The sequence below is a fragment of the Crassostrea angulata genome, chromosome 10, assembly GCF_025612915.1.
Source record: "Crassostrea angulata isolate pt1a10 chromosome 10, ASM2561291v2, whole genome shotgun sequence".
NCBI classification, from domain to species: domain Eukaryota; kingdom Metazoa; phylum Mollusca; class Bivalvia; order Ostreida; family Ostreidae; genus Magallana; species Magallana angulata.
Genome location: NC_069120.1, coordinates 43,724,791 through 43,796,879, shown reverse-complemented (window position 1 = coordinate 43,796,879; position 72,089 = coordinate 43,724,791). Strand labels below are relative to the sequence as shown.

At 33.2% G+C, this 72,089-nt stretch overlaps 2 protein-coding genes and 1 pseudogene across 3 annotated transcripts; 1 reads left to right on the top strand and 2 right to left on the bottom strand.

The window, feature by feature from the left end:
• Nucleotides 1-10,400: 10,400 nt before the first annotated feature.
• Nucleotides 10,401-11,820, top strand: LOC128164387 (uncharacterized; annotated as a pseudogene).
• A 6,595-nt stretch (nt 11,821-18,415) lies between these two features.
• Nucleotides 18,416-34,373, bottom strand: LOC128167712 (piggyBac transposable element-derived protein 4-like). Of its 2 annotated transcripts, XM_052833586.1 has the most exons (7): nt 32,141-34,371; nt 31,678-31,792; nt 30,790-30,888; nt 30,503-30,566; nt 30,137-30,291; nt 20,582-20,768; nt 18,416-20,415 (listed from the first exon to the last, which is right to left on the bottom strand). In XM_052833586.1, exons 1-7 carry the CDS (start codon nt 32,622-32,624, stop codon nt 19,843-19,845), a joined length of 1,677 nt encoding a protein of 558 aa, XP_052689546.1. In that variant the 5' UTR covers nt 32,625-34,371; the 3' UTR covers nt 18,416-19,842. The 2 variants fall into 2 exon arrangements, with proteins under 2 accessions (XP_052689546.1, XP_052689547.1); XM_052833587.1 differs by lacking the exons at nt 18,416-20,415; nt 20,582-20,768 and adding an exon at nt 20,792-21,868 and having other exon boundaries at nt 32,141-34,373.
• A 24-nt stretch (nt 34,374-34,397) lies between these two features.
• Nucleotides 34,398-66,971, bottom strand: LOC128165986 (uncharacterized). Its single transcript, XM_052830909.1, has 7 exons — nt 66,885-66,971; nt 65,936-66,131; nt 48,783-48,893; nt 46,439-46,511; nt 46,025-46,149; nt 36,219-36,307; nt 34,398-35,264 (listed from the first exon to the last, which is right to left on the bottom strand). Exons 1-7 carry the CDS (start codon nt 66,969-66,971, stop codon nt 34,401-34,403), a joined length of 1,545 nt encoding a protein of 514 aa, XP_052686869.1. The 3' UTR covers nt 34,398-34,400.
• Nucleotides 66,972-72,089: the final 5,118 nt, after the last annotated feature.

Below are 72,089 nucleotides of genomic sequence, written 5' to 3'. Positions count from 1 at the left end.
AAAACTTAGATTTAGCTGTCAGAAGCCTAAATTCCATAATTTTTGTAAGTCAGTATTCAATATATTAATTAATAATGTAAATAAATATGTAAATAACTCATTTTTATTATATTCAGAGTAGGTTCAGCAGAGATCACTTTGAATCAAATTCATATGCAAATATGTAGTGAAATATACAAGTGTTGTATAGTGTATTAGTATAAACATATATGATCACAGTTTATTTAATATTTGATGATTATGGCTTATACATCACATAATTATATATTGTATTCAATGTTCCTTGTATTAATATATTTGACAGGGCCATTTATTTATTTATTGATCGATGATTGAATTACCAGAAAGATAAAAGATGCTGAACCACACATAAGCCTTGTTGTTTCATTATTCAAATGACTAAGGTTTACATTATAAATTTATATTAAAGGATTAATTAAAATTTACATGGATAAGAAGAATTCTTTTTATTTTCAATTCAAAGTGGAAAACCTTTGTACACAATACAGTGGATATCAAACTTCTTCTTAACCCAGGAACTGAATACTTAGTCCATCTAAAAGAGAATATTAAAAAGATTTTTAGAAAAAGATAATTATAGCGTTTGTAGAAATTATGGAACTCGGATGATATTAAAGTAGAAAGAAAGACTGTTACAAAAAAATATTGTCAGCGAGGGCTGAAAATGCATGACTTAGAAATTTATATAAAAGGATAAAAACTTCAGTGATGAGAAGAATTCTTTTTAATGTCATTTTAAACTGGAAAACCTTGCTACAAAATAAAGTAGATATCGAACTTCTCAATACTGAATACTTAGTCTACCTAAAAGAAGATATTAAAAGTGATTTTTGGAAAGAGATTAATATAGCATTTAAAGAAATCCATGACAAAACTCAATAAGTAATTGGAAAGAGTATATTAGCCAGGCCTTGAGGCATCACAAATGTTTAAAGACTGGGAGAGAAACAGTTTTGGTATAAAAATATCATATGCAAATGACTTAATGGATAAACGGGGACATTTGATATCTTTAGACATACTAGACTTTGACCCGTGCGTGCACGAGTTGACATTGCATATGGTATCGGGCATACATCGAAACACAGTATATTGTTGACATTTGCATAACCAAACTTCAAACCTACAATAATGCTATTAATTTTACTACACTTTGCTGAGTTGGAATAATCCAACTGTGTCTCGGGAAAGGCCATCACCACAGTTAAAATGCCTCCCATATACAGATATACCCGTCATGTAGCAGAAAATTGCAGAATCGCTCCAAAACGATTTTGGAGAAAATTAATAAAGTTGCATTGAAAATAACAGTCAAATTGTTCACAACAAACCATTTTGAAGCTGTAAATACCTTTTTTCGAAAAGTTTAATTCTATAATTGCAGAATTCAATATATTTCAACAACGTTTTTTACACACCATGTTGACATTCAAAACTCTCGGGATTTTTTTTATAGTAAATGCACTCCCACTTCTTTGATGAACGGAAAAATTTCCAATGGAAATTAACACGGATTTGTTTTATTGTTCAAAGTTTATCCATGCAAATGTGATATTGTGGAAGCATAAAATAAAGCCCCTCCCGTGATTTAGCATGAATGTAATGCGCATGCGCAAGATTGTAAAATCCAAAAAATTCAAATGATTTCCGGAATTTTTTGAGGAATTTTCGTTGATTATTAATTAACGAAGCTTGTGCATGGGCTAACATTTCAAATGACGAAAGAGATACATCGACACAGCGTATTGTTGACATTTTCATAACCAAGCTTAAAGCCTACAATGATGCTATTAATTTCATTGCACTCTGCTTAGTTAGAGTAATCTAAGTGTATATCGGAACAGGCCTTCACCACAATTAAAATGCCTCTCGTATACCCGTAGTGTTGCAGAAAATTGCAGAATTTCTCCGAATCTAGAGAAAAAAAATGAAGTTGCATTGAAAATAAGTCAAATTATTAATGAAAAACCATTTTGAGGCTGTAAAGACATTTCATCTATATTTTGATTCATATGCATATTATTGAAGACTTGAACACTTTTTCACCAACGTTTTTTACTCGCTTTAAGTTTACACACCATGTTTACATTCAGAACCCTCGGGATTTTTCGTAGTTAATGCACTGTGTTAGAATTATCTCCTTTTCTTTGATGAACAGAATATATAGCAAAAGACAGGGAAATACAATTGCGTTTTATGTCCCCCACTTAAAGCAATAAACACGGAAGGTTTCAATTTTAGTTAAAATATTAATTTTTGGAATGTATGCATTGTTTCGTTGTTTATAGTGTAAATTTCACGATGCGAGTCAAACACGTGTTTTCATTTTATAAAAACGACAGGTATGGGTTTCCAAATCAAGCTGCATTGCATTTTATGCTTAAAATCTTGATCAATTACTGTTTTAATTGCAAGTATTTGGTTAAATGGGTCTTGACTCCATCCTAAATGTACTTTTATTTAAAGGATAAGTTTTCAAATATTTTTATTAACGATTTATCAAAATGGTGTCTACACCCATAATGGGTCAACATTCGAGGTTTTCACCAAAAACATTTCACTTTTATCAAACCATTAACATTTGTCAAGCAATCTAAGTTTTTCACCATACCTGAAATATATCAACGTAGCTATCCTTATCGGATGATAGGATGTTCGAATCATAGCTGCAATTTTTATTTAGAATTCTGTGGTTTTAAGTAAATCATTTTCATTTTATCATTAGATTATTTAGAAAATAAAGTATTTACTACACTTTTGATAACAGTCAAAATTACGTAATGTTCATGTTCTGAACACACAATGTCGCATAAAAATAGCGCTAGCACAGATATGAGATTTTGAAGTTAATGCTTAGAAAATAAACTAATAAAACAAACGAGATTAGTACAAATTTTGTGTTTGTTAATTAGTCAGAGAATGTTGTTCTTCATTATAAAAGTACTAATGTACTTTTTTAAATGTGATTTTTTTTATACGTACGTATGTCATTTCAACATTCTGGGTGCAGATGAATGAAAATTTACACGTATTTGTAATATCGTTTCTGAGTTTATCCATGCAAACGTAATACTGTGTAAACAGTAATTTAAGAAATTCCTCTGATTAACGTGAATGTAATGCGCATGCGCATGATTGTAAAATCAAAAAAAAAAAATCCAAAGGATTTCCGGTATTTTTTTTTTTAGGAATTATTAACTAACAAAGGTTGATTGAAAAAAATATAAAAACAACCCCCCCTCCCCCCCCCCCCCCCCCCATATAAAAAGCCTCAGCTACTGCCTTACGGCCTGGGCTGTGGATTTCATATTTTAACATCAGAGTATTCTGACCAGTATTACATCTCCCACAACTGTGATAGTACAGAAAAATATTATTTAACTAGACACTTGTTGCTATAGCAACCAAAAGGTCTTCCGTTCCTCATGTATTATTCGGTACCAAATAATCTATTTCTCTTTTAAAAGAAAATGAATACATGCACAATATATACTGTGGTGTATTCCGGATTTATAATAACTACAGTATGGGGTTCACTGTTATATTGTACTGCGTATTGACATAATAAAAAGTAGTTCTACAATGGCGATCACACGTGTTGGCTGAGTTCTGGGTATAACACAACATAATTGGCGACGAGGACGGTGAAAGACACACACTGACACAGAATGGGTGAGGAAGGACAACAATTCATACAGATGAGATCGTCATCCATCGGTAAGATTGAATCATTCGACGAATCAATCGAAACATGGGATGTTTACACGGAACGTGTTGACCTCTACTTCAGAGCTAACGGGGTATCAGCAGATTTATTAGTACCTTCATTCTTAGCAGTAATAGGAGCTAAAACGTACGGACTATTAAAGAACATTGTTGCACCAACTAAACCTGCAGATCTTACATACGAACAAATTCTGCAACATTTAAACAGACATCTCTGCCCCAAACCGTCCGTTATCGCGGAGCGATTTCGGTTTCACAAGCGTGAACAAAGATCTAATGAGACTGTTCTTATATATGTAGTTGAACTCAGAAAACTGTCCATTCACTGTAACTTCGGAGATACTTTGAATGATACTATAAGAGACAGATTTGTTTGTGGGATAAAAAATGAATCGGTACAGAAGAAACTGCTGGCTGAATCAGCACTTACCCTGGATGGAGCAATAAAAATCGCGCATGCGATGGAAACGGCAGGACGGGATGCCACGGAACTACGCGAACAGCGGAACACCAGTGTGACAGTACACAAAGTTGGAAGTCAGAACTCGAAACGTAAACCACAGATGCAAAAACATTCACATGCATCACAGCAACATAAGGACAGTCATAGACCATGTTGGAGGTGTGGATATGATCACAGTGTGAAATCTTGTAAACACTTGCACAATATTTGTCACTATTGTTCAAATGAAGGCCATATTGAGAGAGCATGTTTCAAGAAGAAGAATGATTTAGACAAGAAACCAAGAAAAAGGGTGAACTACTTAGATGATGATGGTGACAATGATGAACATCAATTTGAACCTATACTACATGTGCATTTTGTGAACAATGTGAGGAAAGTGGATCCGATTATACTTCAGTTAATGATCAAAGGACAGCAAATTGACATGGAACTTGATACTGGATCATCTGTCTCCATCATACCAGAGACGTTCTATAGGGAAAATCTTAGTGATGTTCCACTTCAAAAGACCAGAATCAAGCTAAATACTTTTTCGGGTGAGAGCATTAATCTCTTGGACATGGCACATGTACCGGTGACGTTGAATAAACAACAGAAAAACATGGACTTGATGGTTGTTGCTCAGAAAGGACCAGCACTATTTGGGCGTGATGGACTTTTACAGTTTCAAGTGAACTGGCATGAAATCAAAGTACTGAAGCTACAACAATCTACACAGAAAACAGACGCGGTATTGAAGGAGATTCTCAACAAACATAAAGCTGTATTTGGATCAGAGATCGGAAAATTGAAAGGAATCACAGCTACATTGTACCTCGAAGACAATGCCCAACCAAAATTATGTAAAGCTAGACTCGTGCCCTATTCACTGAAGCCAAAGGTTGAGGAAGAACTTCAGCGTCTGGAAAAAGAAGGCATTATTAAGCCTGTTACTCACAGTAAATGGGCTTCACCAGTGGTGCCAGTGGTAAAGAAGAATGGACAAGTACGTCTTTGTGGGGACTACAAGGTAACCATAAACCCAGTCATGAAAGTCGACCAGTATCCATTACCTCGAATCCAAGACATATTCGCCTCACTCGCGGGAGGAAAGAAATTTTCAAAGATAGACTTGACTCAAGCTTACAACCAGATGGAAGTTGATGAGGCGACAAGAGAATTGATGACAATAAACACACAGAAGGGCTTGTACCAGTATACACGCTTGCAGTTCGGAGTAGTGGCAGCCCCTGCAATATGGCAACGTGCAATAGAACAAGTGTTACAAGGGGTACCGTTTACATCTTGTGTTTTAGATGACATGATCATTAGTGGGAAAACAGATGAAGAACACCTTGCAAATCTTGACGCGGTTTTAGAGCGCCTAGAGAAGTTTGGTCTACGAGCAAACCTTAACAAATGCGACTTCTTTCAAGAACAAGTGTCCTACTGCGGTCACATGATCTCCGAAGAAGGATTAAAGAAGTCACCAGACAAAGTCAATGCAGTACTTAAAGCACCTAGACCAGAGAACCTACAGCAACTACGGTCATTCTTGGGATTAGTCAATTACTACCGTTCCTTTTTACCAAACCTGTCAACAGTCCTAGGTCCACTGAATGAACTTCTGCAAGGAGAGAAAACATGGAAATGGACAAAACAGTGTGAACAAGCCTTCGCTGAAGTTAAGGAGTTGATGACGTCAGAGCAAGTTCTTTGTCATTATGACCCACACAAGCCTGTCAAGCTAGCCTGTGACGCTTCTCCATATGGGCTTGGTAGTGTACTTTCACATGTCATGGATGATGGTACAGAAAGACCCATAGCATTCGCTTCAAGATCACTTACAAAGGCTGAAAAGGCATATTCTCAGATCGACAAGGAAGCCTTAGCTTTATATTGGGGAGTAGTCAAATTTCACACTTACCTTTATGGCCGTCGATTCACATTAGTAACCGACCACAAACCTTTGGTTAGCATCCTGAATCCGAGTGCTGGAATACCTGCCATGACAGCTGCAAGATTACAGAGGTATGCACTGTATCTGGCTGGACATACTTACAACATTGAATACCGAAACACCAAATCTCATTGTAATGCAGATGGCCTGAGTAGACTACCTCTCTCCATAACCACAGATTATGAAGACACAGCAGCAGTATTTTACAATACTCAGATGGAGAACCTACCAGTTACCAGTGCACAAGTTAAACTGGGAACTCAACGAGATACGATCTTATCACATGTGTTGGACAGTGTTCGAACAGGACACATTGCTTTACCTACAGACGATGAGAGATTTCGTCCATACAGTTACAGATTTAAGGAACTGACCTGTCACCAGAATTGCTTGAAATCGTGTTGTTGTGCCCGAGAAACTTAGAAACATTGTTTTACAAGAGTTGCACGAGGGGCATATTGGGATTGTGAAAAAGAAGTCTATTGCAAGATCATTTGTATGGTGGCCTAAGATGGATCAAGATATTGAAAAGTTATGTTTTACCTGTAGTGGTTGCCAGAGACATAGCAACATGCCAAAATCTGCACCTGTACATCCTTGGGACTGGCCAAAGGAACCCTGGGACCGCTTACATATAGACTTTGCTGGGCCCTTTATGAACTCAATGTTTCTACTCATCATAGATGCACATTCAAAATGGGTAGAAATTTTCCCAATGAACAGTACTACTACAACAAATACCATTGAGAAATTGCGTATTTTATTTTCTCAACTTGGACTTCCTAAGGTGATTGTGTCTGATAATGGCCCTCAGTTTGTTTCAGAAGAATTCCATTTATTCCTCACACAAAACGGAATCAAACACATTACATCAGCGCCCTATCATCCCCGGACCAATGGACAAGCTGAGCGTCTCGTTCAAGTTTTTAAACAGGCAATGAAGAGTGCTAAGGAATCTTGTGGTTCTATTCAACAAAAACTGAGTACATTTTTATTTAGATATCGCACAACACCGCACTCTCTTACAAATGAAACACCTGCTAAGCTACTTTATGGACGCAATTTACGAACCAGACTGGACTTGATCAAACCGAGCCTATACAATACAGTGTCATCTGGACAAGAGAAGATGAAACTTTCCATTCAGTCCAATGTGAGGGAGTTTACAGAAGGACAGAGAGTCATGACGAGAGATTATAGGAGCGCGGAACGCAAGTGGATTCCCGCAGAGATACAGTCTCGTACTGGGCCACTGTCATACACAGTTGACACGGGACTTGGCACCACATGGCGACGTCATGCTGACCAGCTTCGCAGTGGAACCAGCGATACCAACGTGGAACCAGTTATAGATATACCGGAAGTCGTCGTTCCTACAGCAACTCATACCGCAGGAGGAAATGATGCGATTCCTCCAACTGTATTGAAATCTCCGGTAGTGTCAGAAAAACTTTCCAAACCTTCCACAAGTGTGCCAACTCCAATGGCTCGACGCTATCCTCAAAGAGAGAGACGGGCTCCAAAGAAGCTTAATTTGTGAATATTATTTCTGATTACACTGTGTTTGGGAGCATAATAATCTCCGTGTAGTCAGTTAGAACCAGAGGTTCTTTCCTGTAATGATGTTTGTGTTATACTATTGTATGCATTCATATTCTAGTCATTTATTGTAATATGATTTTGTTAGCTAAATAGCTTGTTACATAAAATATTCAAAGGCCATGAACAGTTATATCAGTAACATTGAAAAAACATTGAAATGGTTAAAATGTGATGTAATTTTATTGATCATTATTGATATGGACAATATAAATGAAGGGGAGGAATGTGGTGTATTCCGGATTTATAATAACTACAGTATGGGGTTCACTGTTATATTGTACTGCGTATTGACATAATAAAAAGTAGTTCTACAATGGCGATCACACGTGTTGGCTGAGTTCTGGGTATAACACAACATATACTGTAAAGGAATTCCAAAGAAATTATTTCTATGTTAAACAAAACAAAAGAGTAGGTGTCAATTTATGAGTACTTTCTGTGACGACCAGAAGTTACGCCAGATCATTCAGATTATTATAGTTAACATATCTTCATACATTGTTTTGTCTTTCCTCAAAGGTTGGATGTTCAAATTTTTGTTACCTATAGTATCTTGTTAAGAAAAGAGTTTTATCTCGGGGCCGGAAACGGACAAACGGAAGTGATTAAGGAAATCAAAAGTAGATATTTTTAGTACATTTACCTACGGAACGTTACTGTTCTTCACATTGAGTAAAATGTTAAAAAAATCTAAAGTAAAAAAAAAAGTCTTCTGCTTGAATGCTTCAAGTGAGAACCGGAAGTGACGTACGACAAAATTAAACCCGTTAAACACATGTACAAATAAATGTTCATCATCCATATAAGTTTGTTGTCTTGATCTTTAACAGTTTCTGAGATCTTGCGAGTACTTTATGTTTTTATAAAATAAGGCTATTTGAGATATTTGAGATGTCTCACCGGAAGTAGATTTTTTTACCATTTAAATATGACCTTTTATATTTCTTTAGCTTAAATGTTACTTCCCTGCTAAGTAAACAAAATAATTTTTAAAAAATCAAAATTTGGTGTACTTCCTGTGACGACCGGAAGTTACGCCAGATTAAACAAAATAGTGGTAACACATGTTCATACATTGGTCTATCATTCCACAAAGTTTGGTTGTTCAAGTCGTTACCGTTTTTATAGATCTCGTCAAAATGAGGTTTTTTGTCCCGGGACAGGAAACGGACAAAGGGAAGTGCTCAATGAAAATTAAATTTGTTATTTCTTGTTTACTTGCCTATCTTACATTATTATTTATCGAAGTTACCAAAACTATCAAAGGAAAAAAGTTAAACAGACAAACAGCTCGATTTGTTTGAACTCTTCCGGTGTAGACCGGAAGTGACGGAAGACAAAATAAAAGTGGTTAAACACATCTTCAATAAAATGTCTATCATACGTTATTGTTTCGTGCCTTGATCACGATTATTTTCTGAGATATCGCGGGTACAAAATGTGTTTTATAAAAGCTACCTGAGATTATTGAGATATTTCACCGGAAGTAGAATTTTTTTGTTCATATTACATCGCAGAGATATCTTATGTATAGATTTATACTTATATGTTTATTCTGTGGACAAAAAAGTTAATGCATAAAAATAATTATTTTTGAAGTGCTTCCGTTGACGACCGGAAGTTACGACGAACAAAACAAAAGTGTTTAAAAACACATCTACAGCTATAGGTCTATCACCCCACAAAGTTTGAATGTTCAAGTCTTTACCGTTTTTGAGATCTCGAGGTGACAAACTTTTTGTCGCGGGACAGGAAACGGACGAACGGAAGTGAATTTAGAAAATCTTTTACTAAAAACCTCTAGATGTTTATATTTTCAGTCATTCCTGAAAATCTCATAAAAATTCATCAAGACATCTCTGAGAAATTTAAAAGACAAAAAGGGGGAAAAAATAATAAAAAACAACATTACAATCACTATAAGATCTTCCGTTGGAAACGGAAGACCTTAATTAATACTTTTTTTTATATATGGTCTTATTGGCCTCGCCATAGGACCTGAATCCCAGACCAAGAAAAACAAATTTCACACTTAGAGTAGAGAACTATTGGACATCGAAACCTTGCATTTAATTTTTCTGAAATATAGTTTGTTATTTTTTTCTTATATGACAGTTTGTTATTGTCATTATTTCATATATATATATATGAGTAGATAAGAATACTTTCTAAGATTGTATATATTTTTACTATATATCCATCTTGGCCCTGTCCTGTGGCCTGGACCCGTGTCCCAGGAAACATGAACTTTTACAATTTAAATGAAGGACTTCGTTGACATCATAACCATGCATTTGTTTCTTTTCAAAAATATATGGGAGTAGGGGAAAATATATGTATTTTATAAAATTTAATCTTTAAAACGAATAGAAAAAGTGTTAGTTATGGCAATTATTGATAAACGTTTTACGCTTTTAAAAGGTGGCATGGATACCGTCAGTGCGCTGTATTCAAGCTGTATAATAAGTCTTTATGTATCCCACATATATTTCTTTTCGTTTCCATATAAAATTTTTAAAAATTGGTTTGTACATTTGAGGTTCGATCCCGGTGGCTTTGGGTTTGGGTGCCGCGCTCAGGCTGTATTGACTATTCGGTGTTCAATTTGTATCGCGTTTTATATAAGTAACGGTTACCTTAGGAGTTAATATTAGAGCTGGGAACTATTTTCTTGTAATGAGTTATTCGGTTCTTGTGGTATTTAAACCCAGGACCAAGGCTCTATTGCCATTTGACAACTTAGCTACGACCACTTAGTTACGTTCAGATGTCGGACTCGGACACAGTCAGTTCACGTGGTAGCCCGGACAGACACTCGTTGCACGAGATAAACGGACGCCCCATGTCATCAAGCAACTCTCGCTTTACGGAAGACCTGACCAATGCAGAAGCTTTTCAGCTATTCTCATGCAAGTTAGACGCTGCCCTGGCCGAAAACAAGAAATCGATTTTGAAAGAATTCGAAGCCAAAACCTCTGCTACACAAGGGAAAGAGAATTCTGTTGACTTCAAACTTGAACACCATAAAGAGAGGTACAATTTTCTAACAGACATTCAATCCGATTTGAAAAAATTGAGAAACTTATTGATTTCGGTGATATTGCCATTGTTAAAGACGTTATTAAGAACTCTGTACTTCGCATTAAAGAGCAGAAAAAAGTTATTAGAATTGCAGACAAATATGGATGGGACGTGGCCAAAGAATTCAAAGACGACCCAATTACAGAGAATTCAGAAGAAAGCCAGAGGCTCAGACAGGCAGAGGCTAGGGCTAAAAGGAAAAGGTTTGATAAGAAAGGTTTAAGTAATCCTTTTCGTGGCGATAGCAAATTCGTTCAACCTAGATATGCTCCCTACCCCAGGTTCCAGTTCAACTCTGCAGGCTGGAACAACGGAGGTTCGCAATCCGGACCGTACAGAATTCAACCGGATCAGTGTCTATACTGTAACGGATTCGGTCATTGGAGCATCAACTGTCCGCTTAAAAAGAGAAGTCAGGCCATTGGAAAACCAACATCAACCCAGACCAGTGCATCGGAAGAAAGTCAGAGAACATAAACTGGTAAATGAAAACTTGACTTATAAACATGAATTTCTAGATGTTGTAAAGTTTAGAAATACAGAAAATGTCAAAGGCAATTTAGCAAAACATTTGTCGTTCTGGAAAGAAAAATTGTGCGCCGAACAATACATTATTGATACTATCCAGTTTGGTTATTGTATTCCTTTTGAGTTTTTTTCCAGATTCTGTTTATCTTCAAAACAACAAGTCTTCTCTTGACAGCGAAGACTTTGTAGACTGCGAAATTGAGAGTTTATTGAGTAAAAAAGTTATAATTAAATGTAAAAGTGTTCCATCAATTGTCAATCCTCTTTCTGTCGCTACAAATTCTCATGGCAAGAAAAGACTTATTTTAGATCTTAGGCATGTAAACAAATGTGTGTCCAAAAACAAATTCAAGTTAGAAGGCATTAATTCCGCTATTAAATATTGTAATGGAAATGATTTTATGTTCAAGTTTGATCTCAAGAGTGGTTATCATCATTTGGACATTAATCCTTCCCACTTTCAGTACCTCAGTTTTTGTTGGAAAAATGTATATTACTCTTTTAGTTTTTTCTTTTAGTTCTTCCGTTTGGCCTGAGTTCAGCTCCGTTTATCTTTACGCAATTGTTCAAGCCTTTGCTCAAATATTGGAGATCACAGGGTCATAAAATTGTCATTTATCTGGATGATGGGTTAGGATTGTCAACAGATTACAGTTCTTGTAAAGTAATGTCTTCAGCTATACAAGTAGATTTAAAATTAGCAGGGTTCTTAGTTAACGAAGAAAAGAGTATTTGGGAACCGAGTCAGTCAATGGATTGGTTGGGTTTTTCTTGGGATACAGTGCAAGGTATGCTTTTTATTCCCCAATCGAAAAAAAGGATGAATTTTTGACAAAGATTTCTAAAGCTATTTCATCCAAATCAATTACGAGAAGGGAAATCGCTAGTATAGCTGGAAACATTATTTCTTTTCAACAGTCTTTAGGAAACATATGTTCTATTATGTCAAGATTTATGCACATGGTTATTGCAGATTCATTGTCATGGGACGATCATGTTATTTTGAACGCTGAAATTGTAAATGAATTCAATTTTTGGTTGCATAATTGAAATTCTCTGTCTTCTCAATGTTTCTTTAGAGAAAAGTTTATTCCACAAAGGATTGTATATACGGACGCTAGTAAGCATGCAGCTGCTGGTTACATTGTAGAATGCGCAGACAGCATAGTGCATAGAATGTGGTCTTCTGAAGAATCGGCCAAAAGTTCTACCTGGAGGGAAATGAAAGCTGTTGAAACTACTTTATTATCGTCTGCAGATAAGATAAGCAACAGAACTGTAAAGGTTTATACCGACAATCAAAACGTAGTTAAAATTGTAAAATCAGGAAGCATGAAAAAAGATCTCCACGATATTGCCTGTAAAATTTTCTTCGTTTGTATTAAGAATCATATAACATTAGAGGTAGAATGGATTCCTAGAGATCAAAACAATGAAGCTGATTGTTATAGCAACATTTTTGATTTTGACGATTGGTCTGTTTCAGATGTTGTTTTTAATTTTTTTAGTCAAAAGTGGGGACCTTTTGATATAGATCTTTTTGCAGATTGTAAAAACAATAAGGTAAATAAGTTCTTTAGCAAATTTTGGACGCCAGGTACTTCCGGGGTCGACGCATTTGCTTTTGATTGGAAGCTGTATAATTCTTGGATTGTTCCACCTGTTCATTTGATAGCAGATACTATAAGACATCTAGAATTATGCACAGCGCAAGGTACGTTAGTTGTTCCAAAATGGACATCGGCTCATTTTTGGCCTCTGTTGGTTAACGCTGATGGAAAATTTAAAACATTTGTTATTGACTATGTGGAATATGTCAAACCAAGAAATTTTTTCATCGCAGGATCACATAAAGAAAGTGCGTTTGCTGAAGTTAAATTTTTATCGAATGTTTTAGTTCTGAACATTAATTTCAAATCTATTTAACATTATAGTTTCGGATTTACAAACTTCTACTTACTAACAATTGCATGCATAGAAGTAAGAACTGACTATATTCTAGAGTTTGTTTAAATTTTGAAATTTAGCCTGTCGGCCTAAATTTGACTGTACTTGTGACATTTAGTGCACGGCGGAGAGCCACACGATCATATATATATATACAGTGGAGCCTCACTTATCCGGACACTTTTGTCCCCAGGCCAAATCGTCCGGATAGGTGAAGCGTCCGGATATCTGAATTGTGATATTTACCTTTAATATTTATGGAAATATAACTCGTAAATAAATTATACAATGAAATATTTTATTTTGATAGCCATAAGGAATACAAAAAAAAGTTGAGTTTTTTTTTTTAATTTTTTCATTGACAGAACTTACCGAAGCTAATTTTACGTATCCATCTTTCTATAGAGTTAATTGTACCCAAGCGATATTTACAAGTAGCGTGAACACTCATCCACGCCATGTTAGGCATAAATTATTATTACACTGTTAATTGAACACACGCTATAAAATTAATGTCGATACCCTGAACATCCCAAGCGGTCTTAATAACTATCGTAAACAGAACTCAAATCATCAAATATTTCTTTTCAATTACGTTTTAAAATGAATAGGCGTACGAACGATCTAATCACACTACGATTAATAAAATTTTATTTTAATCAATAGATGACTTTTTTATAGACAAATTAAACAATTTTCATGACAATTTAATCAAACAATAACAGTTCATAAGTTAAATGGCGACAATTAAACATGTCGCATCAATGGTTATCGTAATATCCTCGGGCGAGTACATAGCGTGACCCCGATTACCGGACAAAGGCATTGTTTAAAACCAACAACCAGTGTCAGATGTTTTTACACCAATTCGCACTTGCACATAAAAAAACTTTCGTGCCCCCGAACACTAAAATGTGACCGTCCGGTTAAATGAGGTAAAATTTAAAGGAAAACTATATTATGTGGTAAAATTTGACCGTCCGGATCCGGAACGCGGAATTCCGGATAAACGAGACAAATTATTGTGTAAAAATTCCGTTCCCAATAAAAATCGACCGGAAAGTGAAGCGTCCGGATATCTGGCGTCCGGATATCTGAGGCTCCACTGTGTGTGTATATATATATATATATATATATATATATATATATATATATATATATATATATATATATATATATATATATTGAATGTGTAGTACAGGCTGAGAGTCTGTTTATGTTATGTGCGGCTGAGAGCCAGATTGTTTGTTTTTTACGGCTGAGAGCCTGATTTCTGTTGAGATGGCTGAGAGTCATCTTTTGTATGTAATGTATGGCTGAGAGCCTGTACATAATTTGGGCTGAGAGCCTTGAGATTAATCACGTATATTTTATAACATTGATTATCATTCGAGTTATTTATTAGTTAATAAATTGTTAAATTGACTTTTGAATTTTATTATTTCAGATATTCAACCATTCACATTGGGCCGAATTGCGAAATCATGGAGAGGGCGACATGGCAGCGCTGGTTAGAAACATACCACGTTTAATCAATGCTTCTAAATCCAATGCAACCTTGCGTAAATATAAGTCTTATTTTTCGAAATTTGAAAGTTGGTGTTCTATAAACAAGTTATCATCTTTACCAGCTACGCCTGCTACTGTTTCTCTCTTCATTTCGCATCTTGTTCAGTGTAAATCCTCTTCATCAGTTCTTAGTTCCGTGTTTTACGCAGTGCAGTGGTATCACGATAAAAATCTGTTTCCAAATCCATGTTCGGACAAACTTGTTAAACTTACTTTTGAAGGAGCCTTGCGCACTCTTTCTAAAACTTCGATAAACAAAAAACAACCCATTACTTCTAATATCATATCAAAAGTTTTTAGTGCTAAGAACAATGTTGCTGATTTATCTCATCTACGAACTAGATTGTTGTTTGTTCTTGGTTTTGCCGGATTTTTCAGAGCTGGAGAGTTGTGCAATATTAGAAGATCGGACATCACTTTTTGTGACACTCACATGGAAATAAAAATAAGATGTTCCAAGACTGATGTTTACAGAAGGGGTAATATTGTGTATATTGCAAAAACCAATTCAAATCTTTGTCCTGTTCAATGTCTTCAAGATTACCTTAGTCTGGCCGGTATGCAATTAAACTCCGATCTGTTTATATTCAGGTCACTAAGGTACTTTAAAAAGTCGAACACCCATAAACTTGCAAGATCTAACAAATCATTGTCTTATACTTGCATCAGAGAACTTATTTTGAATGCATTAAAGGAAGTAGGAGAAGATCCCTCGAAGTTTGGAGTTCATTCCTTGAGATCTGGTGGAGCCACGGCCGCTGCTAATCTGGATATTCCGAACAGACTGTTTAAAGCGCATGGCAGATGGAGAAGTGAAACGGCAAAAGACGGTTATATTCAGGACAATATTGAAAAAGTCCTGTCAGTTTCAAAAAATTTGGGTTTATAAAATTAATATACAATTAAATTTCATATGCAATATTATTTTACTCTTACTGACGTTTGTTCTTCGAATTTGGCTAATGTTGTCACCTCCTTCATTATGCGTTTGTTTCGTTTATTTATATGATTATGAACTTGAAATAATTTATGTTCGGCTGAGCGAAGCGAAAGAGAACATAAATATATTTCTTTTCGTTTCCATATAAAATTTTTAAAAATTGGTTTGTACATTTGAGATTCGATCCCGGTGCCTTTGGGTTTGGGTGCCGCGCTCAGGCTGTATTGACTATTCGGTGTTCAATTTGTATCGCGTTTTTATATAAGTAACGGTTACCTTAGGAGTTAATATTAGAGCTGGGAACTATTTTCTTGTAATGAGTTATTCGGTTCTTGTGGTATTTAAACCCAGGACCAAGGCTCTATTGCCATTCGACAACTTAGCTACGACCACTTAGCCGCAAAATTGCTGATGTTTTTCTTTTTTCTCGTTTTTTAAAAGATAGCTGATCTCGATGTCCTGCTTTTGGCAATATCTTTTTAGGATGCAGTACTTTTTGCGGTGGATACTTTATATTCGGGGCTGGCTCACCCCTGCGAATGTTATTGTCATTCAAATTTTAGATCACGTGGTTTTATTTGACCCTTTCAGTTCCGCAGTAAAAATATGCCTCGTGTTTATAGTCTATTTTAAAGAATCTAGGTACTTGTAGTCAAATATAAATTCTAGAGGTTTATTTATTTTAAACTTTATCTTCATTAATTGGTGGATAAAATGTGTTCTAGAAATAAATGTAACAATACAAAAAAAGGGTTTTTTCTGCTGTTGCGACAATTAACATGCGTAATAGAGATCCCCCCTAAGAATTAATTTTCGATCCGCGCCTGACCTAGTAATAACATCAATAGTGAAACAGACTGTACTATTTTATGCAGAATGTTCCTTGAAAATGGCTCGATATACTAAGTTTTTATGCAAAATATTCACCCATTATTTTAAAAAAAACATGGTATTGCACACCACAAACATCAAACATGGCTATGATTTTATTAAGCAGCCCAATATTTATATTATCAACCACTCTTCACGTGGTTTTAACTAACGATAACTCTGTTCTGAATATCATCGTTTAATTTAAAAAACCGCTAGATGGTGAAATAAGACATACATCTTAAAAGATGTTGATGTTTTAGCATAAATCCAAGTAGGATATGATAAGAAAATCGACGAGTACTTACGTATTTTGAGAATATTATCCGAACACTTATACTTCCGCTCGAAAATTCACAGGAACTGAACAAATCTCGGTGAAGTCTTGTGAACTTTCATTCGAGCACCTCTAGATTTATTACATACTTAACAACGATAAAGAAAACATTCCGAACACATTCGCAGAGGTGTGGCTGTTCCATGGATGAAACCAAATTTACTTGTAAATAAAAACGATAATAAATTTGGCTAATGTTGTCACCTCCTTCATTATGCGTTTGTTTCGTTTATTTATATGATTATGAACTTGAAATAATTTATGTTCGGCTGTGCGAAGCGAAAGAGAACATAAAACATGCAATATGTTACAAGTAAATGATCTTTGTTCAAAGTTACGTTCACAACACAGATCTACAGGTTGCATTAGCGGATACTAGTTTTACTCAGCTCGTTTCACGTGGTGGACACATGTGTTTTCGATATGCCGTATAATATTAATTAACATGAATAAAAGTTTCCTTTGTGGTGATCAGCTAAAGGAATTCACATATTGCTCTAACTGGATTATCATTATGATATTGACCAATAAAGGTAAGTATAACATATGTACACGTAGAAGCGCAATATCATGAAACACTGGTATACAAAACAGTTAAGATTTACTTTCACTTTCTGAAAAGTGATATCCCTTTGTCAGCATACCGTATTGTCATCTTTATTCAAATAAGCTTAATTGTTATCGTTAACTTTCCTATTTCAGGTGAAAGTTTCTGTCATTTATTTGCAAAAGTTATTTTTTCATTTGTCAGACTTACAATTATTGAATTGACCCCATATTGACCCTGTAACATTTTGTATTAAATTTGTGTATTAATTTGATAAGTGTAGAGACTTATTATGTTTAAATGAGTTATAATATAACAAGCTTCTTTTTGTTTAAATGAGTTATAATAAGGAGGAAGGGGTCTTGAGCATTACACATCCATAGGATGTGTGGATTATAAATATTTCTAGTGGAAATGAAGGCATGCTGCAGCTTTTTTCCATTAAATCCCCTACCCCATCATCACACACCAGTAATAGAAAAAGAGTTAATGAATGTAATTTTCTTTTGATTTGCTCATTCTCTTTTGTCAAGAGATACATGTACATGTGTATGTGTGAAGATTTATGACTCATGAAAATTTGTGTTTTTTCAGGTGGAAGGCTACATCTTCACAACATGTCTGACATCCGTTTCAAACGCCATTGTCTTTCGGGTTGATAACTTTATGTCGTGGTACAAAATAGCTGTGCGCCGTTTAATAGAACTCTTCTTACAAGGGAGATGATATAGGAAGGAAATCACAAAAAAAACTTTAAAAATATGTAAATTTTCTTCGAGGTTAAAGCTTTTAACTAACATTAATTATCAGCTGTTTTGTACAGAAAACGTGAGATATATCCCTGTTATCGGCGATTTATTCTTGTAAAGTCATCTGCAACATACGATCATAATATCTGAATGATTATCGATAAAGGTACGCAGATACAATATTTTCACTTAAACTACATGTATATATGTATGATGAAAAAAACACATAAGTACCGTATCATCGATTACGATCCCTTGAACTGATCCAAACTTCACAATGTAAAGCATTTGCACTAAAAGACTTGCAGTGAAAGCTAATGTATTTTAATTAAAATAGATATAGCTGGGTAGCAATAGTAGTGGAAGCCGGATTTGCAAGCCAAATGAGAGAACGACAGAATTCTGAAAAGGAGCATGTTTTTAATTACCACACGTACATTTGTATCACTATGGACATCTTATGTATGTATTAATAGGCGTATAGTTGTTGTTTATAATTGCCATTGTAAATAAAAAAGTGAAAGGCAATGCAACTACAAACATTTTGTTTTAACCCTTTAACCCCCAGAACTTTTCACAATTTACCAAGATAAAGTTATATAATAACAAATTGAATTTAACTTAATACTGGTTATATTTTTAATCAAATAATTATATATGGAATGAAAGACATTTTTTTTGCAGATTTTAAATTTGATTACAAAAAGTCAAATATGCGGTTGCCATGGCAACGTTTTGGGCTTAAAAATAATATTTTTTCATAGATTTTTCATTAAATAGTGGAATATTTTGATACCATATTGAATGATAAAGTAATATACAGAATATTCTACAGAAAAATACATTGTAAAGTATTATTGAACAGCTGTAATTCTAATCAAAACAATTTGAAACAACTTTTTTTTATGTTCTCTGCGCAACATTTGGCATTTTCTGATCAAAATAAAAGTAACAACAAACAATTGTAATAAAGTTTCAAAGTGTGTCTTTAGTGACCCAAAAAAGGCAATAACAGTCTACAATGTGGTATATAATGTTACCGACGATATATTTTTTTCTAATTATGCATTCTTGAAAATGCACAAACAATAGTTACCATAGCAACAAGACCACAAGCTTATTAAGGTATCTCAATAAAATTATTTCGTTATGAATACAACAAAATTCAAATGGAAAGAAACGAAGAAGTTTTATCAATTTTTCAAGAAAATCAATGAATAAAGAATTCAGCTTTGGTAAACAATAGAAATATGAAATACATGTACATAAATTAAAAATGGTTGTCATGGCAACAGTTACCAACACACAGTGATGAATAGTTTATTTCTTTTCAATAACATATTTAGATTATTTTTTAGATTTAGGTTTTAAAAATACATGGTACACGACAAAATCACATCTTTAAAAAATGCAAACCATCTGAGTGGATTAGATAAGTGCTTGTAGCCACCAAATAAAGTAAACGCGTATTATTTGAACAAAACATGCAATTAGAAACAGACATTTCATTATATATAAACCTATTCCATAAGCAAGTGATGATAAGTGTGATAGGCCTGAAAACAAGCTCCTCTACACAGATGTACATTACAAATGCTACAACCGAAAAAAGTGTCACTTCTTCTGCCATTCTTCTTGCACTGTTTGCATCTTCCTCGCGGTCTTGTCAACTTTGTGCTGATGTGCCGGTTGATGTTAGCAACACTTATACCTGCAACTCCCCTTCCACATGAAGGTGCCCGCTTTCTGCTAGAGAAATCACCAATAAGTTTCTCCGCGATAGACGAGTTACAGTCAACCATAGAGAAATGTTTTGTTGGTTTTCTTGTTCCTGGGGTTTCAAACCAAAGAAGGAATGTGTTGATCAGAGAAATTTCAAAAATATAGTTGACCAGATACTTCCAAAACTTTTTGGATGGACGGCCAACTGGACACTTGGATCTGTACTGTTGTGTTCTGTCTACACCATAGTAGTGTTGTTGGTAGTGCTCAACTGCAGGCGGGCGCTGAATGATGATAACACCACCACCCCGAACCCTTCTTTGAGCTGGGCCATCTCCGAGAGGGTCAGATGTTGTAGATGCAATGTGAACCTGAGATTAAATTTATATGAAAAATTTAATAAACCTGTCTTTTGGAATCATTTGAAAACATGTTTACTCTCGCAAATATAAATTTTTTGTTCACGTAAAACAGATAAGCACTGAACCTAGACTTTTACAAATACAACACCTATTTTACCACATAAAAACTACGTACAGGTATAGCATCATTCCATACGGTGGCAACAAGGTTATTATGTTGCATCTGTTCAGCATCTCCTCTCTCAGGAAGGTGTGGGTTCTTCAGCTGTGAGGGAAACCCTTTCCTGTTTGCCATTATAGTCCCACAACCATAAACACCGTAGGATTCAAGAGTTTGGAGAAGAGGAATAGAAGTGAAATATCTGAAGGAAAAGAAAACCAACAATATAATGAACTTAAGGTGGTATGGGACATCTGTCAATATTAATGTGGATTAAAATACATTATAATTCAACGGTTTAAAATTTTCAAATACTAGTTTTACAATATTTAACCAAAAATAGCTTTTAAAAATATTCTATCTGAAGAGTAAAAATTGTAAAATCCCCAGCAGGATTCGACCTCATGACTTTCAGATTCGTAGCAATCCCCCTAACTCACAGCGCTAAGCTATTAGGTGACAATATTGGGAAAGAAACTAGCTATGTACTTATATAATTATGTCTCCCCTTTCAAAGGGGAGACATATTGTTTTTGTCGAATTTCTTTTTCTTCTTCTTATTCTTCTTATTCTTCTATTATTGTAATGTTTCTTTTTCACTTTTTTTTTTATTCTTTTTTTTTCTTTACAATTTTTGTGCAGAAGATTTCTCGGAGATGGGTGGTCCGATTTTTGTCAAATTTTCAGCATCGATCTATTATCATCTAAACTTGATACGCTTTTTTTTATTTTGTAAAAATCACTTCCGGTTCGGACTTATCCGCCATTTTGTCATTTTTTAAAAAGTTCTTGTCCACACATTTTCTCAAAAACGAGCAAAGATAGGAAGCTGAAATTTTCAGGAATAATAGATAACATGAACATCTAGCCTCACGAGGAAAATTATTGTCCGGAAATTCCGAGTACGGAAGCTAGCTGGGGTCAAAATATAGGACACATTTTTGACGAATACTCCTTGTCCACACATTTCCTCAAAAACGAGCAAAGATAGGAAGCTGAAATTTTCAGGAATGATAGATAACATGAACATCTAGCCTCACAAGGAAAATCATTGTCCGGAAATTCCGAGTACGGAAGCTAGCTGGGGTCAAAATATAGGACACATTTTTGACGAATACTCCTTGTCCACAAATTTCCTCAAAAACGAGCAAAGATAGGAAGCTGAAATTTTCAGGAATGATAGATAACATGAACATCTAGCCTCACGAGGAAAATCATTGTCCGGAAATTCCGAGTACGGAAGCTAGCTGGGGTCAAAATATAGGACACATTTTTGACGAATACTCCTTGTCCACACATTTCCTAAAAAACGAGAAAAGAAAGGAAGCTGACATTTTCATAAATGATAGATGACATAAACATCTAGCCTCACGAGGAAAATCATTGTCCGGAAATTCCGAGTACGAAAGCTAGCTGGGGTCAAAATATAGGACACGTTTTTTACGAATTCTCCTTGTCCACGCATTTCCTCAAAAACAAGCAAAGATAAGAAGCTGATATTTTCATAAATGATAGATGACATGAACATCTAGCCTTACGAGGAAAATCATTGTCCGGAAATTCCGAGTACGGAAGCTAAATTTTAAAACTCAATGGATGTGTAATAATGACCTCAGACTAATTTTAAAACATATTATCTAAGTTGCACTTTAATTCTGCGTCTAATAAAATCGTTTTCAAAATGATTGGATGAAATTTAATTTTTTTGAAAATTTTAAATTGAATTAAATCGTAATAAAATGACCTCAGACTAATTTTAAAACATAATATCTAAGTTGCGCTTACAATTTTGTGTCCAATGAAGTCTTTCTCGAATAAATAAGATGAAATTTAATTTTTTTTAAAATTTAATTAAATCGTGTTAAAATGATCTCAGACTAATTTTAAAACATGATATCCAGGTTGCGCTTACAATTCTGCGTCTGATGACATCTTTTTCGAATTGATCGAATGAATTTTAAATTTTTTAAAAATTTTAAACTCATTTAAATCGCGTTAAAATGACCTCAGACTAATTTTAAAACATTATTACTAAGTTGCGCTTACAATTCTGCGTCTAATGACATCTTTGTTGAATTGATTATATGATTTTTAAATTTTTTGAAAATTTTAAAGGAAGTGACCATGAAAAAATTATCAAGGGCTCAAATTTGTCTGTTTGATGTGTATAATGATATCTGAAAACCGTTTAGACAGAACTTTCCTCAGTAAGAAGATATGCCACTTAGAATAACTAATTCTTGCAATCCATGAGCGCTGCCATATTGTTAAAATCATTACCTCCCTGCTGGGTTATCTCTAAGCATCTAAGAGAGGGCAGCACTGATGCTGACGCCAGTGAGACACATTGCATTTTTACACACGTTTAGTAATAGAGATAAAATGCCATCATCAAAATGTGAATTGAAACTTGCAATGGATGTAATGAGTTGTCATTTTTAAACAGTGTTTATGGAGGAAGATTTTGGATCTCAGAATGATGCATTCCCACCAGCAGTTAATGTGACATGTAACTAGAATGGAATGTCCGTGGATCAGTGTTATGGTGACCTAGTTTTTCTTACACTCGGGAATTTCTTGTTTATGAGTTTGAACATTATGTGTGCTACATAAATGAGCACACAAGGTGCATTGCTCAGCATCCTGACTTTTAAAAAGTGTCTCAGTCCTGTTATTCTTCTGACAGCAAAAACAGAACCGGTGTACATATATCATCAAGATCTAAGATAAAAACAAATCAGAAAAATTTCCAGGGCATTTAGGTCTAAATAAAAAGTAACGGTAAGAGACCATGGCCACAAAGAAAATGAAATTACATTTTTATATTAATTTAAATTGAAATCTACAAACAGCATGGAATGCCATGGTCTCATATTTCACAAATTAATTTATCTATTCATTTTTTGCACAAATCATATATATTTATCTGAGGTTCATTTATAGAAATGTACTATATCCTTGTCTTCTCATGACAGTACACAAAATTTTTCTTCACATCAAGGCATATTTTTTCTTGTAACTTTTATCAACTCTGTACATAAACACTGGCCTAGTTCCAACATTGACCCAGTCACCAGCAGCAATGTGGCTTATCTACGTCAGAGAACAGATGCATGCTGGGGAATAATGGATTACCTCCATAAACCTTTCACTGAGAGTGTTAAATTGATAAAATCTCTTGATAGAAATAAACAAAAAGGTAACAGACCTCATTTTTAAGCTTCAAAAGGCTTTTAAAATTAATTAAGCAACAATTAATTTTTTCGTGTTCACTTCCTTTAAATTTAATTAAATTGTGTTTAAATTACCTCAGACTAATTTTTAAACATAATATCTAAGTTGCGCTTAGAATTCTGCGTCTAATGACATCTTTCTCGAAATTATTGAATAAATTTTCAATTTTTTGAAAATTTTAAATTTTATTAAATCATGTTAAAATTAGCTGAGACTAATATAAAAACAAAACATTTAAGTTACGCCTACAATTCTGCGTCTGATGACATCTTTTTTGAATTGATCGAATGAATTTTAATTTTTTTTAAAAATTTAAACTCATTTAAATCGCGTTAAAATGACCTCAGACTGATTTTAAAACATGATATCTAAGTTGTGCTTAGGATTCTGCGTCCATTGACATCCTTCTCGAATTGATTGGATGAATTTAAAAATTTTCAAAAATTTTAATTTTATTTAAATCGCGTTAAAATGACCTTATGCTAGTTTTGAACCAAAATTTCTAAGTTGCGCTTACAATTCTGCGTCTAATGACATCTTTGTTGAATTAATTGGATGGTTTTTAAATTTTATGAAAATTTTAAATTTAATTAAATCGTGATTAAATTACCTCAGACTAATTTTTAAACATAATATCTAAGTTGCGCTTAGAATTCTGCGTCAAATGACATCTTTCTCGAATTAATTGAATGAATTTTTAATTTTTTGAAAATTTTAGATTTAATTAAATCATGTTAAAACGAGCTGAGACTAATTTAGAAACATAATATTTAAATTACGCTTACAATTCTGCGTCTGATGACATCTTTTTCGAATTGATCGAATGAATTTTAAATTTTTCAAAAAATTTAAACTCATTTAAATCGCGTTAAAATGACCTCAGACCTATTTCAAAACATGATATCTAAGTTGTGCTTACAATTCTGCGTCTGATGACATCTTTGTTGAATTGATTGGATAATTTTTAAATTTTTTTCAAATTTTAAATTTAAGTAATTCGTGTTAAAATGACCTTAGACTAATTTCAAAATATAATATTCAGGTTACGCTTACAATTCTGCGTCTAATGACATTTTTCTTGAATTGATTGGGTGAATTTTTTTATTTCCAAAAATTTTAAACTCATTTAAATCGCGTTAAAATGACCTCACACTAATTTTAAAACATAATATCTAAGTTGCGCTTTAAATTCTGCGTCTAATAACATCTTTCTCGAAATGATTGGATGAATTTTAAATTAAAATTTTTTTTTTATTTAATTAAATCGTGTTTAAATTACATCAGAATAATTTTTAAACATGATATCTAAGTTGTGCTTACAATTCTGCGTCTAATGAAATCTTTGTCAAATTGATTGGATGATTTTTAATTTTATGAAAATTTTAAATTTAATTAAATCGTGTTTAAATGACATCAGACTAATTTTTAAACATAATATCTAAGTTACGCTTTGAATTCTGCGTCTAATGACATCTTTCTCGAAATGATTGGATGAATTTTAAATTTTTAAATAAATTTGAATTTAATTAAATCGTGTTTAAATGACATCAGAATAATTTTTAAACATAATATCTATGTTGCGCTTAGAATATTCTGCGTCTAACGACATCTTTCCCGAAATGATTGGATGAATTTTAAATTTTTTGAAAATTTACAAAAAAATTAAATCATGTGAAAATAAATTATTGAACGGAAGACCCACTCGTTGCTCGCAACGAGATCGAATGAAGTTAGGGTTTTCTGTTTTCAACGGAAAACCCTTCTGTTATTCTACTGTTTCTTATTAGGGTCTTCCGTCTTCAGCGGAAGACCCTTCTATTATTCTATTGTTTCTTTTTCCCTTTTCTTCTTCTTATTCTTTTTTTTCCTACCGATTTTGTGCAGAGGATTTCTCGGAGATGGCTGGATTGATTTCGCTTAAATTTTCAATATTAACGTGCTTTTATCTAAATCTGATACCTATTTTTTTATTTTTGAAAAAACACTTCCGGTCAGAAGTTATCGTCCGTTTACGATTTTACAAAGTCAATTTTGTCTGTCGTGTTTCTCAAAACGAGTAAAGATAAAAGACTGAAATTTTCAGAGATAATAGATCTATCGTTTTACTGGTGCACCTCGGTCATGAGAATGTCCGCCGTCACTTCCGGTCTTCACCGGAAAGAAATTTGAAAAATTGAATTTTTCGACTTTTTTATTTTTTGAACTTTTTCTTTGAAATTTTTACACCTTATAGTGACCCTCTTACTGATTCAGAATATGTAATTTGTTTTAAAATCGATCAAGGCATTCTCGAGAATTTAAGCGTCAAAGTCATGAAGCGAGAATCCGAGTAGCTCAGTCGATAGAGTCGTGGACATGGCCCGGGCGACCCGGGTTCGAGCCCCGAGTGCCGCAAATTTTTTTTCTTTTTTTTTTGCTTAGATCTACGATTTTATCTTTGAAATGATAAGTTTAATCTAATCTATTCAAAAATCGGACAGAAGACCTACTCGTTGCTCGCAACGAGCTCGAATCTAGTTATTATTTTTTTTTTCCCCGCAAATTTTGTGCACGAGATTTCTCGAACATTTTTTGTCTGATTACTATGAAACTTTCAGGGTATGTAGATGATATTGATATCTCTAGACGTTTTTTTCAAATTTTTAAAATTCACTTCCGGTTATGAGTTATTGCCCTTTAATTGAAAATTGGGGGGTCTTTTGTCCAGAGTTGATCTCGGGAACTACAAAAGATAGTGGCATGAAATTTAGCAGAATTGTTGGTAACATTTTATAGTTTTGCTAGCATGAAAAGTTTGGCAAAATGTTTTTTAGTTTTTAAGCTATTTGCCGGTAAAGTATAAGGTTTTGGGGGGTCTGAAATTTTGTTGTTTTTTGTATAATAACCTTTAAAGTAAAAATATTTTGTTAATACATATAGAGCAAAAGTTGTTTAGAATAACGAGAGCTTTCATTTAAAATTAAGAAAAAAGGGCTGGCCCCTATAATTAGGGGTCAGCAGCTCATACACGTATTTTTCTGATAGCAAAAATCATTATCATTTAATGAAAAAAAATGAATTCAGTTATTGTTAATATATTAAATATGTCATTTGGTATCAAATTAAACAAGTTCTGTGCTATATTTTTTTCAAATTTCATAAAACAAATATGTGAGAATCGTACATGAACGAGTTAATATGTCTACAAAGACACACAAGCGAACAAATGCCACTTTAAGGTCCAGGCATTTACTGCATTACGTTGTGTTACGTCTTAGATAAATTGTTGTGATTCAATTTCATTTTTTTCATCTATATCATTTATGAATTCAATGAACACACATTATTTAAACGTTCTATGTGCAACTATTTGTCGGGGCGCCCCTGTATGTAACCCCCCCGCGCGCGCCGAATGTAAACAGTAACGAACGGCATTGTAGAAAAGAGAGAGCCGTAATGCAGAAGAGAAGTTGTGTATTCTTTCGGTGTATACATGCATTTTCAATTTACTGTGAAACATATGAACATGCACAGGGAACAATACTACATATTTGTTTAAGGAGGATATTTTTCTCGTGTGAATCGTTTACGAGGAAATTCTGACAGCCACACTTCTGTCGACGATCAGCCGTTGATAAGCTACGAGTAATAAAGGAGAAAAGATGGACATTAAAGTGTGTGATTTATGTGGATGTTACTGAAGAAGGTGAGGCTTTTACTCCTTTTAAAGTTTCTTGTTAACTGGTTAAAATTTAGTATATAGTAAAGATGTACATGTAAGTACGTGCACACTGTTAGATGTTTTTGTTATGATGTGGGTGTTTGTTTATTAACGTGTAATTTTTACATGTTTCATGGATGTTTAGACTCGCTCGAGGTTCATGGGGGACTGGAAAGGGTAACTGAATTTATCTATTTAAAAAAATAAAAAAATTGTGAATTTTCAACTCAAAATTCAAAGCAGGGTCTAATTAGAAACATATCATATATTCTTGTGCAGAAAACTCCAAATGTAGTCATGAATACCCTGTAGACATAACTTCGAGTAAATAAAATTGTATACTTCAGACTTCAGAGTTAAAACATGACTTTAATATCTTTATGATGCCGATCATTGTATCATTAGAGAGGTTTAGCAGACCAACGGGTACCCGGTACATGTACTTCTACATGTAGGTTACAAGCCTTTGAAAAGCAGTGAAGAGGAAAAGTTGCTCAGAATTATGTTTTAAACAAAATTGATTTTTTACGTAAATTTTAATTTTGCATTCTGGGTAAAGAAAAAAGATGTTAGTTAAAGGTAAAGTTAACTTGTACCTAAAATGAAGTCAAATTTGTTAAGTCGTACTTAAACACATTGTTTTTTTGTTAAGTCGTTCTTAAAATGGTTAAGGGTTTTTGGTTAAGTCGTACTTAAAACCATTCAGATTATGTTAAGTTGTACCAAAAATCATTCGGTTTTTTTTTTTATCTTTTTGTACTTAGGTTTCTTTGTTACTAGATTAAGAACTCTGCTTCTTAGACGTACTTCTAGCGTTGCTTTCGACATTAGCGGAAAACCCACTCGTTGCTTTGCAACGAGCTTTGCTCTAGTTCTTCTTATTCTTCTTCATCCAAATTTGTCCAAGCCGTAACTTCAATACCCTTTGACATTAAGACTTCAAATTGGAACATAGGTAGATGGTATTAAGAAGGAGTGCGCGCCACCAAAATTTTTGACCTTGACCTATTTTCTTTTTCAAGGTCAAGCGTTTTATAAAAAATAGAGTTTGGACTATAACACCTTAAACATACAAACTTTTAACTTGTATCATACATAGATGGTATATAGTCCAGTTGAACCTTACCAAATTTTTTGACTTTGACCTTAAAATTTTATTTCAAGGTCAAATCAGAAAAAACTTCACCTCCTAAATATTCTTTGACAGAAGGACTTCAAACTTTACACAAAGAACAATTATAATACACTGAGGTGTACTACTGATAAATATTTGACCTTGACCTTGTTTTACTCAAGGTCAACTTGAGAAAAAATAATTAAATTTTGTCTGGGTGGTAACTTAGATACCTTTTGACATTTAGACTTCAAACTTGGAACATAGGTAGATGGTATTGAGAAAAAGTGCACGCCATCAAATTTTTTGACCTTGACCTATTATCTTCTTCAAGGTCAAGCGTTTTATAAAAAATATAGTCCGGACCATTACACAAGACTCCTTAATCATACAATCTTTTAACTTGTATCATACATAGATGGTATATAGTCCAATTGAACCTTACCAAAATTTTTGACCTTGACCTTAAAATTTTATTGTTCACCTCCTAAATATTCGTTGACAGAAGGACTTCAAACTTTACACAAAGAACAATTATAATACACTGAGGTGTACTATTGACCTTGACCTTGTTTTACTCAAAGACAAATTAAGAAAAAATAATTAAATTTTGTCTGGGTGGTAACTTAGATACCTTTTGACATTGAGGCTTCAAACTTGGAACATAGGCAGATGGTATTGAGAAGGAGTGTACGCCTCCATAATTTTTGACCTTGACCAATCTTGTGTCTCAAGTTAATTCATTTTCTAAACTGTATCATATATGGATGATATCTAACATATAGCTGACTTTATTCTTTTTCACCTATTAAATTTGCCCCATATTACAATCCTTGGGGAGAAGGGGAGACATGTGTTTTTTTTGTATAAAAAAACAATACCCACTAGTTACACTTGGTTTTGTTGTTTATTTCGATAAACAATACGTCACAACATGGAAGTGTCCCATACAACCTTAATTTCAAAATTTTAATAAAATAAGATTAAGAAAAAGTCATATGACTGATGGACTGATTCTGATTTTTTATAAAGTCATTAAAAATATGACTCATTTCAAAATGAGACATCAAACTTAATTTAATAATCAGAGACAATATTTTACCCATTCCCATTTCAGTCTCGAGCAACTATGACAGGATAGAATGTAAACATATATAAATAATCCTCTAAAAATGGAGTACATGTAGTATGAACACGGTCCAGATTGTAATTCAAAACTTTTGCCATTGGTTTACATATTTGTCAATATAGCAGAGACATAGTAGTAGAGATATAGTAGAAGTATACAAAAGTTTTCTATTTCACAAGAACATAAATGTGTCACATTTCCTGCAAATAAATGAAGTAGCATTCAAACATTTCATGCATCTCTAGAAAAAGTTGCCCCCCCCCCCATCCCCAAAAATAAAAATTAGATAAAACACACAACTGAGAAACTCTGAAATTTTTATAACCTTTGTTCATAACAAGTCATTTTAACTTGCATATAAACAGACAGACATTCTGACAATAATTACTTTACCTATCGAAGAACACATGATGACCTTTCCACTTCAGTGGCTTGCATAAATGTTTGACGATTCGTTCCCCTAGTGATGGGCCACACATTGAATCATGTTTACCAAGATACACTCTGTAATCATTGGTGTAGCCACTTGTTTCACATCTCATCCATATCTACATGAAAAAAAAAGTTTCCATGTTATAACATTTATGATATTTATCGTTTCAATATTTTTTCAATTTTACATAAAAAGTGTCAGTAAACTTTCTGGGTTTTTTTAAATAAAACTTATAAAATATCTTTAAAAAAATAATGATCACTTAGGGATTCCAAGGTTTTGAAAAAAAGATATGAAGATTACAGAAGTTATAAATATTGAAATACCTTTAGACCGCGCTTTATTGGTTTTCCTGGCGTGTACTGCTGTGCATAATGGTGTCCCTTGTACCTGTAAGAATATGAGAATTGAATCATAATATAGGCAAATTTATACATTCTGGATAAAGTAATGTAGTAGGAAAGTAAGAATGAACATATAAATATAATGAAAATATATGGCTTGACTGGAAATCAAGGCCAGGACCCAAGCAGCTCTCACTAGCATAATGCTAACAAGTTGCGTTTAGAAAGCGGATAGAAAAAGAGCAAGGATGAAATGCCATGACATGTACCTTATCATTCCTTCATCTATACTCTGACACTTCCCTGGTTTGTAAAACTTCTGGAAATTTCCTCTTGTCATGTCGATAAGTGGTCTGATTTTATGAAGTCTGAAATGTAATAAAACATGTATCTTAAAATGTATTTGGGGAGGGGGGGGGGGGGGTGGAGGATTTCAACTGCAAGCCCACACCCCCTTTGGAAAATTCTAAGTTATATAATTCACATAGTAAAGTACCATAACTAAAAATAGATCTTGGAACCCACCCACCCCTTCCCTGGCAAACAGAATTTCTGCATCCGTGTATACATTTAATATACTTGTTCACTGAGTTACATGTAGTAGTTTTGTATTCGTTTTGAAATTTCGGTTTCAGTCAAAACTCTAAACCATGGTCCAAAACTTGACATGCCAAGACTCTACTAATACTGAACCACTGATTGTGACTTAGGACATGTCATTAACATTTGGTTGTTCATGTTATTTTCTAAGTGAAATAGTATGTGAATAGAAGTAAGCTATGAAAATCAAAACCAAATACAATATATATTACTTTCAAAAAACTTGAAGATAAAATGATCCAGTTTATATTTCATCGGGTTTTATTTTTACTTTTCTCCCTGTGAAATGCACGTGTTGGTTGGAATCACTCATACTGGGGGACCAAGTTTTATTACCAAAAGAACTGAATGATATAAAAATTGTTTCCAGTATTTGTTCAATGTGAATATTTTAGCACAAGCTTTTCTGTTTGCTAATATTTTTTTTTTTTTTTTTTTTTACAAATGTGTCTTTACAATCTTTACAAAAAATTAATAATAGCAAACAAAAATAAATCAAGTTCCCTCACAAAAAGAAATTAGTTTTGTATAAACCAAAGCAAAACCATGTATGATACCTGTCATAATTCGGTGATCCAGCAGGTGCTTGAGCCTGGTTGTCATTTATGTGCAGATACTGCAGCAATTTTTCAAACCTTGTTCTTGTCATGCATTTCTTGAAGCCTTCATTTCCTAGGAGAATGAAAACCAAATTATTAATTCTTAGGGGGCATGCGCGGATCTAGAGGGGGGGTCGGGGGGGTCCCGACCCCCCCTGGAAAATGAAAATTTATTAAATTTACATAGTAAAATTATCACGAAAATATGCCTCGGACCCCCCCTGGAAAAATTTTCTGGATCCGCGCATGGGGGGTATATTATTTAAATTTTCTCTTTCTGTGTGGCAGGTTGTTTTTGTGGTTTTTGTTATTCTATTTTTTTTTTCAATATAACTTTGTGTATTTTATATCGTACAAGCGGCTTTATAAGCTTAGTGAATTTCTTGCAATATATGCAATGCAAATCATATATTTTACTTACCAACAAATGGGTTTTCCGACCAGTACATATCGATGCGAGGTAACTGATTTATTCCCATAATGATATTCAGTCCAAAGAAAGCTTTCATTTCTGGGCTAGTTGTGGGGTACCAAATCGAATCGCGGGAACCTTTGCGAGTCATTTCCTGTTCTGCATATCTGTTCGTCTCCTGAGCCGCGGTTTCAAAGAAATCTTCGTTTATCATAAGATAAAAATACTTCAACAAGTCATTGTCAGGCAGTAAAGTATGATCTGGCCCTACTTGTTCAGTAAATGGTGCTATGTCCACTGGGTGGAGATCGTAAGACCAGAAGTCATCATCAGTTGCTTCTGATTGTTGGCTGTCAGGCTCCATTGATGACTCTGTCTGCTGTGTATCATCGTCACTGTCTGTGTCCGATGAAAATTCATGTTCACTAAATAGCTGGAGATCTGAACCCTCAGACAAGGTATCGCTATCGTCATCCGATGAACAGTTCTCCATTTCTACTCGGAAATCCCGCGCTTGTTCAATGTTTACATTGTAGCGTAGTAACGGAAAAGGGAGATAAATTCAACTTGTTGTGATCTCGGCAAAAGACTTCGTATTTTATAAAATGTTGACAAAATATATATGATTATAAGAAGCAGTTACTAGCTTGGTCCATTCTAGTTGTATATACAAATATAAATACGTAATGCAATCGATACTAGCCTAACGTTATACCGTGTGAATGAAAACTAAAAAATATATGTACAACAACGTAATACTATTGAACCCTGTTTATAATTTTGTTCTTCTAAAAACATCACATGAAACATGTGTAAAAAATATCAAGGATGTTATAAAAAGTGATTAATTACTTGTTTACTTAATAATTACGGGGATTTTTTTTATTTTAATCGGTGCTTTCGAGATGTAAAAGCCGCCCTTGTCCGACAATGCGCATTCAAAATGTAGAGCTAAAAATCATTTTAAATTTTAACTATGATTTATTATTTAAGTTATTAATCATTTTTCTTTAATTACTCCTGTTTTCCTGAGGATTTGTATTTTCTTTTGATATCTAGTTCTTTATCATACGATATAAAATAAGCGAGTAATTAAACTTTTAATACATGTATTATCAAAGTGCGTCCAAATGCGTCAATGGGGGTTAAAGGGTTAATGGGTTAAATATATATAATGCATTCATCAAAAATATAATTTTTCAGATTCAAACATTATTATAAGCACTACTAACCTTTTATCTACATATTTAGCATAGATTTGTTCCTTTTTTATATTTTTCTTCGTGATTTTTATAACTTAAAAAAACTGGTCCCAAGATATTTTAGACCATGTAGAATAAAGAAAGACGATTCTTAAACAGGATATTTCATACCAAGATTTTTGCAATAATTCAGTATTACTTTTAATTTTTCGATTTCATTCAATTTCTTTTATTCATCTCATTAATCAAGGAATATTTTTTTTTATATTTTAGATTCTGGTGAGATTTTATCTAGCAGTTTGCCTTAAAAAGAATTTTTTCAACTCTTTAGTTTCTTATCTATATGGATTCAAATAAAATTCATACAAACTTCATTTATGATTATTTTGTTGTCCATTTCTATAAAATTTTACTTTCATAAGAATTTTACAAGAGAAATGTTTAAAAATTTGACATATTAGGGGTTATTTGGAACCTGACTGATATTTTAAAAATTCTCTAGAATATAGAGTATTGTACTTTTTGGTCTATTATTGTTGAACACTGAGCCTATTATTTTTAATTAACAAGAAATATTAGTATGCTTCCTTTTTATAATAGAGAACCAGTAAGCATTTGCATAATTGTTTAGAACTTGTGCCATTACTGGTATTGTTTTAGTTTGATTGCAATATTTTTAGTTTCTTATGTTTGATATTGTATGCACTTTTCTAGAGTTAAATTGTTGGCATGGTTCCTTAACGCAACAAAGAATTAGTGAGTTTTAGTATGATGGCAAAGTTATGGTTATTGTTCATATTATTCCATGACACAGTAAAAACGCTGTTGCCTGCAATTAAGAATGTAAACTATAGACAAATCAAGAGGGTATTTCGTCCCAAGAGAATACCTGTTCATGGTGATTATAAAAGGAAAAAGCAGGATACATGTATTTAAATGGTCTTCTGTTTGGAAAGAAAGATCCTTTCAATCGAAATTGTTACTATAACGAAGTCTTCAATTAGGGATGAAAATAACTGATAAAAGGAAATATGAAGGTAGAGACAATGAGGATGGAGAAACATTATTTAGTTGTTTTTAAGATATTGAAACACTTTGATCATGCCGAAATTTTTTTGACCAATAAATAGTTTCCCGTTGTCATCAGCACACAATCCCCATGGATCTTTGACATCTTCTATATCTTGTATGATTATTGCAATAAAGTTGCCCTTCATATCAAGCATATGAACACTGGGATTGGACCCGTTGCACACAAGCACGTGTCCAAGAAAATCATTACAAATTCCTGTAGGGCTGAAATCATGAGGCGGAAGACCTTTGTAGGTAAAAAGCCTATTTCCTTCCTCATCAAAAGCTCCAACTTCAGACTCCAACTGATCTGAAACGCATATATCACCATTTATATTAACTGATAGGAACCAAGGAGAAGTATGCAGTTTTTCGTAATTTTGGTACTCGAATTGAAACAGATGTTCTCCGCTTTTTTTGTATCTTGTTATATATGTCCAATGTTTGTTCAACTTTTCAACAGAAACTCTTAGCAGTATTTCTCCTCCCAATCTCGTAGAGCAAATATTTAATATGTTTGATTGACCGTTAATCTTTATCAGCTGTGTGGGATTTTCTCCTGTTGGTGACATTTTTATCACTTTGGTGTTTTCTTTAATGTAGAAAACGTCTCCATTTTCATCCACCGTAAAAGACGAACATCCCCAATATACATTAATATTATGGTAAAACAAAATTCTGCCACTGTGATCTATTTTCATAAACCGATATTTGTTTTCTATCCACAATATTTCAGATGTAACACGGGAAATATGCGTCACCTCTGTAACTTGCTCTCCATCAATTTTTGACAAAACAATGTCTTTCTCAAAAACTTTTAATGAGAGCTGCCTCCATCCTAAATTTGAAATTAACAATATCTTCAGAAAAACTACTTTTGATATTAAAAAAAATATTTATAAAGATAATATATTCGATTCAATTGCTTTGACATATAATGTGTAATGTAGTCTGTTATGATATAAAAAGTACAATTAAAATGATCATTAATTCAAAATAGATGCATGTTTCCACTGATGTACAAGGTAAATGTAGTGGACACGTATTTATTTTTTGTTTAAGCAAATAAATGATATTAACACAACAATATTGATTCAAATAGTTTAGTAAAGATAACGCAACCCTATGTAAAAGAATAGCTGCAATAATATAGCCCTCTCCGATTTTTTTTTTATATCTGAAGTTTACTGGAGAGGGCTTCAATTCCACAGGATCTCTGTAATGGTGCAAAATTAATTTTTTAATGCGGCTGACTTCGGTCTGAAAAGATCGATTTTATATTTGACTTCCTTTAGATAACATGATTTTTTAATTCAGGTTGAACAAACTAACCGTACATAAATCCAAACCAGATAAAACACATCAGCATGTTTACCAGTCGTCTTTTTCAGCAGCCATGACAGTTCTCGCGTGATTTTATGGGATTTACGCTTGGAGTTTTGATGGGCTTGATAACGTGAATGTCAGTGTAAATAATCGATCTTACCTCCTTTTATCACTAAATTATCATTTAAGGAAGTGGCACGAATGAAAAATTCATATTTACAAAATAACCGATATATGGACTATACTTGATATTTTTTGATAATTTATGCCATAGACATCTACAACGTTTGAGTTCAGGTAAGAAATGCAAATGTTATTGTCATTTATATACGATTTGAGACGAAATCGTTTCAGGAGTGAATCACTCCCGCACTTGCACCGTTACGGAGATCCTATGGAGTTGTAGCCCATTACCCCCCCCCCCCCCCCAAAAAAAAACCAACAAAATCGGGAGAGGGCTACATTATTGCAGCTTGTAAAAGACATACATTACATGGCAATATCTCTGAAATATACATACCCGTTTTTTTATCAGTTAATTTAGTTAGCTTCTTAAGTTCTTCTTCATTGGTATTTTCTACAAACATGCAACGTTTTTTTTTTTAAATTTTTCATAATAGTAAGGTGACTAGACATATTAATATCCTATCTGAAATATTCATTAAGGATGTTTATGAAAATATAATTTCACAAGATACTTTCTGTTTTATATGTTTCTTGTATCAATCAGAAAATACCTTTCAAGATGGTTGGTCAAGTACTTTTTAAAAAAATTACTTTTAAGGTAAAAACCTTTAAATTTTTATATCTTAATCATCTATCAATTAAAAATCAAATAAACAACTATCAATAAAATAAAATAGTGTGTCGAGCCAATATAAGAAAAACGCTTACAAAGTAATATGATAACTTAGAATAAATAAAATATTATATTGATCATTCTCTTATATCAAGGAACGCTTCTTTTAAATAAAAGTACTGAGGTACTGACGGGAGTTGATTTTATCAATTTGTCATGACAAGTAGTTTCTAACCTTTTTTTGAACCATAATTTTTTGTTAATTTTTGTGTATACTTTGTCCAATTTTATTCTAATCTTATTCTTTAAAATTGAACTGCATTGTTGGATATTTAGAGGAGCGGGCAGGGATGAAAAATTATAAAATTATATATATATATATATATATATATATATATATATATATATATATATATATATATATATATATATGGCCTTAATCCTGTTTGTTTCAGCTGACGGAAAGAAATAACCTTTTATATATATTTCAAAACAAATAATGGGTATTTAGTGTATCTCTCTCTAAATTTGATTCTTTAGGTCAATTTTCAATACAATTTCCATTACTGTCCCAAAAAAGAATTTCAGATAAAATTTGGAGGGGGAGGGGGCATCCCGTTTTATGCATACATCATTTATCCTTATAGACGTAATAACCTGTTTATTAATGTTTAAAAATTGTTGACAATTGTCTAAGGTTTACAACCAACCTGTCGTTATATGAAAATTGAAACACGCTAGGCTATGCATTATTATTCATTTGCACGCATATTTTAAACAAAAGTTGTCAGATTTAAAGTATCTGCCCGATTTTTAATTCGAAATACACTTTCCGCCATGATGTCAATTAGTCAACCTAGCCACCCTGTTCTGGAAAGTTCTTTACAAAAATTGCATTAATTGTTCCATTTTATTAAGGTCTTCCGTTTCTAACGGAAGACCTTATAGTTTTCGTACGATTTCTTATTATTAAGGTCTTCCGTTTCCAACGGAAGACCTTATTGTTTTCGTACTGTTTATTATTTTTTTTTTCCAAATTTTGTGCACGCGATTTCTCGAAAACTACTCAACCGATCTCAACAATTTTTTCACAGATGATGGGACATTATCTGAATTTTATATGTTTATGAATTTTTTGTCGTCTTCACTTCCGGTCCGGATTTACGGTCGATTTTGTAATTTTTTACGACCAATTTTGTGCAGAGCTGATCTCAGAAACTATAAGAGATATGACTTTGAAATTTTCAGGATAGGTAGAGCATGGTTTGAGGTTGTGCACTATTTAGTTGTTTTGCGCCAGTGACGCTATTCCTTGGAGCTCGCTTAGGCACGAAAATGGGGTACATATTTCGAATCAAAATGTTCATATGTTTTGATCAGTATCTTTTTATCAGTTGATATTTTGTTAAGACATATATAACAAAAGTAGTAGATAATTTAACGTTCTTCCCAACAAAATCAAGAAAAAGGGGCTGGCCCCTTTAATTAGGGGCCAAGACACTCATAAATTCTATTACAAATTCCTTAAAAACGATCAAAATTTTGTAATGCAATATAGAAGCAAAGTTGTTGATTGTAGCAATATTTATCAGGTAAAATCATTTTCACACCCATTTATGACGTAATTAGGGATTTTAAGGGGCCAAAGTACTTAAACTTTGATGCAATATATCTAGAGAAGGAGACATATTTTGTAAGGCAATGTAGAAAATAAAATGTTTGCATTGATGATTCTAATCGATTCCACTAATCAAAACTCTATAGTCTGTCCCCATTAAGGATCTAGAGGGCTGGCCCCTAAAATATTCAATCATTTGTATCTCAAAACTGAACAACAAATTTAGATGGGTGTAAGAACAAAAAATGTTAGTATTCGTGAGACCTTTCGATTGAACTCAAGAAAAAGGGACTGGCCCCTTAAATAAGGGGCCAAGACACTCGTAAACTATATTCAAGATAACTTGAAAACAATCAAGATTTCAAATATCCTTGGTACCTAGCCTTTTTACAAAATTGATACCAGCGAGATTTTAGTCACTGTAAGTGATTGAGACACAAACTTTTATAAATGATAGACAATCGATTAAAGATATATTTAACTTTCTTTTGTCAACCGTCACTTCCGGTACCCACCAGAAGAGTTCAAACAATTCATTTTTTTAACAAGTTTAGCTGATTATCTTTGGTGTTTCATCTTCCATGATTAACAGTGGTGTACACTAAACAAATGTATAAAAAAAACCTAGCTTTTATTTTCATAAACCTCTTTTGTTCGTCCGTTTTCGGTCTCGAGACAAAAAACCTAGATTCACCAAGATCGCAGATTTGGCAGAGAATATCGATATTTCATCGTATCATATCAAAACAAAATCGGACGGAAGACCTACTCGTTACTCGTAACGAGATCTAGTTTATTAACTTTTTGTATTAAACGAACTCTGATCGAAGGTATCTGCTCCCGATGCATAATGAACTCGTCCTACACTTTTCGTTAATAAGTCAATTCGCGTTCTAAGTTATCCGGTTCTTGAAAGTTCTATCCTATTCTCTCACCAGAGGTCGTGCTGCAAGCGACCGAGTATCAAAACTAAAATCGCCCACTAAATAAACGAATTGACTCATTTTATTTATTCGACATTTGTCAAATCTTAACTTCTATGTATTCTTTAAATAGCCCCACGGTAAATATATTCACTTTTAGGTAATCGTTTAAGATAGGTAAAGTTAGCTACTAGTAACTGGCTACTAGTAACTGGCTACGAGAAGTAAGAAAACCTAGCTAGTAGTAACTGGCTACGAGATAAAATCAAAGTTGGTTACTCGTAACTGGCTACTAGTAACTGGCTTCGAGAAGTAAGAAAAGCTAGCTACTAGTAACTGGCTACGAGATGAAAGAAACTTGGCTTCTACTTACTTGTTACTGTCTATGTGAGAACACATACCTAGGATTTCTATTTGTGTTCTTAAGATGTACATTGCACTAGATCATTGTCAATTGTCAATATATCTCAAGTAGCTGTATATATAAATTGAAGGAATAATTATATGCCACACCAGCTAATATCAACATTCCTTCAAGTCATCCACATAATATTACGACACAGGTACTCAGATATCTCTCTTAATGGAGTCAGCTACTTGTGCATTTTGTTACAAATATCTTTATCTTTTGGCGGTTTTGGCAATATATCTCAAGTAGCTGTATATATAAATTGAAGATATATGCCAGTCTTGCTAATATCAACATTCTGTCAAGTCATCCACATAATATTACGACACAGTTACTCAGATATCTCTCTTTATGTAGTCAGCTACTGGTGCATTTTGTTACAAATATCTTTATTTTTTGGCAGTTTTGTCAATATATCTCAACTGGCTGAATATAAAGATTGAAGATATATGCCAGACCTGCTAATATCAACATTCTGTCAAGTCATCCGCATCATATTACGACACAATTACTCAGATATCTCTCTTTATGTAGTAAGCTTCTTGTGCATTTGTTACAAATATCTTTATTTTTTGGCGATTTTGTCAATATATCTCAAGTAGCTGTATATATAGATTGAAGATATATGCCAGTCTTGCTAATATCAACATTCTGTCAAGTCATCCACATAATATTACGACACAATTACTCAGATATCTCTCTTTATGTAGTCAGCTACTTGTGCATTTTGTTACAAATATCTTTATTTTTTGGCGATTTTGTCAATATATCTCAAGTAACTGAATATACAGATTGGAAGATCTATGCCAGACCTGCTAATATCAACATTCTGTCAAGTCATCCACATCAAATTACGACAAAATTACTCAGATATCTCTCTTTATGTAGTAAGCTACTGGTGCATTTTGTACAGATATCTTTATTTTTTGGCAGTTTTGTCAATATATCTCAAGTAGCTGAGTATATAAATTGAAGATATATGCCAGACATGCTAATATCAATATTCTGTCAAGTCATCCACATAATATTACGACACAATTACTCAGATATCTCTCTTGATGTAGTCAGCTACTTGTGCATTTTGTTACAAATATCTTTATTTTTTGGCGATTTTGTCAATATATCTCAAGTAACTGAATATACAGATTGGAAGATCTATGCCAGACCTGCTAATATCAACATTCTGTCAAGTCATCCACATCAAATTACGACAAAATTACTCAGATATCTCTCTTTATGTAGTAAGCTTCTTGTGCATTTTGTACAAATATCTTTATTTTTTGGCAGTTTTGTCAATATATCTCAAGTAGCTGAGTATATAAATTGAAGATATATGCCAGACATGCTAATATCAACATTCTGTCAAGTCATCCACATAATATTACGACACGATTACTCAGATATCTCTCTTTATGTAGTCAGCTACTTGTGCATTTTGTCAATATATCTCAAGATGTATTTTTTCAAGGATGTCAACTGGACTATTTTTCAACCCACAGATATCTTGGTTTACTTTTTTCTAATGATTTAAGTTGGTTTCAATATATTAATAATATAGTAAACAGTTCATACAAAAAATTAGGACTTTTTAAAAAACTAAAGTTTACTCTAGGTAGAACTAATTTATCAAAAATGTATATCACGTTTATTAGACCAGTTCTTGAATATGCTTCTGTAGTATCGGACGGTTGCAATATGTTTGACAAGGAGAGATTAGAAAAAGTTCAATTAAGTGCTGCATGGATTGTTACTGATTTACCCATTTTAGCACCTACAGAATCTCTCTACACAGAAACTGGCTGGGAACCTATGGCCAGTCGACGAAATAAGGCTTAATTAATAACCATGTTTAAAATTTATACAAATCAAGTACCTGAGTACTTGAGCAACATTATTCCTCCTGTAACAAAAAATGTCTCAATATATAACGCAAGAAATTGCGAAAATTATAGTGTTCCAATCAGCAAATTAGAACTTAACAAGGAATCTTTTGTACCTGACACCATTCGGAAATGGAATTCTCTCAAATTAGAAGTTAGGGAAGCAACGTCTCTCAACATATTCAAGAAAAACATTACTGAAAGTATTCCTCAACCTCCAAAATATTATTTTTTTGGTAAGCGCACTATAAATATTTTACATACCAAGTTGAGACACAGCTGTATTTTGAATTAAGATCTGTATAGAAGAAACATTATTGAATCACCCAATTGTATTTGTGGTCAAAAGGAGGAGGTTTATAACTTTTTTCTTTGTATGCAAGAATTTGTAAAAGCTACAAACAATCTTTTTGAATTACTTTTTAATAGGCTTGAAGAAACAATGTTAATTAAGTCACATTTGCTTTTTGGGGTAGTGACAATTTGTCTTACAATACAAATTGCTTTATTTTTTCAGCAGTTCAAAAGTTCATTAAAGAGTGTTGAAGATTTTATATTTAAATACCTTTTTGCTTTTGCTTTTTATACTGTATATTAACGTTATCTACTATATAAAAATTATATATGTAAATGCATGTCTATGAATTTAATTATTATGAAGTCAATAACTATAAGTAACATATAATAATACTATGACAATTGTATATATTGTATGTATTATCATTAGGAGAGGAACTTGTAAGTTGTAATATAAGAACTTGTTTCCAATCCTTTTGTGTAATTTACACAATAAAATATGTTCAAATCAAATCATTCCTTATTCGCAGTTTCATTTATGGCATGCTCCTACAAAAGTGGAGGGGGTTGGCAAATCCATGATATTTCCATTCAATTCCATATAAAGTTAAGAAAAGTGCCAGCTGCCAAAAAAGTGGGGAGGGGGAAACAGCCCCCTCGCCCCAAACCCTGATGCTACGTGCCTGTGATGTAAACACATGGTGTGCTCTGGGGTATCTGCATGATCCCAACGGACTCGTCAACTAATTGGTGCGCAAAATCTATGAATGAGACATTGTGGCGCGAAATCCTGCTATTGCCGTTCCCACAACGAATGAACTCATGATCCATGGGGAGGGGGGCAGATGAATTTTTGACATTTGTTTTGTAACAGCTACATACATGTATATTATGCTTTGGATCGGATGTTTTGGAAGGAATCTAACGAATTAAGAATCACACTTGATTAGTAATTGTTAAATGTAGTGATGTACATTTAGTATGACACGCGAGTTATGATCCCAATTCAAGATCAATGAAATCGCCAAATTGAACGAAAATTGGGTCACACCCCGCTTCGGCGATGTAGTTCCTCCAGTAAACATTCCAGCTGTAAAAATATATATTTGTTTTAATCAAAACTGATGACTCTCTTATAATAATGATAATCCAACACCAATTATTACTTACATTGTATCATAATAGACAATATGTTTCAACTTGTTGCGATGAATCCCTCCCCCTTTTCCACCGTTCAAATATAGTGGAATTCTGATCTTTGTTTAAATCAGGATTACACACGTGCACTGCATGGTGAACATCTCTTTTACTTGAAAACTCTTACTCGCTGTTGTTATTACATGCCATATAACATTTTTATCAATTGTGAATGTTGATGCTGACATCTTAAACATGCATCGGTCAATTTTTGTGTGTGAAAAATCATGATATTGCTTGTCCCATTGTCTGCACTGTTTTGGAGAATGCAACTTTTAAACATAAGATATGCCTGACGTCATGACGTCCTTATACAGTTATACATACTTATACAGTTTCGTTCCGGATTTACTCTCACTAGAATCTGCTGTCTGTAAAGTCGGTTATTTAAAATTTAGTCGAGACAAAAAAAAGTGTATGCTATTTTTTGCACAAGTATGCTTAGTTTTGTAAGAAACATGTATTTCCATACGTATCTGCTCCGTATAGTAGTGCATATAAATGTGCATGGAAAATATTTTTGGTTAGAAACCTGTGTTCTAGGAAAGATAAAATCCTAAGCAGAAATTTGAAGCTGTAAACACAAGCGTTTCAATGTTTATAATGTATTTCTCATTTGTACTCGTAGCTTCAGAGGAGAAAGACTTTTCCTTGCAGTAAATTTCTTTCATTTAAAAAGGGATTTAACATAGAGTTTCTTCCCATACGTTTTTCGTGTGCACGTAAAAAGATGAAGTGAATGAAAGAAAATAACCAGTAAAATTGAAATATGATTTTAAATTGTTTTGTTTGCTTGTCAATATTTAAATGAAAAACTAGATATCGTTAATCTTTAATCTATATGTATATCAACTTGAGTAACATGGAAAGTGTTAAAAATGAAAATATTTGTAACGAAATGCACTAGTAGCTGACAAGATTAAAAGGGATATCTGAGTAGTTGTGTCGTAATATCAACTGGATGTCCAAATGGAATCTTGAAATAAGCAAGTCTTGTTAATATAAGCAATCTATATATACAGCTACTTGAGATATGGTGACAAAACCCTAAAAAAATAAAGATGTTTGTAACAAAATGTACTAGTAGCTGATGACAAAAAGAAAGATATCTGACTTGTTGTGTCGTTATATCTTGTAGGTGACCTTATAGAATGTTCAAATTAACAAGACAATCTATTTATACAACTACTTGAGGTGTATAAACTAAATTGTTAAAAATGGAGATATTTGTAACAAAAGGCACAAGTAGCTGACTACATAAAGAGAGATATCTGAGTAATTGTGTCTTAATATTATGTGGATGACTTGACAGAATTCCGATATAAGCAGATCTGGCATATATCTTCAATCTATATATTCAGCTACTTGAGATATATTGCCAAAACCGCCAAAAAATAAAGATATTTGTGACAAAATGCAAAAGTTGCTGACTACATAAAGAGATATGTCTAAGTAATTGTGTCGTAATATTATGCGGATGGCTTGACAAAATGTTGATATTAGCATGTCTGGCATATATCTTCCAATCTATATATTCAGCGACGTGAGATATATTGACAAAACCACCAAAAAATAAAGATATTTGTAATAAAATGCACAAGTAGCTGACTACATAGAGAGATGCGGATGGCTTGACAAAATGTTGATATTAGCAGGTCTGGCATATATCTTCAATTTATATATACAGCTACTTGAGGTATATTGACAAAATCGCCAAAAAATAAAGATATTTGTAACAAAATGAAAAAGTAGCTGACTACATAAAGAGAGATATCTGAGTAATTGTGTCATAATATTATGCGGATGACTTGACAGAATGTCGATATTAGCAGGTCTGGCATATATCTTCAATTTATATATACAGCTACTTGAGATATTTTGCCAAAACCGCCAAAAAATAAAGATATTTGTAACAAAATGCGCTAGTAACTGACTACATAAAGAAAGATATCTGAGTATCTGTGTCGTAAAATTATGCGGATGTCTTGACAGAATGTTAATATTAGCATGTCTGGCAAATATCTTCAATTTATATATACAGCTACTTGAGATATATTGACAAAATCGCCAAAAATTAAAGTTATTTGTAACAAAATACACAGGTAGCTGACTCAGAAAGAGAGATATCTGAGTAGTTGTGTCGTAATATTATGTGGATGACTTGACAAAATGTCGATATAAGCAGGTCTGGCATATATCTTCAATTTATATATACAGCTACTTGAGATATATTGACAAAACCGCCAAAAAATAAAGATATTTGTGATAAAATGCACAAGTAGCTGACTACATAAAGAGAGATATCTGAGTAATTGTGTCGTAATATGATGCGGATGGCTTGACAAAATGTTGATATTAGCAGGTCTGGCATATATCTTCAATTTATATATACAGCTACTTGAGATATTTTGCCAAAACCGCCAAAAAATAAAGATATTTGTAACAAAATGCGCTAGTAACTGACTACATAAAGAGAGATATCTGAGTACCTGTGTCGCAATATTATGTGGATGACTTGAAGGAATGTTGATATTAGCAGGTCTGGCATATATCTTCAATTTATATATACAGCTACTTGAGATATATTGACAATTGACAGTGATATAGTGCAATGTATATCTTAAGAACACAAATAGAAATCCTAGGTATGTTTTCTCACATGGACAGTAACAAGTAACTAGAAGCCAAGTTTCTTTCATCTCGTAGCCAGTTACTAGTAGCTAGTTTTCTTACTTCTCGAAGCCAGTTACTAGTAGCCAGTTACGAGTAGCCAACTTTGATTTTATCTCGTAGCCAGTTACTACTAGCTAGGTTTTCTTACTTCTCGTAGCCAGTTACTAGTAGCCAGTTACTAGTAGCTAACTTTACCTATCTAATCATTTAATGTTATTTCATTGCAAGTATATATTTTGATCGAGACTATCGCTGACTTAGATCCGCCAAAGCGTGTCTACCACCTTACTCTCATTTTTGCTTTTTTGGGCTTGTTTATCGAAAATGAAAGTAGGTTTTTGATTTATTTCATAATAATAACTATCAGTTAAAATTCAATTATATCTTAAGGATATCATCAAACAAGTGTTGAAATACCAAATGTATAAGCAAGTACTCTGGTGCAGGCATTAGAGATTTTTACAAAATGAGAGAGGGTCTTAACTAGGTAAAAGAGACCTGTCCTTTTATGGCAACCTCTTCTTTTCCATGTACAAGTAGCAGCAATTGCTATGAGAATCACAATAATTACTGCAGCTGAGGATATAAACCAAGCAACAGGAACCCGGTTATCATTATAGTTACTGCAATAATAAATGTAACACAAATCAGAAAGATTTCAGATTAGGGTTTTGCAGAATAATGATTTAATATGAAACTTTCGTTTCCCATTTTTTTTAATATTTCCTTTAACTGAATAAACCATATATATATATATATATATATATATATATATATATATATATATATATATATATATATATATATATATATATAAGATTGCATTGTTTATCAGAAATTAATTATCGATAGTTCCTAAAACTCCTTACTAAGTGTTGTCGAATATTGTATTGATTAAATAAAGAATCTTACTGTGTGTCCGGTCTGCATGAGGGTTCTGCAAGATAGCAGCGCCTTGTGGGGTCAATTTGTATGCATCCTGAGACTGTACAAAAAAGTTAGTATAACAAGAGTTAAATGATTGATGTTATGGATCCTCACTTAACATTAGCTGTAAGGTACTTTGAGAAGTGTCAGGTGTTTAATATTTGATGTAAATGTTAAAAAAATAAACTGCTAATTAAAATGTATGTAATCAATTGTAGAGTGTAGTTTAAACATTTATTTAGGTAAAATTTTCAACAACTTGACATTTACCCCCCCCCCCCCAAAAAAAAATAAGTAAACATAGACCAAGCGCTCGATTTCATCAGTACAAATATTTTATTGAATATCTTTTACTATTTAAAACGTTACACAGTAGATATATTTAATGTGAATATTTTGAGGGGATTTTGAATAGATTTTAATTTTCGCAATATAAAACTAGATGCTGTCATTGAACATGTTGAACTGTTTGCATGAAAATTTTAAATTAATCAATAATCTAAACATTTCATGTCATAGAAGGTATGGTATTAATATCTTTTTAAGTAAGCTTATCAACGTTAACTTTCCTATTTCAGGTGTAAGTTTCTATCATTTTAATTGCAAAATTTTCATTTGTCAGACCTACACTATTGAGATGACCCCATATTGACCCTGTAACATTTTGTATTAAATTTGTGTATTAATTAAATAAGTGTAGAGACTTATCATGTTTATATGTCACGAGCTCGACGTCACAATGAAAACCCCTTCCCCATACCAAGGATGTGTGGATTAGATTCATTTCTAGTGAGAATGAAGGCATGCTGCAGCTTTTTTCCATTAAACCTCCTACCCCATCATCACACACCAGTATAATAAAAAGAGTCGATGAGTATATATATAATATAATAAAGATCAAAAATTGAAAGACAACACAAAATAAAACGGTAGCACTTTTATTAAATCTTCCGACGTTTAAAAAAAAGTTTCTTGGTGACGTGATGAAAACACTTGCTTGTCATCCCTGTAAAGCATTTTTTTTCCTTCTTGTGCATCTTATGGTATGCTAATTTAATACCAACAGATAAAAGGAGGTCCAGAAATGAGGTTTTATATAGGACAGAACATAATTTTGAAGATATTAACGACCTTCAGGATCAAATTTATATTTCTAAAACCTAATTTAATATCTATAGCTCAGCCCTTTTTATATCGCAGTAGATGATATGGCTATTCATTAAATCATAAGAGCAGATCAAGGAACTTGATTTCTTTTAGAAGTGATAAAAGTCTATTTTCAGCTACTTTTTCACTCCCTAGATAAAATTTTAAAAATTGAAACTCTGTTGCACATCTTTAAGACAGCCTTTATCATTTTTCCAAGATATGTTGTGGCTATTCATTAAATCATAAGAGGAGTTCTAGAAACTAGGTTTTTTAGGAGTGATAAACATCCATTTTCAGCTACTATTTGATTCCCTGGATGATATTAAATTTTTTAAACATTATTGCACATCTATTGGACAGCTCCTCTCATATCGCAAGAGATGACATAGCTACTGCATAAATTGTATGAGGAGGTTTGAGAACCATGTGTTTTTGTTGGCCAAAAAAGTCATTTTGTTGCTGCCCACCGACCTCCGATATAAAAAACAAAAATTCTGAGACCTTATCGGGCATCTATACGACACCCCCAGTCATGTACTAGATCTTGTGGCTACTGCAAAAATTGACGTTTTTTGAAACCGTAGTTTTTGTTTTAAAAAAACCCGGTATTTTTCAGCCACTAAATGACCCCCAGGACAAAATTGAAATTTTTAAAACCTTATTGCGCATCTAAAGGACGCCCATAAACATATTTCAAGAGATAATTTGTCTACTGTTAAAAAGATAAGAGGAGTTCCAGAAATCAGGGTGTTTTTTTTTTAAAAACCGTCATTTTCTACCCATTATTTGACCCCCCAGGACTACCTGATAATTTTTAAACCTTTTTAGAAAGCAACATGACACCCCTAATCAAACTCCAAAATTTTAGTTTGCTGTTTTATAATATGTAAGAGCAGTTTGAGAAAGTAAAACGTTACAGACCGACGAATGAACTGACGGAAGAACCAGGATAACAACATTTCTTTAGAAAGTTCGGGTATAAAAATCTATTAATGTATAAAATGTCCTAAAATATGGAGACGAGTTTTGTTTTGTGTATTTGCACTAGAAAAATCATAATAATTTTTGGAAAACAGCAACACTACCTAAATAATAAAACAATCGCTCCTAAAATTTCTATACTCTAATATAAATAAAAGTAATTTAAAACAAGACAAATACAGAATATGTTTCCACTTACATTTATACGATTCATCGCTAAAGTAGTTGGTATCGGGACAGCCTTCTTCAAAATTTGAGCAGTTGTAATTGTTAATGGTTTTAATTCCTTGTACATATACCATACACAATCCTGCAAATATTGAACATTTTAAAATTATATCTGGAGAGTAGTGAGACAGATGGAGATATTTGAATCACATTTAATTCTGTTGTAATCAAGCACAAGTTGAAAATTTGTCGTAAAATTCCTTTAAAAGCACAATTACCAGAATGGAGTTCACTATTGTCACTACAGTGAAGATGTGTATAGTTTTTATTACATAAAATTACATAAAAATGTACTTAAAACAGATCAATATAAATATTTAGGTTAGTGTTTACATCAAATTGAAAGCTTAAATTTGCTTCTAAACAAATTTTAGAACGATCGAGCTAAAAAAGGCATATTATGCACTAAAATCAAGTATACCTGGAAATAGTAACCTTTCAGTTCAAGTGTTACTAAAACTATACCATTCAATGATTGTACCAAATATAACATATGGATCTGAAATATGGATAACAAACTATAAATCAGATATAAAATTCTCAGAATGTTTTTCATTTGAAAAAAAAATCAAAATCATATTTTCAACGATATTGTAGGTGTATAAGGTGTAGGAGACAAACATCAAATTTAGCAGTCAGTGCTGAACTTCTTATCCTCTTTACTATTCTCTTTACTATTTTTGAAAACATGTTTAAATACTATATTAGACTAAGAAATAAGAAATAAAATACCACATATAATATTGCACTTTTAGTTAGTGTTTAGTGTCAGCTTTCAAAGAAGAGAAAGAGTTAGCTATGTAAAAAAGTTTTACCACATGTCAAAGCAAGATTTATAATCTTAAACAAAAACTAACTTTGCATTTTTATATAATTCCCATAAGGATTTAATGTTGAAGTTGATTAAAACTTTTGTTGATATGATCTTTGAACAATTGAACAAAATTTTATCTTAGAGAGAGAGAGAGAGAGAGAGAGAGAGAGAGAGAGAGAGAGAGAGAGAGAGAGAGAGAGACAGAGAGAGAGAGAGAGACAGAGAGAGAAAGACAAAGAAAGACAGAGAAAGAGAGAGAGAGAGTTTTGTAGTGTCAAATTCAATTTTGATTTAGAATTTGAAATTGATTTGATTTGATAAAAGCATATATAGACAATAAATAAGCCTCTAAAAGGAGAAAAGAGAGGAGGTAGCTAGGGTAGGGCAGACCAACTAGCAAGCTTTAATTTTAACGGTGTTAGCGCACCTTTGATTTATATCGACTTTCTCTCTCTCTCTCTCTCTCTCTCTCTCTCTCTCTCTCTCTCTCTCTCTCTCTCTCTCTCTCTCATACATCGACAATGGCATTGCCATACACTACAATACACTATTCCTATCTGGATTGTTGGCGTTGAGGTTGTAAATCATTATATCTTCTATGGTTTAAAACTTTATCATAACCTATATTTTGACATGTCGATTATTTCATTGAATTTCGTTTCATAGCTAAAACCACACTCAGTTTTAATTATTTAGATTAAACAGATCTTTCTTCGCGAGCCGATTTTTACACAGTTGGGGCGAATACACTTCGGGTTAGAATTGTTCGGGGGAAAATACATACAGGGCAAACAAAACCAGTTAGATTCACAAAGCCAACAGTGTTATCACTAATTTAATTGTTTATACTGTGTAGGGTTAATTCATCAATGTTAATTTAACCATTTTATAACCACTATATAAGAGCTATTAAGACATTTATTTGTAGGAAAGAGCATGTACGAATGATCTTTATTTAGAACAGTTTGATGTTGCTAGGATACAGGTTTCAGATCCATGATTTGATTGGTTAATTTAGATATTGAATCTCGAATTTCGAATCTTGAATCTCGTATATCGAATCTCGTATTTTGAATCTCGAATCTCGAATGATCCTTCTCGGCTTTCGTATTTATGTTATAATATTCTTTTGTCTGTTATTTGATTTCATATTGACGTATGCCTACATGGTAATGTCAATAAAGTGAGTTGAATTGTGTATTTCTGTATTTGTAAAAATCACAAGCCGAACATAAATAGCCAATGCAATACCTAAGTTCAATATCATATCTTTATTCTTAAACAGCATTTCAATTGAATATTAGTTCATATGGATTTAAAATGATGGAACGACTTATGTTTCGAAGTAGAATAATGACACTCCAACTGAAGAACAATTTGATTATTTTGAAGAAAAAAACCAAGGAGTCATTTTTCTTAACCTTCAACATGAAAAAAAGCAATAAACTAGTATAGATATGGACTCTCCCATATATATAAAAATTGTCAACTGGAGAATGACATATATTTCCGTGAAAAGATTGAGAAGGCAGCGAACGTAGGATTATGAAAACTTTTTATTTACATTTCTGGGGAAAAGTTATTTATACGTTAATTTTGTTTTCTACCACGTATTACTTATACATCGATATTCTTAACATTTGCTAAATGTTGTATTTGCTGATCATGAATGGAACTATAATTTTTAGAGCAATTGCGCAAAGAGTAACTGACTATATAGATTGGTCGAATATATATAAAAAATATTATATCTAAAAACGTTGATAAAATAGAAAAATACAATTTACATATAGTTTACATTAAAGATTTTATTTTTTACATACAAAGCTTCAATTGCAATTTTATGTAAAAGTAAAAACAGTGCATCTGTGATCACCCTGTAGGAACAGACTGAAGTATAGTGTGTTATTTTACACAAAGTTTAACACAAAAGGAGGCTAGGTGGTCAACAAATTAAACATCAGATCTGCCTAAACTTAAACATGTTTACATACTAGCATTAATTAAAAGACAAAAGTCCAAATTTTTAGCTATATTATACTTTATACAAAGCTTTTCTTCAGAAGGATTTATATGGCCTAAAATAGCCACGACCGTCAAGCCCTCTTAGTTAAGGGTGTTGTATACCAGTCTATTCTTCTATATTACACTAAGATATTGAATTAATTATGGAAAAAACCAACTTTTTAATTTTACCGCCCCTCTTAAAAATAAAAGTCTCTGCAGCATTGGAACTCGGGACCTTTCGACACACCATACACAGTTAGATGGATTGATAAAAGATTCTTTTATAGAAATGTGATTTTACAACAGATCTAGAGACCAATATTGAATTATTTTGTGTTAATTTTTTATGTACTTTTTAAGTGAAACAGAAAATGTGTTTTAAAGCTTAAGATATAAAAGATAGACCATTCGAGTAATAATTCCTAATAGTGGTGTAGGCTTTTCGTTATTTTGGTTATTGATTTATTTTTGGTGCTGCACTAGCATCTCCAGTACTGAGTTGTAGGGGATAAAAATTTACATAAATGGAAGTGTAATTCTTGACCAATATATATAGAGTATAACCTGTCTTCGCAAATAAACAGAACTCATTTTTAGCCGGGCTCTGCTGAAAGCAGAGTCCTGGCTATAGGCAGGCAAATCGCCAATGTTACTATAAATAGCACAAGTAAACAAAAAACCAAACAGTGTCAAGGTAAAGCTTCCGCTATACCAAATAGTTACACAAAGAGCCACGTTTTGTTAAAAGTGTTGGCATTTTGTTTCTTTTTTTTAAATTTCGAATGAATTGTCTATCTTTTTTAGTTTTCTGATTAATAACGTGTTTTTAAAACATTACTATGCATTTTGGACACATACAATGCGCATGATTTTCCATGAACTACTTTGCTGCGCGATGAAGAAATGGGGATTGAATATATAATGCTTGTTGCAAAATTCAGGCAGCAACTGTTGAACTTTTTAACTTCTACTAGACAGACATATTTTTGTTTATAGCCGCTTACAAAATTTGGTCGCTCTCTGATGCTTTGCCGACATTAAAAGTATGAGAGAGAGAGAGAGAGAGAGAGAGAGAGAGAGAGAGAGATTTTCAGTCTTTATTACACAATATGCATAAAGACACACCAAAAGAGCCCGGCTTTCAGTACTTCAGTACTTTGATATAGTTACTTGTATCTTGAAATAATTTCAGTGTTTTTTCACTCGTAATAATGAGATGCATGTTATTCGTTGTGATTAGAATTATACTTCAGTACATTTTCTCAGTATCTTATGATGGCTGCTATAGGATTCTACAGCAGTTACAGTTAGTGTCTTGTTTTAACGAAATAATTTTTTCCATTTAAAATATGCACGTGCGCATTATTTCATTTGTAAGTTTTATTGAATATGAAATATAATTTTTTGCGACTTTCTCTTTACTGCAATAAAAATTACAATATTGTAGACACTATTTTACATAATTTATTAAAACAATAAAAGATATTGAAAAATTCAAATTTTGAAGAGGGTCATTATTCTACAAAAATCAGTTTTCTACAGAATGGGCTCATTTTCATGAAAATGAAAACTCTTCTGTAGGCAAAAGGGTCATTTTTCTACGTAGAATAATGACCGGGGTTCATAACTGACCACCGGTCATTATTTTACAGCACTTTAAGAAATTATGGGCGGTAGCCTTAAACTCTGACGTCCAACACTTGTTTTTGTTTTCTCTCATTCAAATAATGCACAGACCGTTTAACATCATTAACACAAGAAGCAAAGGAAGTGGAATGGATTTACTTTGTCTATCATTGATTTCATTGTATTTACTTAGGTTTTTGTTTTAAGCCCAGGGGTTTCTGTCTCCAACGTCAAAGTACAATCTCTAAAGGGCATCGTTGTTCATAAGTTTCTCTTTTTTATCATTCATCAAAATTAGATCTTCGACCTTCCATATTCTGATATGTTATTATGAGGATCTAAACACAGCCCATACAACGTAGCAATAAATTAAACTGCCCAAACTAAATACTACAATATATGATATGGGCCTAAACTGGCACCCTAAAATGAACTTTATCATTTTACTGTAATTCTTTGTTTTCTTTGTGTGTTGTTTTTACATAATGTTAATTTTTATTTAAGTGCCCAGAGTTTAGAAATGTGACATCGTATAGATAACCTTTTCCCGGCATTTTTGTATTTTTAGCACAAAACAGCTTGTTTTTAAAGCAGTTTTTAATTTTTTAATTTTAATTTTTAAATGTCCAGTCGACCCTGAAAAGGAATTGGTTTTACAGGCCCTTAACAGGCTTAGCTAGCCTAGCGAAAATAGGAAATTCGTATAATACAGTTATAATGGGAATATTTTTCAAAGGAATGGCTTCGCCAAGTATCCCATTTTTGAGCCCTAATATTGGGTAAGAATGGAGCTCTCGAAAGTCCAGTCGACTCTGAAAAAGAATTTGGTTTACACGACCAAAAACAGGTTTATTTAGCCTGATGAAAATAAGAAATTTCGTATAATACAGTTATACATGTAATGGGAATATCTTTCAAGGGGCTGGCTAGCACCCTATTACCTATATTTTGGCCGTCATATTAAGTGAGAATAGGACCCCGGAAATGTCTAGTTGATCCTGATAAGGAATTTGGTTTACACGACCGTTAACAGGGTTAGCTAGTCTGATGAAAATTGGAAATTTAGTATAATAAAGTTATATTGGAATATCATATTATATTATATTATAATGGAACAACAGGCTTAGCTAGCCTAGCGAAAATAGGAAATTTCGTATAATACAGTTATAATGGGAATATTTTTCAAAGGAATGGCTTCGCCAAGTATCCCATTTTTGAGCCCTAATATTGGGTAAGAATGGGGCTCTCGAAAGTCCAGTCGACTCTGAAAAAGAATTTGGTTTACACGACCAAAAACAGGTTTATTTAGCCTGATGAAAATAAGAAATTTCGTATAATACAGTTATACATGTAATGGGAATATCTTTCAAGGGGCTGGCTAGCACCCTATTACCTATATTTTGGCCGTCATATTAAGTGAGAATAGGACCCCGGAAATGTCTAGTTGATCCTGATAAGGAATTTGGTTTACACGACCGTTAACAGGGTAAGCTAGTCTGATGAAAATTGGAAATTTAGTATAATAAAGTTATATTGGAATATCTTATAACGGACCGTCTAGAACCCTGAATCCCATATTTGGGCCTAGAATATTTGGTGAGAATATGGCCTAGGAAATGTTCGAATGTCCAGTCGACCCTCAAAAGGAATTTGGTTTACACGGCCATTAACAGGCTTAGCTAGCCTGGTGAAAATAGGAAATTTCGTATAATACAGTTATAATGAGAATATCTTTCAAGGGGCTGGCTAACACCTTGTTTACTATTTTTAGCGGTTTATATTTGGGGGGATGGGCCCTGGGAGATTCTAGGCGACTCTCAGAAGGAATTAGGTTTACATGACTATTGACAGGATTAGCTAGCCTAGTGAAAATAGGAAATTTCGTATTAAACAATTTTGATAGGAATATATTTTAAAGGGCTGGCTTAAATACCTTGTATCCAATATTTAGGCCTTCATATTTGGTGGAGATGGGACCCCGGGAAATGCCAGTCGACCTTCAATAGGTAATGGGTTTACATGACCACTGACAGGCTTAACTAATCTGGCGAAAATAGGAAATTTCGAACAATACATTTATAATGTGAATATCTTTGAAGGGGCTGGTTTACACCCTGTAACCCAGATTTGGGTCATTTTATCTTTTGGGGATGTGATAGTGATAGTGCGAATATCTTTCAAAGGGCTGGCTTACACCCTTTATCCAATATTTGGGCCTTTATATTTGAAGAGGACGGGGTCCCGGGAATTTACAGTCGACCCTAAATAGAAATTGGGTTTACAGGACCACTAAAAGGCTTCGGTAGTCTGGTGAAAAAAAGGAAATTTCGTATAATAAAGTTATAATGAGAATATCTTTTAAGGGGCTGGTTAAAACCCTGTATTCCATTCATGTATTTGGGCCTTCATATTTGTTGAGGATGGGATCATGAGAATGTCCAGTCGACTCTGAAATAGAATTTGGTTTATAAGGCAATGAAAAGACTAAGCTAGTCTGGCGAAAAAAGGAAATTTTGTATAATACAATTATTATGGGAATATCTTTCAAGGGGCTGGCTTACACCCTATATTTCATATTCTGGCCTTCATATTTGGTGAGGATGAAAGTCCAGTCGACCTTCAAAAAGAATTCAGTTTACAAGACCATTAACAGGCTAAACTAGCCTGGTGAAAGTAGGAAATTTCGTATCATTCAGTGATAATGGGAATATCATTCAAGGGACTGGCTAACACCATGTTTTCCATATTTAGCCCTTCATATTTGGTGGGGATGGGACACCGGGAAATTCTAGTCGACCCTGAACAGGAATAACAAACAGTTATGTACATGTAGATATCGTTTTAAAATAGCAATTTCCATTTAAATGGTTTTAATCTGAATACTATAATAAGAAGTGACTACATATTTTCTTTTTCTTTCGAAAACATGTGTAATTGGTGAAATCACTTGACATTTAAAAAGCACTCATTTTTGTGAGTATATAAGGGCGTTCATGTAATACATTATCACAACAGTCATCTTATTATCTGAGATAAATATTAGAAGTCAGCACTATCATAGCAGATGTTAATTATTTTAGCTGTTTTTTTTTAAAAATAATTTATTGTTTTTGTTCCATTTATACTAATGTTGACATTAATAAATTTAGTCATTATAAATTTTAAACACATGAATACTCACTCACACACAAGTATAGTACACATTTTTCAATATAAGTGGTAAATGGTCGCTTTGCTTCCAAAATAAATACAACCAAAAAAAAAAGAAAAAGAAAAAAAGAAAAAAAAAAACAAAAAAACAAAAACAACATATAAAATTATGAAATGTTTAACTCTGTTATTGTTTGACAATGGTAGCTCACCAAGAATAATATTTGAAACATTAAATCCGACTCTTTCTGTACTCTTTCTGTATACATGTATATGAAGACTTAAGTCACTCCAGAGTGTCTGTACTTTATCACAAGAAATGAAAACATGTATTATTGTTTCAACATTGCCCATACAAAAACCATAGCAATCAGAAGTTTTAATGTTAATTTTCTTAAAAAATTTTCCAACAGAAAAATTCGAAATTGTAACCACTGGGCAGAATAATCACGCTATAGTGGTTTTATGGTAAATTTTAAAAACATCTTGTACTGATATTGTGTCTACTCCATATGGCAAAGCTCTGCCTCCATATTGGTGATTGATGTTGGAATGACCTCATTTTTATTAAAAAAAATTATAAAAGATTTTTTTACATATTTCAGAAGATATGAGAGGTTCATATGGATTAGGAAGTCTTTTGAAAGCAGACCTATCTATACACAATGATTTAAACTATTTGGAAATAGCTGTAACAATGCTATTGTATTGCATCACACAACTGTCCGATTGTATGTGTTTTTAAGGACTCCAAAGTCTAAAAGAGTACAATCATCATCAAAAAAATATGGCACAACCTTTATTCCCTTTTCATACCAGAATTTAATAAAAACTCGTTTGTTATCCACTTTTATATTAGAGTTATACCTCACTGGAATGTAATGAAATTTGTTTTTAAAATGCAGGGAGTAAGTAAATGATGATTTATCATAACAGGTCCAAGCAATCAAAGCATCTTTCCAAAAGGCGTTTTCTTTTAACAAACAATCAAACACAAAACTATCTTCACAATCATACAATTTCTGTAAAATTTCATCCCCATTAAGAGCATAGAATATATCCATCCATGGTTTATGTGAACATGTTAACGTTTTAATCCATGTAAATTTAAGTGATGTAATAAAACTTCTAACATCCACCAATTTCATACCCCCTGACAAGTAGTCTTGTGTTATAAGAGACCTTTTAACATTGTTTGTTTTGGATTTCCACAGAAACTCAAAGATAGCTTTGCATATAACTGATACAATCTCCTTTTTGGGAGTAGGAAGCGATATAAATAAATGATTTAATTTTGAAATTAACAAACTCTTAATGACAGTGACACGACCGATTGGAGTAAGAATTCTTCTCTTCCATTGTTCCATAAGTGCAATGATTTTTGGTATCTGAATACCAAAATTATTATTAACAATTGCAGAGAGTTCTACAGAAAATTGGAAACCTAATAAATTAAATCAAAGTACTGAAGAACTGACGGGAGTTGATTTTGTCGATGTTTATTTATATTAAAATCAATGATATGTTATTTTGTATGACAAGTACATATAGTTTCTAATTTGAATTACGCACATTTTTATAATATGGAGTTTTGGACTTTTTCGACAAGAATGTCGAGAAACCCCCATATGAATCATGTTAAATAATATTTAAAGATAAAATTAATTCAATCAAACTATGTATCAGTGATAGAAATATTTCTCGAAAATTGTATGGATCCAAGCAATATTGAACTTTAGTCTTGTTCAACCAAACGCTCGGCTGACACCGTAAATCTCCGACAAGAATTTACGGAGACAGCCGAGCGTCGAGTTGGACGAGACTATATTGAACTCTGGCGTAGGAATACATACGACTACAAAAATATTTAGATTGTTCGTACTATTTAAAATCTGACCATTTTGAAGGTACTTGTAAATAAGTTTCCTTGAAAAACAATGCTTTAGCATACATGACATCGAGTTTATCAATTATTTTCAAGAACTAAGTCTTGTCAGCAGCAATGATTTGTGCTGAGGTCCAAACACTGTTTCACTTTCGGTTTGTCTGTGTGACTGCATAGGAGAGTTGATTAAAATCAACTCCCAAAAATGTAGATCCCCAGTCTAATTCCATCTGGTATGATGTAACACTTGAACAGAACATTTTTTTAACCAATCCGTTTAGTTTTTGTTTTATAGTTGTATTAATTTTAAGTCCTGAAAAGCTTGAGTAAAAATCTATACTTTCTAATGCTTCGCGGAATTCAAACAGGGATTTTGGTGAACCATCAAGGGATAATAAAGAGTCTTCTGCACACTGTGATATTTTATGTTCTTTATTATCAACGAAAATGCCCTTCATATCATTGTTTTGCTTTACTTGTATAAGAATTGAAAGGATTTCTGCACATATAATGAATAAATATGGAGCAACAGGATCTCAGTCTACAACCCCTTTGTATGTCAAATTGTTCTGATGAAAAACCACTTTGTAAAATGCAGGCACGGAAATTTGTGTTTAAAATTTTTATCCACTGGATAATATATATATTCTCCAAAACCAAAAAATTAAAACTTTATAAATAAATGACCATGACATAGAGTCAAAGGCTTTTTCGAAATCATTGAGGACAAAAAGACCTAGAATTTTATGTATCCCGGTGTACGACATCAGATAATAAACAAAGAGAGCATTTTCCCCTATGTATCCACCTTTTATAATACCAGATTGTGTAATTAAATTAATAATGCCCAAAACTTGTTTGATTCTAAAACTTAGGCAACCAGATATAATCTTGTAGAGAACCTTTATAAAGGTTATTGGTCGCCAGTTCTTTAGAATTTGTCTTGGTTTGTTACCTTTTGGCAAACATGAAATTATTCCAAGCCGTTGAGAGATAGGAAGCTCTTTTTAAAGAAAAATACAGTTAATAGCTCTAACTACATAATTTTTTATTTCACCCCCAATTTTTTTTTAATTCTGCAGTATACCCATCACTACCAGGGGACTTATTATTCTTTATATACTTTAATACATTAAGAACTTCTCCTTCATCAACGTCTTTCTCCAGACATGTCATTACATGTAATACTATTTATATGTATATAGTACTTTGTTTATAGTGTATAAAATTGATAATGAAACAAAAAGTTACGTAATATGTTCTTTAATCATGTGGACGAAGTTTAACAAAAGTTTTAATCAATAAGGGTCTTTGGTCGACTTGCGTCATCTATCAATACATATACCGGAAGTCACATGGTGTGTTTTTTCATAACGATTCGTATTCCATATAATTTATTATATATTATGTTAGTTTAACTGAGGATATAAAAATGTGAAAAGGTCGACGGTTAAAACCCCGGTGTTGTCACTTGATGTGTGTCGTGTCCTTAGACAAGACCTTTATCTACATTTGTCTTAGTCTACACCAGGCTTAGTGCGAATTACATGGTAAAGTAATGCATTGCATTACCATTACTTCATGAATTATGGCATTAAATTACCAGTACCATTACTTAATTTTCTTGAAGTAATGCATTACATTACCATTACATGAGTAAAGTAATGCATTACCATTACTTTGTGAAAAGTCAATAAGTTTTAAAAGAAAATAATTAAAAAAGCTGAATAAAGAGTTTTTGATATATGTTTTATTAATAAAACACGCTTAAACATTATTACAGGTTCATGTTCACTCTCAGGTTCAAATTTAATGACTTATAGAAGATGCAATGCTGTTACACTTCATGATCATCAAAGTTTTACAGATTTCATCTTTTAACTGCATCCTGTTGGGTGTGAAAATCTAATATATATAAGTGTTCAGGTAATAATACCAAAAAAAAAAAAATACATGAATCTTGTATTTTCTATCAGTCCAAACTATTGTACTTAATACATGTATACAACAGAGAGAGAGAGAGAGAGAGAGAGAGAGAGAGAGAGAGAGAGAGAGAGAGAAAGAGAGAGAGAGAGAGAGTGTGTGTGTGTGTGTGTGTGTGTGTGTGTGTGTGTGTGTGTGTGTGTGTGTAAAATTATTTTCAAATGAGTTATAATACTGGAAGTAGTTTTTCAGCTTCAAGAGATCATGTTTGGACAGTGCATTCTTTTTAAGTGCATTCGTTTTTGCTTTTAAGGGTGTTTGTCTGTTTTCCATTCTAATGAAATACAGCCAATAAAAAGTTGGTGATTGGCGTGTTTAGCACTTCTTAAAACAAACGATTGTTTTTAATACTTAGATTATCCTGGGGGCACTGTGTGTTGTTGACAGTAAAGAATTCATTTAATGTACAACTAATTAAGTACATTTTTCAAATGATTTGAATATCTTAATAACAACACTCTTAAAATGTTATGAAATTGTGTTGATATAGCCAGTTATATTGACAATTTAAGAATGGATTTTTAATTTTTTAACATGCTTAATCATACAACTTAAATATTTTTATCTCAAGAATTATTTTTCTTCTTTAAAACAATTTATAATCAAATACAATTTCAGTTATTCAATTCATCATGATTTTTACAAATGAACAAGAATAGAAAAGCATATTAATGCAAAGTAATGCCAGCATTGCACTACATTTTTGGAAGTAATTCATAACATTACCATTACTTGTAATGCTAAAATTGTGGCATTACACATTACTAGCATTACTTTGAAAATATGTAATGCATTGCAATGCATTACCATTACTTTTAGCATTATCCCAAGCATAGTCTTCACAGATGAAATTGGGTACCGGTTCAAACTGGAAGTTAATCAGCGATAGACTAGTGTCTTATATAAAGGGAGTCTATTATTTTCATCCGATTAGCACCACGGAAACCAAGAATAAAAAAAACACCCTCATTGGTCGGAGAAATAATGAAAACATTAATGCAAACGAGTCCAACTAGCTTGTTAATATCTTTACAAAATATTTAATGCTTTGGTTGTGCTTTAATATCGCTTTTTAGATATAATAAATTTGTAAATAACATATTTCTTTCCAAGGTGAAACTGACTATTTACTAATCAACTAAAAAAAACATAAGGCTGAGAAAAGGAGTTTGTACGAGTGTAAAATTAAGCTTGGTGCGTAGTTGTGAAGACTAAAGCTTCCACTTCACAAAGATTGTATTTAATGGCCATTGCCTTAGTTTGCATTTCTGAATTAATTATTAATTTCTCATCATGTGATAAATAATTTAAAACTTGAATGTATTTTGACATATTTATACATGGGTGTCTAATACATGTTTATATAAATATGCGTATTAAGTATATAGATATACATGTATGCTAGTGTTTATGTCTGTAACCTTTTAATCATACAGCTCGTTCTCACAGACTAGGAATATAGTTATATATAATTTATATAATTTAGACTATCTGAACTGGCAATGTGTAGATTACGAGGGGGCTGTGATCAAGCCACCCCTTTCCTGCATTGTCTTTATTTTCTTAAAAACGATAAATTATTATTTTTAATAAATGCATACATGTACTGGTCATTAATATTTATAAAATATCTGGCATATTTTGTTGCCAGAATATAAGTTCAATTCTCTAAATCTCTCAATTTTGCATGTGGGTAAAATGTTGGAATATATGTTCTAGCATCATATTTACCAAAAATAAAACCTACGTTGCCTAGAACTGGCATCACCATGTGTAGATCTAGAGCCTTCCCTTCTCCCCCGCCAAACAAAATTATCTCTTTGAAACAACACACCCGTTTGACATAGACTTCATTCACATCATAAAGTTACAAAACAAAGTAATTAGTCGAAGCAAAGGCAGACATGTATTTTATGTGCGGGGGTGGGGTTCATTGCTGCTAAAAAATTAGTTTGTGTCTTGGGCGTTTTTTTTTACAATATTGAAGGCGACCTTGACTTTTATGTCAAAAACTGATATGCTTTCTTGTTTCGTTTTTTTTTTTCGGTTGGTGGCATGGGACAGGTATGCAGGAAAGATCCGGTAAAATTTTACCAAAAATGAAAATGTAATGTTTGGGTGATTATGTGAGGGGCATAAATTGCTAGAATGTTTATTTTCTTGTTTTGTGGATAGAGAAGTTCGTGTATATTTTATTGATATATGACACTTTAGTACCATCAGCCCTTTTTATCAAGTGAAAATGCGAAACTGTGGTCCATATTTTCACTTTCGATTTTATGGTGGGAGGAACGTTATAACATGAAATCTCACTCAAGGGAAAAGTCATCGATTTCCAATCAATTGTTGATTATTTGCATTGGTAAACATTAACCTACAAATCCTTTAGTAGTTTATGAGAGTCGTCCGGGAGTGGAACGTGTAATGGGACCTACGTGTATTAAAAGCGAAAAGGAGCATTTTTCGAACACTTTTGAAATAGCCCCCGGCTTTTCTAATAAATGTTTTATGTAAGTTGTAAAAAGCCGACCCCCATTGTGGCCCCACCCTACCCCTGGGGTTCACGATTTTCACATCTTTGAATCAACACTACCTGAGGATGCTTTCAAATAAGTTCAGCTTTCCTTGCCTAATGGTTTTGAGAGGAAGAGTTTTAAAGATTTACTCTATATATTAACGTGTAAAAATGCACCCCCCCCCCCAAAAAAAAATTGTTGCCTCACTCTACGCCCGGAGTTCACGATTTTCACAACTTTGAATCAAGACTACCTGAGGATGTTTCCACACAAGTTTCAGCTTTCTTGGTCGAATGGTTCTTGAGAAGAAGACTTTTAAAGATTTACTTTGTATATTCCTATGTAAAAATTCAACCCCCAATTGTGGTCCCACCCTACCCTCGGTAGTCAAGATTTTTATAACCTTGAATTTACGCCAGCTAAGAATGCTTTCACATAATTTTCAACTTTTCTTGCCAAATGATTCTTGAGAAGAAGATTTTTAAAGATATACTCTATATATTCATATGTAAAAATTCAATCCCCCATTGTGGCCCCAACTTACCCCGGTGTTTTGATTTTCACAACTTTTAATCTACATTATCTGAGGATGCCTCCACAAAAGTTTCAGCTTTCCTGGTCTAATGGTTTATGAGAATATTTTTGAAAATTTCTCGAAAATTTCCAATAATTCCTCATTATCTCCCTTTGTAATGGGGCGTGGTCGTTAATTTTCACAACTTTGAATTTTCCTAGTCGAAGGATGCTCTGTGCCAAATTTGGTTGAAAGTGGCCCAGTGGTTTTTGAGAAGATGTTGAAAATGTAAGAAGCTTACAGACAGACGGACGACAGCTAATAAAATGTGATCAGCTCAGGTATGCTTTCAGCTCAGGTAAGCTAATAGTATATGAATTTCAAACAACAAAGCTACGTGTAAAACAAGCTGTATATAATTTATTTTTGATGCGTTATTTATCGCTACACCAGCTAAGCCTGTTAATGGCCGTGTAAACCTAATTCCTTTTCAGGGTCGACTGGACTTTCCCGGGGCCCCATCCCTTCCAAATATGAAGGCCCAAATATGGGATAGGGGATGTTAGCCACCAACTAGAAAGATATTCCCATTATAACTGTATTGTACGAAATTTCGTATTTTCGCCAGGCTAGCTAAACCTGGTAGTGGTCGTGTAAACCCAATTCCTCGTTAGGGTCGACTGGACATTCTCAGGTCCCTATCCCCTCCAAATATGAAGACCCAAATATGGGATACAGGGTGTTAGCCAGCCCCTTGAAAGATTGTCCAAATGAAATAGCACATAAGATGATGATTTTCTTACCTCTTCGCCAGGTAGCTAATTATGTCAATGTTCAGGTCAGGTCAGCAAGTAATATTTTTAACCGTATTTCTGTTTCTTTCGGTTTAAAAAAAGTCTATATGGAACTTTATTTATACTTTTTTATGCATGTTTACAGTAATTTGAACAGCGAACCGAACACAAAATTCTATTCGCTATTGGAAAAGTGAATAGCGAAAGCGAATGGAACTTCAACTTCTGAATGCCTTTAGAACCTCATAATTATTGATTTTTCATCTTTGACAACGTTGTTGACCAGCTTTGGGCGGAAACAAACCAGTTCAAGAAATTTTTACTTTTTTATTCTCAAATGTACATGATGGCCGCACATCCCCATTAAGGTGTGTAATAGCGATGAGACAAGTTTGTTTCCTTGTTTTTAGATACACATATCTTTAAAATTGTCATACTGGGAAAATATAGTGATGAATGAAATGTAGATTATTTTTTAAAGATTTGTCTAAAGATATGTAAAAATTCAACCTATAGTTTTGGCCCCACCCTACCCCCGATATCACGATTTGAACAAACTTAAATATACCCTACTTATGGATTTGTTCATACAAGTGTTAGCTTTATCTAACCAGTGTTTGAGAAGATTTTAAAAAATCTCTCTATCTATTTCTCTATAAAAAATTTAACCCCACATTTTGACTCACCCTACCACAGGTGATCTTAATTTGAACAAACTTAAATTTACACTTCTTGAGGATGCTTTCACACAGTAGTCGGCTTTCCTGGCCCATCGATTTTTGAGGGGAAAAAATCAATATTTTTTTCTCAATTTATTTTACCTCAATTGTAGCATCACCTTACCAGGGATCATGGTTACAGGCAAATTTAAATCTACACTACCTAAGAGTGCTTTCACACATCTTTCAGCTTTTGTAGCTCATTTGTTTTTAGATGAAGATTGATTTTTTTTTAAATGCCAAAAACTGTTTGTGTAAGTGTATTTTTAAAGACGTTCCGATTTAAAAGATGAACGAAATATGGTCGGCAGAGGCGTCGGAAGCAAATTGAAAGTGGGGGGATGCTAAACTAATCTTCGGGAATCTTGACAATAAAAAAAAATCCCCCAAATCATGAAAATCGTATGGGGGGGGGGGGGGGGGCTACTACTAACTCCAAACAAATCTTACCTACCAAAATATTTTTTTCCCAGATCATGAAATTCCTAATCCGTTTGGGGGAGGGGGAGGGGGGCTACTACTACTCCTATGTCTCCAATTTTCAATATAACCATTAATATTTCAATCTTTTTAACCTAAATTTAGGTACAATTATGTTTTCTGCAAGAAAAAGGAGGTCTGGCCCCTTCCTGATGCTAAGTGCCTACTGGTTAGGTCTAACTTTGCAAAAAAAGTGGGGGTGGGAACTGGGATATGAATTGTTATCAGATCAAATACTGTTTTGATACGGTTACAAGAATATCCCATGTCTCTTTTGGCTTCAACCTTTCTTGCATACCAAGAAATCAAGCGACAGAAGTGTCTATCTTCGACTGTCAGACTAACATCACAATTTTCATAATTTTATTATGAAAATTGTCCATTTCTTTTGTGCAAAAAGTAGCAGCTTGCAAGTTTAATTATGCACTGTTACAGTTAAAGAAACATAAATTAACACCAGCAGAAACACGTTAAAGGCCTAATAACAGTTTTCAATCTGGGTAATTAATTCATGGTAAGCAGAATATAGGAAAGGGGACATGCTAAGATATATTTCAATTTCGTAAGGGGGATTTGACTTTTATACATTCACGCAATAAAGATATATCAGCCTAAAGTCATTCATGCAGTCCATACCTTTCACAACTCGAGGTCTGATCTGGTTATAGCAGAACTCCACTAATGCAGTTAAGTTATGGACAGGTAGACAGTGGTATCTGTTTACAGGATTCTCCATATCGTCTGTGCAGTTTAGTCTTTGCGATGCCTTCTTCCACTCTATTTTATTTAATGGACAAACTTTCACTTTGTAGGAATTTTCCATTATATGACCCTTTGTCAAATAAAGTACAAAGCAATTATATTACGTTGACAGGAGTATTTTCTGCGAAATTTTTATTTTGAAATCGTTTCATATTCAACTCTTTAAGCACCACGCAAAACTACTAAATTGTGATGTTATACATTTTTCTGTCAAAACATATACTGTTTGTGACATAACCGTCGTTCCTTATAAATTTAAATACTAAATTATTCAGGCTGCAACGGTTATCCGATACTTCGTTATCATTCAGAATACACCTTTTATACGAAATAGGTTTGTTCCATTAAAAAAAGTGTTTCCTTTTGAAATGAATGCAAAGACAAATTGTTTTGAAAGAAATGTTTACTATCGTATATTGGAATTTACTTGACCACAAAAAACAAGGGCAGAATCATTAGAGATTAATTAACCGTTACAACATGATCAACTTTTGTCCAGATTCAGTTAGATTATTTCATATGTAAAAAAGTAACGTACAATTTTGCATTCGACTTTCATACTTTACCATAATTAATCATGCAGAAACAAAGAAAAGCCATTGTCACAAATATTGTCGATTTTTCGCAGACGACAAATAAATGGATTTAACTTACCTTACACCTGTAGCAATATAACAATTCGTGCATATTGTGGCGGAAAATATCGAGTGCAAGAGCGACAACATGAAGTATATAAATTGCTTTGTTTTAAGGTGAACTATGCATAAATAATTAGAAAGACGATATATACTTTATTATGAATGATACATACGCTTTGACTTACCTGGGGCAGGTCAATCGGGGAAAGCAGAAGGACAAAACCAAAGATAAAACACAGCTGGTTTCGATTTTGATTTAGACAGATCGCCATTTTAAGCATGTTTGTTATAAGCATTTAAAATTTTTTACAAACGCCCTTTAAACTTGTTGGGTTAAGTTTCACTGATGTGCAGTGATTTGACAAAAAATACTAACGCAACAGATTATTCATACAACAAAAGGTACCTATCTTACCAGATAATTGCAAACTAAATGAATTTATGTAATAAGAAAAAAAATATTGTTTGGAGGAAATTATATGATTTTTAAAAAGAGAAAGAATTAATTTATTATAACCCACATAACAAATTGCGAGGTGTATACACTAAACCAAAGTGATAAGTGTTCACTAAGTATAAAGTATTGGTCATCTGATATAAACATATTACTTTGCCTTGCTTGTAAAATGGCTGATTTTCATCTAACTCTCAAGTAGTAAAGACCGATAGAGCGATCTTGTCCTCTGGTTGAGACCAAAGACCTGGATCTCTGCTGGTTTTCATTATTATCTCCGGTTTGGTTAAGTTTCCCCCAGAGTTTGTTGTTACGTGTAGCTGTCGATGGAAATGACGATACACTTGGCATTGAAAAATTATGTTGAAATAACTTTATGCACGGATTGCAAAATGATTACAACAATATCGAGTAATTAATAAATAAATAGTAGATTTTAAGTGATTACATGCACAACTTGTCGTAATGAAATTCAAACACCAACATTTTAACGGCTCTGGGTTTTTTTTTTCAAAAGTCGTTCAGCAAAATTTTTAGCATTTTTTTATTTGAGACAATTAACAGAGGTTTGATTTGATTTGATTTGACCTATTCTATTGCTTGAGGGAAATCAAAAGGATAAGACACAAGTTCTGAAAACTTAGAACCCCCTATCCTACATAAGTAGTTATAACACAATGTGGTGTTCAATATTAAACACAAAATACATACATGAGCATATTGTAGTGATTGAAATTATGACAGTAGATATACATACAAAAATGTATATAACAGGGTTTATCATCTCTGGATTAACCAGGTTATTTTAAGCATATGTGTTATGTCATTGTTACAAGATCCATAACTCTTGTTAACTGTCATTGTTGCAAGATCCACAAATCTTGTTTAATACATATATATGACTAGGCATGCGCAGTTGCTACTTCATTTTCCTACTGAAACCAGAGTTGATAGGTGGTACAAATTCGTCTCAGAAAAAAATCCAGTGCATCCAAAGTTTAAGAGATGTTGAGAGCTAGCAAACTTAAGACGTCTAAATCCAAGAACCCTTATGCTAGACCTCCTACAAAGGAGCATTTGTAGCCTCTCAAGCGTCGAGTGCAAATTGCTGTGATATTGTCCTCTAGCGGTCCTTCCACAGTCTAAGCTACCGAGACTACAGGGAGAAGCTATGATAGAAGCCAAAGTTTGCCAGTCCTTGTAGTACAACCATCTGTACAACGTGTTCTAGACCGGGCAAGTGCAACATTGGATCAGTCAGCATTCACCCAGCAGTCAGTCGAGCCTTCAGTAGCAGGATCTAGCACCAATACAGGTACAAATTGTTTATTTGGCATTGAAAACCCCACACCTTTCCATAGTGTAAGATCATCATTGGAGCTCAGGTACCCATTGCATTAAAAGAAAAGATTTGGAATAATTATCATATTGCACTCAACAAATTGTTAATGAAAGAACCTGGATCAAATAATCAGCATCATATTGTATATCATGATGGGGTGATTCAGGTCAAACCAAAATACAAAAATGAAACAAACGATAGTATCATATTCACAATGGACATATGCTTTTCTAATTTTTGTTTCTATATATTGTGCCAAGCATTCTTCGCAAGCCGTTCATTTATATATTTTGATACATGGCTACAATTGAAAAAAGGTGCAGAGCGTTTACCAAATTCTTGTAACTGGAGGGAATACAGTGTTCAATATAATCTAAAATAATTGATTGATTCCAGTCTCAGCTGGGGTTCAGTTGATGCAGAATTATGGTTATTTTTATATGCAGCCAGTTGTCCAAAATAAAAAGCAACTTCAACAAAACAGTTTTAATGCTATTCTTACAATTTTCATGGAGTATGTGAAAAACGAAATTGAAGGTTCTTGCATATATCTGTGAAGTGTAAAGGTTCACATTCCTCTTTGAATTGTAGATATTCCAAGAATAACATTGGCAAACAATAACATCAAACAGTTCCGTCCTAGATTCCCACAGAGATAATTCTGCCCGGTTACACAAAAAATTATGGCAATCGGGATCTACTCCAATTAAAGTAAATAATCTTTACCATTTAGTTAAAAATTATCAAGACAGGAAAGTTGCACAGTTGTTAGAAGGAAGTAGATCTTGGTAAAGTTTTAGGTCCTTTTTCAGTCTCACCAATATCAATTTAAGATGAAACCCAGTTGGCTTATTACCAAAAAAACAACCGAGGTCGGTAGCGCATGATTACAAACTTGTCCCATCCATTTGGAGATAGTATTAATGATTACATTGATCAGCAATTTTGTTCTGTCCACTTATTATCATTTGATGATGCAATTCACATAATTCAAACTAAAGGACGGGGGACCTAATGGCAAAAGTGGATATTTCTAGTGCTTATAGGCTTTTACTAACAAGTCCAAGAGAATTTTGCCTGTTTGGTTACAAGTTTGATAAATAATATTACATAGACAAGTGTTTACCAATGGGATGTTCTGTGTCTTGTTCATTGTTTAAAAAAATTTAATCGGGACTGGGTATGGTAAATTTTTGTATATAAAAGAGTAACAAAGAAGAATTAAAATCCATTGAAGGTTCATTGGCATTTGTCATAAAAGCGTTGTCTGCGAGTAGAGCATTTTTTTTTTTTGAAAAATTGCTAGATATTTCCATTTTATTAGGGTATTAGGATATCATATGAAATAAAGTTAGATTTTCAAATGTGGGTTGTATTTCTAGAAAATTTTAATGGATTTACAAAATTTTCAACTGTAGACTGGTCTATGGATGATACATTCGAATTTTAAACAGACTGATCAGGAGCTTATGGTTGTGGTGTCGTATTTGGTGATGAATGGAGTTGGTAAGCTTGACCAGCAGATTGGTCTCAGGAAAGAAAGATAATACTTTTCTGGAACTTGACCTAATAGTGTTAGGAATCTGGGCAGACACACTAGCTTGCAATAAATTACTATTGCATGTTGATAATTTGGCACTTGTTCATATAATTAACAACAAGACATCACAAAATAAGAGAGTCATGATTTTGTTGAAAGCCTTAGTTATCAAAACTTCGCAGAAAAGCATACAAATCAAATTTCAGCATACTCCAGGTGTTAAGAACAATAAGGCAGACGCTATTTCTTGTTATCAATTTTCAGTTTTGGAAGTTTCATTAGCTAGCTCCTGGGGCTCAGCCTTATCCTTGTCTAGGTGATAATCATTTTTGAACATGCGTACATCTAGCGGTTTTTATAACTCTCATTCCTTTAGAATTGGCGGGGCCACCCATTTATATATAAGTTTACTGAATCTGAAATAGAATCATGGGTAGATGGAATTTCTCTGCTTACAAATCATACATCAGACCAATTCTTTAAGTGTTTACTTTTAATATGTACTGATTCCAAATTATTTCAGATGGCATATGGGTCGTCGGATCATCTATAATTCATTTGGCTCGGAAATATGCACAACAAAATATCAATGACAACTTGGGACTAAATAACATCACAGAGACAGATTTGGCAAGGAATAGGGGGTATGGTTTGGTCTCGGTTGTACCAGACAATCTAGGAAATGCTAAAGCAGGTAATGGGCACCCAAGACTTTTAGTTATACATTGTGGTGGCAATGATATCGGCAACCCTCACGATACACTAAGGGGCTTACGAAAGTACATGAAGTTGACAGTGTCTAAAACAACAAAGCTCTTGCCAAAGACACTTATTGTGTGGTCACATATCTTGCCACGTTAAAATTGGTCATTCTGCCTTACGAACAAAGATGGAGAAAATTATAGAACTAGAATAAATTCAGCTCTTGCTAAATTTGTTGCTAAGAATGCATGTGGGGCCTCCATAAATTATCCTGATATTTTCGGTACACAGAGTATCCTTTTTTCAAAAGATGGCATACATTTGTGTAATTTGAAAAATGAAATATTTGTAACTTCTTTAAAGAATGCATTCTTATAATTCATGTCATCCACTGACAGATTTAATCCAATTATTAAATAGTAAACTTTGTCAAGGCCAGATGATTTGATGTGAAGTTTTTGAGTATTGATGCAATCACTTTTTATTTACTTGGGGTTGTATGTAAAACTGATTTTCATTGCAACTAAAGTACTTGGTATATTTGTATTGTTTGCAAAATTGACCGCCTAGGTTTGTTGGCGGATGTACCACGGATCGTGGTTCATTCGGCAGAATTTTGCAAAGAATGCGACCTCCACGGGGCACTTTTATTCCCAGGTTCCTTGGGTCAAGGTGGTATTTCTTGTGCTTGAACTCGTTTTTTATGCTGTCATATCGATTTGATGAATGGCGCATAATTTGTATTTTGATGATTGTGAATAAATGGCCTAGACAGACACTCCCAACCATTAGTTAATAGTTATTGTTATACTTTCATGTTAAATACTGAAATCTGATTGGTTAAGACGCAGTTCATAATCCTTTCTATTACCCTCAGCGTTAGCAACGCACTTAGCAACGGGTAACATTAAAAATTGTTACATGCGCGAAAATTATGCGCGCGTACGGTTCGCTGTAAAATTCACGTTATTCCTATATGAAAGCAGTAACATTTGCTTAAAAATTAAGACATTCAGTATAACAAAATAAATAGTGCCTGTTTGGGAGGATAACAGTTGAAATTGACACCCCTCGAAAACCATTGTCAACCTCCGCTTCGCGTCGGTTGACAATGGTTTTCTCGGGGTGTCAATTTCAACTGTTACCCTCCCAAACAGGCACTATTTATATATTGTTTAAGCTTCCAATGTCAAGGTTAGAAAAAGACCATTTGCATAATGCTGTCAGAATCGTCTTGTGTTTAATATGTTAATATTTCATTTTTATTAGTGTCTTAAAATAACATTCTAAAGACAATAAACATTCGTAACTCAAAACCGACCGGAACCTTACGTAAGATTCAATTTTCTGCA

Bases quoted from the DNA above. Each gene is read 5' to 3' on its own strand.
- LOC128167712 (XM_052833586.1), bottom strand. From the start codon at position 32,624: ATGGAGAACTGTTCATCGGATGACGATAGCGATACCTTGTCTGAGGGT. The intron at 31,793-32,140 runs GTAAGTAAAATA...TCATTCTCCTAG, and splicing joins GTCGGAAAACCCATTTGTTG to GAAATGAAGGCTTCAAGAAA. The intron at 20,769-30,136 runs GTAAAGTAATTA...CTTTTCCTTCAG, and splicing joins CATCATGTGTTCTTCGATAG to ATATTTCACTTCTATTCCTC.
- LOC128165986 (XM_052830909.1), bottom strand. From the start codon at position 66,971: ATGGCGATCTGTCTAAATCAAAATCGAAACCAGCTGTGTTTTATCTTT. The intron at 46,512-48,782 runs GTAAGTGGAAAC...TTTTTTGTACAG, and splicing joins TAGCGATGAATCGTATAAAT to TCTCAGGATGCATACAAATT. The intron at 46,150-46,438 runs GTAAGATTCTTT...TTATTATTGCAG, and splicing joins TCATGCAGACCGGACACACA to TAACTATAATGATAACCGGG.